At 37.7% G+C, this 72089-nt stretch overlaps 1 non-coding gene across 1 annotated transcript; it reads right to left on the bottom strand.

Annotated features, from left to right (window-relative positions):
• Positions 1-33400: 33400 nt before the first annotated feature.
• On the bottom strand, positions 33401-33507 carry LOC124225909 (U6 spliceosomal RNA). Its single transcript, XR_006885131.1, has one exon. It is a non-coding gene; the product is annotated as a U6 spliceosomal RNA (small nuclear RNA).
• Positions 33508-72089: the final 38582 nt, after the last annotated feature.

Genomic DNA, 72089 nt, shown 5'->3' with positions numbered 1-72089 from the left:
TAAATAAGCTCTTACTTCTCCTACTGGGGCTCCAGCACTTGGTAAATGTGGAGAAGACCTGAGGAGACCAAAGCATAAACTACAGCAAATACTGCTTCAGATCAAGGCTTTAAAACACAGAAGCGGAGTTCATGAAGGCCAGAGGAAAGCAGAAAGAACTGAGATGTGAGATGGTGAGCCCTGATCAAGAGGGCCATGGCCAGCTATGGGATAATGAAACAGCTATGTGAATAAATGAAACAAGGATTAAGCTAGATATAAAAAAAAAAAACTGTTATGTCTTGTGATGAATTACTATGGAGCATCATAATATTTTCCTGCTTCAAACTTCATCTAATGAGTCCATCCTGCCATCAAAGGAATGACTCCAAATGCCAGGACTGATGAGACCTTTTCACAGCTAAAACCCCTCACTGGATATTCCTATAACTCCCAGTCTTATTTTCTAAACTTGCCTGAAAATAATAATCCTCCGGGGCACTGGAGAACAATAGAGGTTTCCGCCCATCTTCTGAATGAGAATCTTGGGAGGTGGGGGCTAAGAATCTGTTTTTTAATAAAACGTTTGATTATTCTTATCCTCGGGCAATTTTGGATTTGTCTTAAAAACAAGTGCTTTTTCCTTAGAAAAGCCCCCTGTCGAGCCCCTGGCTCTGGGCTCATTTGCTGTGTGCCGGATCAGGTTCCACTATTGGTGGCATGCCCTTTCAGATTGCTATTTCTTTCCAAAAGCTATTATCTCTACTTAAATTCTATTCACACTTCAAAACTGACCTCAAATGACACGTTTTCTGGAAAACTTGTCTGCGCCCTCCCAGAAAAGGTAATAGACTTTATCTTACCGCATTCTCTTTATTTGTTCTTTATATGTTTTTCCTCCAATGCAGGAGCTTCTTAAGACTAACAAACAAGTCCAGTTTATTTATAATGCATGTCCAGGACCCAGCACAGTGCCTAGACATGACAGGGAGAGCGAGTTTCCGAGCTTCTGTTGTGTGCCAGATATCTCTTATCCAAACACCTTGTGCCCTTTGTTAAAAGCCATCTCCAATGAAGCCGCCTCCTTGTGAATATTCTGGATGCTTTAGCTTCCCCAGGGATCTCTCTTCTTTACAATCATCTCGATTTGCCACATCCTGTTGCTTCTCATTGTTTTTTCATGTATCTCTATCTGACAGAATGCAAGCAGCCTGCGAGCAGGGAGAGCATTTTAGACTGTATTTGCATACAACACTCCAGAATGGAGCGGCATTTTTAGATTTGGCTATCTCTGTAGTGACAAATTTCCTTTTTTTTCCAAAGATTGGACCTGAGCTAACATCTGTTGCCAACCTTCTTATTTTTTTTCCTTCTCCTCCTCAATGTCCCCCAGTACATAGTTGCGTATTCTAGTTGTGGGTCCCTCTGGTTGTGGCTTGATGAGCGGTGCCATGTCCGCACCCAAGATCCAAATCAGCGAAACCCTGGGCCGCCAAAGCAGAGCACGCGAACTTAACCACTCAGCCACGGAGCTGGCCCCTGTAATGACATATGTCTTAATAAAACATCTGTAGTAAATATGTCACAAATTTAACATCTTTTAAATGTCAGGATGGGTATACAGGAGTCTGTTATACAATTTTCAGGACTTTTCTGACACTTGAAATAGCTTATAGTTTTAAAATATTATAATCTTTTAAGCCCAGAATTCTCAATCTGAGATCCATGTACCCCAAGTTTAAGAATTTCAAAAACTCCCTCAAATTGTGTATAATTTGTTAAAGTATGTGCCTTTTTGAGGAGAGAGAGCTTATAACTTTAATTATATGTACAAAGAGATCTACAACCTCAAATCATTTAAGAGCGACTCTTCTGAACTTGTAAAAATACCGGTACGAATAATTTATTTGTGCAGAATTTTACAATTTACAGAGAACTTCCTCCTGCATCTGGCTCTTGCTTCCTTACAGCAGCCCTGGGAAGCAGCCACGAGGCGTTCTCAGCTCTGTTGAAGGAATTGGGAAGCCAGCAAGTGGTCGGTGAAGAGCCTCCACTGGAGCATAAGCCTCGTGACTCCAAACTGGGCTCCTTCCACTTTATGCACCAAGTGGCTGCTTTCCACTCACACTGGTTTGCTTAATCTTCTTTGGACGTATGGAGCAGGTGAAGCTCCTGCAAGCAGCAGACCAGCAGGGGAAACTTAAATTGCCCTTTATACTTAATGAACGAGGTGAGTTACTTTTCTCTCAGTCATTTGTCTTCGGCGTCCTGCTTGTGTTTAAAAGAAATTCCCTCTTCATCCTAAACAGATTAATTAGGAAAATCTCTGGACTCCCAGCATCAGCATCTTCTTGTGCATCATTGAGAAACATTTGTTGAATGCATTTTATATGCAAGGCACTGTGCTTAGTGCTAACAATTGTAAACACATGAGCTCGTACAAGCAGACCACTGGACAGTTAATACCAAAATAAACCAGCTGGTCCAGCCAGCACCAGGAAACTGCAACCCTTGCAACGCTGCTTCAGTGATACGGGAGAGTGCATACTGAGGGCTTAAAATGAACTACCATCTTTGAACCAGTACTTCTAGAAATTGTCTTATACAATTCTAAGTCCAGAAAATTCTTTATGTTCAAAGTCGTATTATTTAAAATGATAAAAGAATGGAGACAACCTAAATCTCCAGCAATAGATCAATTGGTATGTAAATTTTGATTCATTACTTGTGGATGAACAATTGAGCCTTAATCTTTTTTCTACCCCAACGCACTTGAGGAATGCAACACCTTTCTCGTAGAATTGGCTCACTAACGCAGAGATTCACAGCTGAAGAAGCAAGAAGAGAGAAATCAAAACCTTCGACGAAGGACAGAGGTGACTTTGGAATGCACCCTATGAAGTCCTGCTGCTCTCCTGCTTTTGAGGATAAGGAATATTCTTACTTCGTGGAAAATTAATGGTTCGTGACATTAGAAAATCCTCCTCTTTTGGTTTTGGCTATCCGCTGTTCCTCCAAGCTGTGCTTTTAGGAACAGCAGCTCCCCTTTCTTTGGGAAATTGCTGTTTCCCAACTTCTTATAGTTCTGGGTGGGGGCTGCCCCAACATAGTACCGTTCCAGGGCCAACCATAGTCCTTACCTGGGAACCAGAGTGTCCCTCATTCCTCTGGGGTCCTAAGCTGGGAGGACATCAAAACACTCTCCTTCTTCCTACATTATGTGAACATTTCCTATTTGTAATAATTGAGTAAAGCACCAGATCTACTCCCATTCTTTGAAGTTACTTGAATAAAATTTTTTCTTTTTTTATAATGTTTTTTCATAAGCTAATTCAATTTGGATTTCTGTCACTTGGAACCAAAAGATTCCCAAGTATGCTAAGTTAGTACGGATCCTACCAATGTAAACACACTAAAAACAATTACAAACTATTCGGTCCCCAACTTAACGATGGTTTAACTTAGGATTTTTCAACTTGATGATGGTGCAAAAGTGATAGACATTCCATAGAAACCGTACTTGGAATTTTGAATTTTGATCTTTTCCCAGGCTCGCAATATTTGGTCTGATCCTCCCTTGAGATGCTGGGCAGTGGCAGCAAGCACAGCTGTGTCAGCCCCACAATCACAGGGTGAGAAACCAATACACTGCAACCCTCCTGCACCCATCCCACCATTCCGTTTCTCCCTTTCAGTACAGTATTCAATCAATTACCTGAGATATTTGATACTCTCTAATAAAATAGGCTTTGTGTTAGGTGATTTTGCTCAACTGTAGGCTCATGTCAGTGTTCTGAGCACCTTTATGGGAGGCGAGGCTAAGCTATGATGTTCGATAGGTTAAGTGAATTAAATTCATTTTCGACTTACGATATTTTCAAACTTATGATGAGTTTATCGGAACAAAACCCCATCCTAAGTTGAGGAGCAGCTGTAAAAAGTCCAGCAAAATTCTAAAATCTTATTCATAGGAAAAAAATTATGTATGGAACTGTTTCAAAACAGTGATTGTTAATTTATTAGAGATTGATTTTTTTCTCTTGCTCTTTCTACTTTTCTATATTTTCCCCCAGAGTTTCTATAATAGATATATACCTCATTTTAAATTATAAATGGTAGCATTCACAACACTCATAATTTGGCACCATGACAATGTCCCAGAAGAGGAAGGGAAGAGAGAGGGAGATATACAGGCAGTTAAGTACAGATTGATGACTGAAAAGTATATTGTTTCCTTTCTACTTGCACCAGTTGCTTCTTGAGAAAATACGCTAAGCTATACTGAAATGTTTAAGCTACCTGCTGTCAAACATCTATAGCTGTCATGAAGGTTAGTAGTGGAAAATGTTAAGCCGACATTTGTTCCTAAGGAGTGTGTAGGTGCTTTATTAGAGGAGAATGTCGGGTAAATAGAGGGAAAGGTTAAAAAAGAAGACTTTTATTTTAATAGATGGCAAAGAGTAAATATCTTGGTAAATCTTAATAGACTCATGCAATGTTCCGACACCACGGGAGTTAAGCTGCCAAAAGAGATGCTGACGGGGCCAGGGCTGGGATGGACCACCTCAGCCAGCCATCCACAGTCACATCCCGGTATGTAGCCCATTGTTAGATAACGTTTGGCTACTTCACAGGGAGGGAAATGACTGTGATGATCTTTGTATCCACTTAGCTTTATTAGCAACTGACAGAGGCTTGAATATCGAAGACTTTAGGTTACATTTCTTTATCTGAGAGGAGCCCCAGGTGCTGGAGTACTGTGGTGTGTAAGAGCCATCCACTCTAAACCAAGTGAAGATAACAGAGCCTCCACAACAGACTGTAAGAGGGGTAAAACTGGCATTGGTCTCTGAGTCTTCATGTAGGCAACTTGCTAGCAAAGTGAAGGCATTTAAAACTGAGCTGAGGGTTATAGTGCAATGTGATTCATTCTCGTTGTCAAGGGATGGATGAGGAGGGCTCTCCAAGATGGTGAAATAGTTAAAGAGATTCTTAAGAAATATATAAATATGTATATATTTAATCAGATTTTGTACCATCTTTGGAAATTTGAATAGTCAATTCGAGCAGTCATCACTGAACCCGAGAACTCAGTTCCGAAACCTGACTTCTCAAAGCAGAGAAGACTAAAAGATGACACGGGAAGTTGGACGAAACATATTCTCTGCTCTCACCAGCCCTGTGTTTCTAAGACATGTTCTTGTGACAGATTATAAAGTTAATTTGGTGGCTGCACATAATTGCCAAAATACTTTATTATTTGACCCTGTGATCAGGAGATTAATAAACACAGACTTTCATCAGGCATTTCTCATGCCTCGCTAGAACTCTTCCATGAGTGACCCTCTGACCTCTCAGCCTCCACCTCTTACCCCTTCTGGTCCACCTTCCTCACCACCATCAGCGTGATCTTCTCAAAAAAATCTTATGGGAACTCGCTTCTGTCCAAAAGAAAACAAAACGAAAACCGAGGAACCAAATTCCTCTGTAGTTTTCTCTTGCGTAGAATTACGTCTTCTTCTTCATCTTGATGTGTGATCTCACCTCAACCTACTTCTCTTGATCACTTCCTTCTGCTCTTCATGTGGTTCCCATCTTCTCCAGCTATCTTAAATTTCCAAATATTCCTTAATATGCAAAGATTTTTCATGTCTCTGATCGGAATATTTTTGCCTCTTTCTTCGTCTGAGGAGAGTAGTGAATAATGAGGCAGGAGAGATGCACGCGAGATGGTAGTGGAGAGCTGGTACTGGTAGAGAATTTGCACTTTATCCTAAAGTCAGAAACTAGAGACTCAGATGATGTTGAATCAAAACACATGGGGCAATACCTGTCTGGAGTTCCCTTCTCAGGGACCTGGGTTCTCTGGAAAGAAAAGGATTCCATAACAGACCCTGACACCTCAATTCTGTAATTTCCCTGATATAAAATCTCCACTTTACAAATGAGGAGACTGAGATCCACACAGATGTGAATTGCTAGCCCCAAGTCTTGTGGCGAGTACATCCATTATGCCATACTGTGTCTAGACTACCTCAAATATCCCATCTCAACTGTTTCTTGATGTTTTGCTTGTAGACCTGCATTAACATTTGCCAAGTTGTGTTATAACTTACATACTTGCATTTTTTTTTCTCCTCCGTAAGTTGAAGTCTCCAAGAATATGTCATTCAAGTTTCTTGCCATAGTTCCTGGCACATTATAGGTGAACCAAAAAAAAAAAAAAAATTGTGGCATAACTCATAAGTACAAGAACTTGCTTCAAAAGCACATTTTCAGGCATTGCAGGCACAAGATATACTGTGTTCTACCCCCAAATTTGGTACTTACAATGATCCTATTTACCATTTTCACTTATAATTTGGATGACAGAATGGTGTCCAGCAATATTTTTGTGTCCAATAATATTTTACCTGATTCCAAGATAAAAAGATTTATATTTAAGATGCCTTAGGAATTTAAGAAATGTGAAGATATGATTTAATATTGTTTGTAATTTCTATGTAAAAGAAAAATCTCTAAATATGTTGTACAGGAAAGGCTTTAAGAAGATTCCAGAAAAGGATTTGTGGGTGATTTTGGATCATAAGCAAAATATGAATTCACAATATTCATACTTTATTGTTAATGAAATGTTTAGATATGTGAATCGGTTATAAAGTGTACAGTTATCTTCCCACTACTCCGATCATTTATAGATAGCTGAACCTGTATCTATTCTGTGACTTAACAGATAAAAACTTGGAAAACATCCACTGATAAGGGAAAAAAAGGTGGATAGGCAGCTATAAAAATTGTCATCTAATATGTATTAGATGTGTTGTTACAAATTATTTTTATGCATTATCACATTTGATCCTCACAACAATCCTTTGAGAAAGTTGAGTAAACTGGGTCTCACAATTAAGAAATAAGTTGCCCATATAATTGGTCAATGGTAGAGTCAAGATTCTCATCCAGGACTGAGTCCAATTCCTATAACCTTTACTGAATACCATGCTGCTGTCAGAAGAAATTTATTTCTTTGGCCTAGAGAAAATAGTACTGTAAGAGGCTGTTAGTAGTACAATGGATCTACGTTAGTATGCAAAATGAGAGTCCCTGTTTCCATCAAAGCCTGGGGATGAGGATTTCAGGTTATGCTGCAAGAGAAGTTTCAATTAGATCATTTGAAGAAGACTTTAGAATATGTTGCCGTGGAAGGTGGTGGAGTCTTCTGGGGTGATCAAATAAAGAAGCTTTAAGGGCCTACAGCTTTCTCTCTGGAGGTGAGGTGGCCATCATGAGGAAAGTCTCATTCCAGCCCTAAATTTTGATTTTAGTTAAACAGGGTACTGTGTACTGATCAAGCATCTTCGGAGACTTCAGAGAAGGCAGCAATTAATACTGCTCTTCTGTATAGGATAGCAGGGCTTCTGTTGGAACAGCTGTTCGTTGATCCAGCTGACATTCTCTTTCATCCACCCATCCATTGTTCTCCTTAAACAATAGAGAGATACAAATGTGAGTTTTACTCACTCTGATGAAAAGGGTAGAGTTTCTCTCCCTATAAATATTTTCAAAAGCCTTGATGATTCATGAGATTTGCACAAATACATTTAGAGCTGAAAGTAAGCGTATAAGGCGTTTGGAGAATACTCTGCCCCGGCATTACAGGGAGGGGAGGGCACTGACATTAAAAATAACTCTGCTTGTGCTTTTAAGGCAAACACACTCTTCATTACTCTCCTCCATACCCTGACTCCCCCCTGGAAAAAATAAACATTATCCAAAACAAAACCCAACATGAGAGAAGACTGCTCCTTGGGTGGGCATGAATGCAATCCTGCCTGAAGGAAGGGGTGTACCTGAGCTGACCTTTGAAATTTCCTTTTAAGCCCATTATTCACCTGGTTTATCTAAACATTGTTTATGAAAGAAGATAAAATACGGATGAGTTTTCAAGTGAAGAAAGTGGCAAAGACTTACTGACTCTGTCTTGTTGCGAAAGGGAAATTGGATTTGTACCTTCATCTCCTGCATTTCTCATTTATTTCATTCAGGCATGCGGCGGATGTAGCAAATATCAAATTCACCTAGGAAGCTCAGCTTGTACAATGAAAATCTGATGGCTTCATCTCCTTCCCTCTGCAGAAATCTACATTTCCCTTTCAAGTAAGTGGCAGTTCTTCACGCTTCTCTGTTAGAGAAGATTCCAAACTTTAAAAAAAAAATCTCCCTCCGGGCATTTTTCTTTTAGAGATCCTTCTGAAAAGAGGGGCTCAAAGTACACAGGAGATTAGACTCAAACACCTGTGGTTTCCCCAGACATTTTCTAAGGTATCAGATCACAAAAACCCCTGTTTTGTCTCTATTCCTGTCCTTCACCTGGACACCGAATCCCACTCATTTCAGCGGGCTGTTTCTTATAATTCAGGAGGCAGCTTGAATGCCACCGCTCCAAAGATCTTCACTGACCACTCCAGTCTAAAGTAGCCGCACAGTCACCATCACACCACATTGTTCCAAGCCTCCTCCTAGAATTTGTTACCATCTTGTTTATTTATTTAATCTTCACATCTCTCAACTGGAATGTGTTCCATGAGACAGAGGTCAAGTCTGCATTATTCACCTCTACACACCGAGCAGTTACAACAGAGCTTACAAACTGTATGCACCCAGTTACTCTTCGTTGGATGAATGAATGTATGGTGCCCTCAACAAGAAATACACTGCAAAAGTCTATGAATAATATCATATTGTACAAATAACATATGTATTGACATATATTAATTACTTAGTATCAAATTTATTTTGATTAATAAGGGCAAGAAAGGTTGGGAAAGCACAAAATTGGGGTGGATTTTCCTAAAATAAAACATATTAAGGCAAAATATAAAGGTTTAGTCTGGCATTGTCTGTCTTATAGAAAAACCCGCTAAGAATGAGTTCTCAGCATCTTTGCTGGTCTCAAAAGTTGTGACGATCTTTGTCTCCTTCTGACATCCCCAGTCCGTATTTCCATGTAGTCTACATCTCCTCGGACCCAGATATCTTTATTTAAACACGGCTCTTGGGCCTGACACCATTTCTTTGAACAGATCTTGGTTTCACTTTTTCATCTTAAAATTTTTCGTATCCCTTGAAGTGTGCCTGTTCTTAGCCGGTTTGGGGAACAGCCTGTGCAGACCTGCTTTGGCCCCCTGAACCCTATCTCAGCCTCCCTCTGCCGGGAACCAGAGACTAAGAGCCCTGTGTTCTTCTCAAGTCTTTGTAGTTCTCAACTTTTTAAATTATTCCTCTCTTCTTAGCTGATCACTCCTTCCATTCTCCTCTCTCCCACATTTGTGTCTGCTCTTTCCGCTTGACTGGCCATGTTTTATCAGTTGCCGGGTTTTCATTGTCCCCAATCTTCAGGACAAAGACCAGTTTGGAATTCAAACTATAGCTCTAATTTCTGTCTTAACGGGAGCCTGTACCAAATTATACTGACTCTGTTTACATTCACAGTGTATTTTAAAATTTATTGACATCAACATTAATTATGCTTGGAAGATTTTCCTGAGGATAGAGTAGGAATTTTGTATTTCTTTAACAGGGCTTCAAATTGAACATTTCGGTAATGGTAATGATTTTACATTCCTGAAAAAGCTACCTAACTTTTTCTTAAATTTATGATCGGTGCCACCCTTAGCATCAACATTTAACAGAACAGAGTTTCAACCAAGTATATCTTTAGTTGCACAGCCAAGGCTGGTAAGGGGAGAAAGGAAAACAACTTGATCACCGCATTTGAGTCTTCCGTTGTTTGGCTCAAAACTAGCTTTATTTAATTACATTAAAAAACTTGAATTTCTATAACTATAGAAATAGATTTATTACATAACAGTTTCTTGTCAGTTTTAGAAAATTTAGAAAATGCAGATAAGGAAAACACACACACTTCCCAACCTTATTTTCTAGTGAGGTTTCACTACTCTGCTGAGCTTCATCCTCAGCCACGCAGACAGTTGGCCATCTCACAAACAGATCAGACTCTCCCTGTCTTTGCTCATTCTATTTTTTCAACTTTTAAATTCCTTCTATTTTTGAAATCATAGTTGTTATTCAGAGTCCAACTCAAATGCTGCTCTCTTTATCAAAATTGCTCATGTCATTTCAGACGAACCTAATCTTCCCTTCCTCCCCTCGAAACAGTAAATTTAACTCATGCCTTAGATTTATGGATTTCCTGTGAATTAGTAGTTGGAACTCATGGCTTGATAAGATTCAGATTAGATTTTTTATTTGCGTGTGTGTAGGCTACTTCAGTCAGAAGACACATGTCTTTTTTTTCTCTTTTTATGAATTTAGCAGCCATTGATTCTCAGTGCCTAGATCCAGTAATAATTAGGAAATGCCAAATGGTGATATTCTAATTCTATTTTTTCTGTATATTATTATTTGGAATACTACTATTAAGGAAAACTTTCTGCTCACTTACCATTTGGTTACTGTGTGGTAAAGTTTGATAGGAAAGGCTGGATAGATGCCTGATTTTTATTTCCCTCTTTACTTACTACATCTCAAGTGATGAATTGATTCACTAGCATCCTACAAAGATGATCCTCATTTTAAAAAAATCATTCAATGTTAAAATGATGTCTAGATGGTCCTTTACTATCAGATAAAATGAGAGAATGTATCTAAAAAGAGACTTCTAACAGCAAACCAATTTACTTTCCATAAACAAATGTTCTATCCTTGTTTAATTCTTTTATCTTCAGAGGAAAATGCTTTTAAATCTTTCACATGTCTCTGCTGATTACACCTTAGGGATCTCATGCAGTCTCATTATTTTAAATACAATTTATATGTCAATAACTCCTAAATTCCTGGGATTTGGATTTGGGTCTTAGCTCAAAATCCTGTTTCATGTACCCAATTCTTTCCTTGGCCCTTTACATCTCTACTCAGATGTCTAATCGTTATCTCCTACTCAGCGTACCCAAAACTCAACTCCCAACCTTCCCCAACCCCTAAACCTTCAATACTCAGTTTTCTCTGTTTTACTCAATGGCAAATTCATCCCTTCAGTTAATCAAGCAAACAATTTGGAGTGACCTTCAGGTCCTCCGTATCTTTTATATCCCCTGTTGGCTCTTGATTAAATACATCTGGAATATAAATATTTCTCACCTTCTCCACTGCTCCCATCTTGGTTCAGTCCTCATCATCTCCTGTTTGAATAATTGTCATAGACCGAAAGGTATTCTACCTACTTGTGTTCTTAACTCCCACAGTCTAATCCCAAATACAAAGTGTTAAAAGGTATGCCAGATCATGTCCCTCTTCCACTAAAGTCGCTGTAATTCCTTTTCATCTCACTGAGTAAAATCCAGAGCCCTTAGGATGGTTAATGATCTCATCTTCTCCTGTTACAACCACCCTAAACTACTTATTTTTCCTGCAGCAGACCAATCATCACCCCCTTGGGGCCTCTATATTCCCTCTGCCAGGAAGTCCCTTCTTCAGATTTACACATCTTGTCCTTTTACCACCTTCACTCAATTGTACCCTTTTCAGTGTCCCCTTCTCTTCTAATATTGCCTACAGTTAGCACCTTCCAATATATTGTAAGGTTTATTTACTTACACTGTTTATTTTCTGTTTCCCTCATTAGATCATGAGATCCAGGATGGAAGGAGATTTTGTTCTGTTCACTGTTTTACTCCTTTCTCCCAGAACAATGTCTGGTAGTTGTTGCTCAACACTTATTTGTAGATTTAACAGATGAATTCTGAACTTTGATACTTCTTACAATCCTTAATTTACTATTTTCCATTTTCAGTTTTACAATGTTCATTTGGTTACTTTTTATAAAATATAATTCTCTTTTAAAAGTCTCTCTCTTTTCTTCTTCTTTGCCCAACTTTTCTTTTACTTTCTTGGATGTATTTATCATAGTTATTTGAAAGTCTGTGTTGGAAAACTCTAATATCTGAATCATCTGTGGGTCTATTTCTATTGCCTATTTTTTCTTTTGACTTTCCATTACTGTTTTGTTTTTGTTTTTTTTTTTTTTTTGCATTCCTCATGATTTTTGACTTGATAGATGAAACATTGTAAGGGCTCTTGATGATGGACATTTCTCTAAAGCTGGCTGACTTTTCTTTTATCAGGTACATAAATTACTGGCCAATCTCTGTAGGCCTGTTCAGACTTGCTTTTAAGCTTTATTAACATGGGTCTATTTAAATTTTGCCCTTATGTGTAGGACATGGTCCTCACTTCTAGAGTATGACACAAGTGCCACATTAATCCTAGGGTGGCAGCTTTCTGAGGTGTCAATTTAGAAATACTAAAACGTTTGTAAACTCCTCTCCATTTCAACAAGGATTAAACTTTAATTTCTGTTGCCTTACTACCTTACGCTGCTGGGATTCCTTCTTAAGCCTGTCAATTGCTGTTTTATTCTGCATGATTTAAACCTTCACTCCATATATAAGACAATAGAATTTACATATATACATATATATATGCAATTTAGGAGTCAGTCAGTGATGGGAAGGTGGGATTTGAATGTAGATTTCTGGGTTTCTTTTGTGGACTTCCTCACTCTCCAGACTTTTTGCCTTCAAATGCTAGCTCCTTTGGCAGCCCTGAATTCCAACATTTGCCTGCTAAGCACCATGTTTAAGTCATTTTTCTTTATTAAAACTTGACTACTTTTATAAAAATGAGATAGTCATGTAAAAACTAATATATGTGGATATATCTTACGATGATCTTATATCACAATGATCTGATTCCTATAATGGTCATTTTTTTTATTTGTAGTTTAGCTTCGTCAAAATAGAAATTCTGAGTCAAGGTACATGTTGTAAGTGTTATTGGCTACTGCTGTATTACTCTACACAGTGATTTTCCTCCCACTAGCAATATTTAATGACTGTTTTCCCACATCCTCTCCCGAAGAGAATGTGATCAACATTTTAAAATTTCAATGCACTGAAGTGGGTTTATAACGAAATTGCAATGTTGTTTTGATGATGTTTTCAGTTTACTCTTGAGCTGAGCATCTTTTGCAAGTCTTTTGGCCATTTATCTCTCCTTTTCTGTGTGAATTTTCTGTTTATGTTCTTTTTACATTAAATGATATTGTTTTCTTATTAATATTGATTTATAGAAGCTCCTTGTAAATAGAGAAATATTAAGGCTTTTTCAAGCAATTTCTTGTAGTCTATCATTTTTATTTTAACTTTGTTTTAATGATCTTCTTCTCTATTCAAAATTTTAATTTTTATGCAATTATCCATCAATACTGTCTGTTGTGACATCTGGATTTATTGTTTGATATAGATCTTCTTACATTTAATGTTATATAAATATTTCCCTAAATTTACTATAATTCTTTTGTTTGACTTTTTATATTTTAATCCTTCTAAATTTAATATTTTATGCTGCAAAGTTGACATTTAATTCTTTCATTTTAAGATGTATAGCTATTTATACTAAGATCATTGATTAAGTAAGCTATGACTTTTCCACAAATGCTTGGATTTATGTGTTTATTTTTCAGCTTATATCTTGTTTTGCTGCTTTGTTTTTCACTTATGCTAATACTATGCTATTCATTTATGCTAATAACTTTTGATTTCAATAACCAGCATAGTAAATTCTAAGTGTGATAGGTCATTTACCCTCATCTCTTTTTCAAAAGGTTTCTAAGAAATGATTACATATTTGTTTTTTCCATATATATATTTTAAAGTAATCTCTCTAGTTTCTTTTTAAAATTTTGAAATCTAAATGGAATCACATTAAATTAAGTCTCTAAATTGCTGTTTTATTCTGGGTTACTTGGACTCTGACCCTATATATAATATAATATTAGTATAATATAATATAAATGTAGTTTAAGAATCAGTAAGCAATTGAGAAGAGGAAATTTGGATGTAGATTTTTGGGTTTCTTAACCCTAACTTTAATGTTAATATGTATAAATTAATTTTAATATGTATTAACTTGAGCAAATACTTATATTTTTATGATATAGTATAATTCAAAAATACTATACAGACATCATTTCATCTTTCTGTTTATTCAGGTCATTTATGACCATTCAAAATATTTAGTGACATTTAAAATTTATTACAAGGTGACTTATAGTTTTATCACTATTGTCAAGAGGGTTTTTATATATATATACGTATTTCATATTTGAAATATACGTATTTCTATGGTTGTTAGAATAAAGAAAAAGAATATAAAAATATTTGTTATCCAGATATCTCATCAGATTATTCTAGTATTTACTATATATTTTGTAGAGTTTATTTTGACTATAAAATCATATGCAAATAAAGATGTTTGTCTTTTTGTTTACAATAATTATACAGCTAGTTCATTTTCTTTGCATTAGCTTGTTCACAATGCTGAATAATTGTGGGGATGGTGGTCATTCCAGTCTTTCTCCTTATTTTAGTGAGAATAGTCTTGGCATTTCAATGGTTAGTAAAATGTTCATTGCTTGTTTTAGTATGGTAAAAATTCACCATCATATCTAGGTAATTACTTTTCTGTTCTTAAAATAGTGTTCGTATTAAAAATGGCTGCTGAATTTTATGAAATGTCCCTTAGGTATATTTTAATATAATCACATGCTAATTTTTCTCCTTCAATATGTAAATTCAATAGATTTTTGACTTAAAAAAAACTATCAAAACAATTCATACATCCAAAATTTACAAAAGTAATGTTCCCTTAATGGAAAAATGCATGATTTTTAAATACGCTTTTTTAAATGGACTCATACTGTTTAATATTTTCATAGTATACTTTTTTCATTTAACAATTTAATGTAGATATCTTTCTTCATATAAACATGAACTATACTATAGAGTATAGTATTATGTGGATAGATACCATATTGTGTCATGTGGAACCTTTAGGCTATTTGAGTTTTTAGCTATTAAGTACATGTTTTTTTAGATATTATTCAAGGATGTTTTGAACAGCCTTATAATCTGAAGTTTACAAAGTATGATTTAGCTGATTTAGGGAGAAAGCCTATTCACAGTCATACAATATTTAATTTCTTCCTTTTCTTTCCTCAGTCATAGCACATGCAATTTTATTGTTAGTATTTCAAAACTTTGCAAATTTCCTGCCCATTCATAATGCGTGGTAGTCTATGTAAGAATTACTAGACATGGTGGCTACTTTTTTTCCTCAGAACACTTTATAGTCATACATGTTGGTTGGCCTTGAAATGAAAGGGTTTCCATGTATTCTTTCTTTAATAGAAGAAGACAACTGAGGGGCAGTTAGAGAGGAAGAATAAGAGTGACTTTGGACAGCATCCTTTGTGTGAAGTGAAATGAGGTGAGGTCACCATCAAAGAATTTTTTCTCTTTGAGAAAGTTTGTCCTCTTAAAAGCTGTCTTTACCTCAGATGATCATCTCTGTCCCTCACTCATCCAGATCTTTTTATGGAAGTTCATTTCTAGAACACATTAAGAGTTAACTGGTTAAAAGATAATATAGAACTTCCTAGGGGAAAGAAATGTAAAACTTTTGAAATAAACTGAAATAAATGATTAGTTAATAAACACCAGGATTATAAAAACACAGACTACGTCTTTAAAATTATATGCTTTTGAAAAGTATTTCCAGTCTTTCTCTACGTTACGCCAAGGGTCTAGCCTTTGAGATCAGAGAGGTCTAGGTTCATGTCACAGATTTACAGGTACACCACTTGAATTCTCTGAGGTTCAGTTGCTGGAATTGTAAAATGGATGTAATAACACTCACCTTGCAAGATGAATGTGAAACTAGAGAAAACATATGGAAAGTTCTTTGCACGGTGTGGGGCACCCCGTAGGAGCTCTGTACCTGGTAATCAATTACTGTGATGGCACTTGTGCAGATAATAAAATATTTGAAATATGTATAGTTTACGGACCAGAAAATGTACAGACTTTTTCTTTCAACTTTTTAAGAATTTACATTTCTCATCCAGCTACTATTTGCTTGCATTCATCGTATTCATCTGGGAGAATGTCTTGCCATAGTAGATTATTGATGATAATGTTTCCTGTTCTACTTTTTGTTTAGAAGCAAGGTTAATTTATATGCTGATTAATTTGGGAGACTGGTCACCTTACTCCTCTGCCTTTGTCATAGATCTCATTGGTTTGTAATCAATTTTTCTTAACCTTTATATACCCAAGGAGATGGTGCATGAATACTTTTCTTATTTGCTTTCTACTGTCATTCATAAGATGAACTGCTAATGAATAAAATGTAAACAATAGGTAAATTGTGACTTCTTTTGGAATCAAGGCTGTTTCAAACTTGTAAATATTGGTTTTGTGAAAATTTTTATTAATGATATTGTGTGTGAATAAATAAAAATATAGATAACAACATATATTCATGGATCATTAAATAAGTATGCATGAAACTAGCAGGGTGGCATATCATAAAAAGTGTTTTTCTCCATGCATAAACTGCATATATGTGTTTAAGGGAAAGAAAAGACCTCTGAGACTGAATGTGGGTTTTTTCTAGCTCAGATCTACTACTTAGCTGGTCCCAGTTTTGGGAATGCATTCCTTTCGTGATGTCTTTCAACCCTGAGATTTACAATTGTAACACTGTTGAAATTCTTTTTTAAATAATAATTTTATTACATTGATTACCAAATGGTTGCTGTTGAGTGGTGAGGTGGGGCTGCGGTATTACAAACAATTGATATCTTGAGAGCCTGAGATATTTGACAGTGGGAAGCATGAATGGATATAGCTCAGTGCTGACCCTGATTCTGAGCTTTCAAATTACATTAGGTCAGCGCCAGCCCCATGGCATGGTGGTTAAGTTTGCATGCTCTGCTTCAGTGGCCCTGGTTCATAGGTTTGGATCCCAAGCTCGGACCTACACTGCTCGTCACCCATACTGTGATGGTAACCCACATACAAAGTGGAGGAAGATTGGCACAGATGTTGGCTCACAGACAATCTTCCTCAAACAAAAACAACAAAAAAAGAGGAAGATTGGCAACAGGTGTTAGCTCAGAGTGAGACTTCCTCAGCAAAAAAAAAAAAAAAAAAATGATTAGATCATCAGAATTTTTCCTAAGTCATCTAGTAGTCCTGTGACTAATCACCAACAGTTCTCAGAATTAGTGTATTTCTCCTTATTTTTTGTCACTAAAGCTTTATTTCTAGATGCAATGATAAAAGACCATTTGGAGAAGCGGTAGAATTACTAGCTGGTAATTTGGAAGAAAAAATAAAAGTGAAGAAGGTAAGAAGGAAGAGAGGGAAGGAAGAGCAGAGAGGAAATGAGGCAAAGAGGAGGGAAGGAAGGAAGAAAAGAGGAAAGAAGTGAAAAAAGAATAAAAGTAGGAAAGAAAGTAGCAACCATTCTTTACTATGTCCCAGTGTAGGGGCTGCACATGACACTGGATCCTCACAGCGTTGTGAGGTGGGAGCTTCCCCCGTTTTACAGATGCATGCCTGTGTGATGCCCATGGAAGTACTGTTTGATTCCCAGCGGTCATTGATACATGGAGCATGAAGTTATCCCAAAGCCTCCACAACTTATTTCTTCATTGGTTTCTATTTTTGGTTTTATTTCTGTCTTTGCTCCATAACCATCCTGAGTACACTCTGTGGGCTAATTTTAGCCAAAGGGTTTGGTGTCACTTTTAACTACAGATGGCTAGGCAATTAGGTAATTTTGTTTCTCTGGTGGCAGCCTATCAGGGTAGTGTGATAAAGCCACTGAATAGGAAGTCACTGACTTGCCAAGGGCTCTGATCATTTACCTTGTTGGGCACAAGCTTCCTTAACTGAAAAGACAAAACAAAGAGGCTGAATGCCATTGAGAGGGAGACTCCAGCTTGCTACCCAGACTGACTGGGCTCAAATCGCAGCTCTGCTACTTGCTAGATGGGATAGCTTTGGGCAAATTGCTTAACCCTTCTGTCCCTCAGGTTTTCTCCTTTCTGAAATGAGGACAATAATAATATTAACAATACAGAGTGCTTCTAAGCATGAAAGAAGTTACTATGTAGAGTGCCCTGGCACATAATAAATGGTATATAATTATTGCTGTTATCATTGTCTTTCAAGTTCATTCCATCTTCGTAATTCAGCAGTTCTAGAAGATGATATCCCATCCCTACACTGACTCCCATTTTCCTGAACTTTCCCTGAATTTCAACCACATCCACCCCTTGTTCTTGCAGGAGGTCACTATCTTTGCATGTTGTGCTCCTTATGCTTGAATTAATTCTAAATCACCTTCAGCTTAGCAAAAGTTTTCTTCATGAAGTCGGCTACCTCCTCCACCCCACCCTGAAGGGGGCAGATTAGCAGCTCCTGTACACCGCTATTATGACTCATCAGGGTACCCACTGTAAATGCTGTCAGCCTTCCCCTCCCCACCGCCTCATCTTCTGTATACACCTGAAAGGTAGCTCCTTGGGGACAGGAGCTCTTTTTGCCTTCTGAGCACATATCACAGTGCCTGGTATACAGAGGGCTGTCAGTAAATGTCAAAACATAAAATAAATGAGCCTGCCACCAGGAGGATAGCAATCCCGGAGAGATGAAGCGAATGAGGCCATGGAATGAGGCCAGGTAATCAGAAGGTGGGTATGCAGCCGTGGCAGAGGCTCATAAGCAACAACTGTTGGCCTGTCTAGCTTTCTGTCATCTAGCTATTTAATGAAACTAATACTTTTAAGTGCCTCATCCAAAAAAATCTAGTAGGCATTTTATATTAGACATCTCATTTGATATTTAGAACAAGCTTGTGCAATATGTACTATTATTCCCATTTTATTGTTGAAGGAGGAGGTTCAGAGAGTTGAGTGGGGCAGCTGTGACTTGCTGAAGCTGGGTTACAGCCCTAACCTCGCTGACCTCCAGCTGCATCCTCCATGCTCTAAATCGATCCTATACACGCACCGCCTTTCACGTTGAGAGAGAGATGTTTTTATAAAAAAACTTGTATCTTCTTCAAAGAGTTTAGATGTCTCCTAACAGTCAAATCTCTTTTGGAGCCCAGAATAGTCCATTCATCCTATTATTTCTGGGGCAGGACAGAGGAGTGTAGGCAGGATAAGTTGAGAGAAATATGATTGTCTCTTTTCCCTCAGTTTTTAAAAAATTCCGACTGCAGTTCAACATTTGCATATTGCTTTTTAATCTCCTCTTTTGTTAAAAAACATAAAAAATAACATTTTACCAGCTATCTCTAAACTCAGAGAGAAAAACAAATTTAAATTTCTAAAAATTGGTGCCAATTTCATTTAGTTTAAAAAATGCCTCACAAGGGGCCGGCCAGGTGGCGCAGTGGTTAAGTTCCCACGTTCCGCTTCTTGGCGGCCCAGGGTTCCCTGGTTTGGATCCCGGGTGTGGACATGGCACTGCTTGGCACAGCATGCTGTGGTATGCATCCCACTTATAAAGTAAAGGAAGATGGGCATGATGTTAGCTCAGGGCCAGGCTTCCTCAGCAAAAAAGAGCAGGACTGGCAGTAGTTAGCTCAGGGCTAATCTTCCTTAAAAAAAGAAAAAATGCCTCACAAAAAAATATTACATTGAAGACAAAAATTGACAACTGGTATCAACTCCTTTGAGAGTCATTTTGGAAGGGGCAGATTGTCATCTTTTAAATCCTGAGGACTTGATTTAGGATGGGAGCCCCGCCTCACTTGGCCACCCTCTTTTTACTGCCGGGGAATCAGCCCTACACATTGCACAACCAGAATGGGGTCTTCTAAGAGATCTGACTTGATATCTTATTCTGTGCAAATGAGTAGAAGGTGCTGAAGAATGTGAACCGGGTGTCTTGGTTTGAATATTTTCCAAAAGTAGAGTTTATGAGGCTATTGAAATCCTGTTAGACAAGAATTATTGCTATGCCTTTCCAAGCTGAGCAATTTAAGATAGATGAGAATGAAGCCTCTGTGATCAGAGCTGCTAACAAGGAGGCCTCTCCCCAATAAGCAATATATTATGGCAGTCTTGATGGGGAGGGTCTGTTAGCCAGCTGTTTTTGGCATAATAGAAGTGGACCCAGCATTGCCATTCCAAGTTGCCCCTCCACTCCAAAGCAGGGTACTTTGCACATGCTGTGAACTTTTTACTCCAAGTCTGAAGTGATATTGAGGGAAAGGAATTTTCTTTAATTGCCGGATAAGGCAGAGTGGGAAGTAGAGGTTAAGTTCAGGTCATCGTGATGGGTTAGGAATTTGGGCTGGAATGTGGTCTTCCGGATGCCCAGTATTCATCATTTTACACCTTTCGGCATGCTCTCTGATGTGAAATGCCGATGGCTTCAGCGTATGTAGCTTCTCTGCAGCTTGTGAAATGGGGACTTGCTCTTCTGGGAAGTAGACGGGGGCGTCTGAGCGTGGGTATTTACACATGGGATGGATACATGCCCTCATTCATTTGTCTCTTTCTTGAAGAAAGACCCCGAGAGCGATCATGGCAGCATTTTCCAGTCATGTTTCTCTCACAATTCAGGAGAAAAAAGCTACAGTTAGTCTACAGATAAATAATTTTATAAAATTTTTGTTATGAGAAAGCCCATTTCTCATCTTCAAATGTGAGATATTTCTTAATATTTGAACACTCTCTCTTTTCTCAGTTTTGTGTGAAATTACTCATATGTATCGCTACATCCTCATGCAATTTTGTTTTTGTTGTTGGTGGTGGTTTTTTGATTTTGGGGTTTTTTTTTTTTTTTGGTTTCTCTTCTTTTGTTTTTGACTTCCACGTTAAGCCTTTCTTTCCTTGCTGGTATTAGTGACGGATTCTGTAATTTCAGGTATAGTTTGAGCATTATTGCAAACAGCTCCATATCAAACTGACCTGCCTGGAGAGGTGAGGCACAGCTTGTTGGTTTAATCATTGCATTCCATAAAGGGAGATGTCACTTAGCCAGCCTTCCTCTCAGTGCCAGGAAATCAGCTCAAAGTATTTCCTTCAGATAAGTGGACGTGCTTGTCATAGTTTTCTTATGCCTGTTAAATCTTCCTATGAAATATTTTACTGAGAAATATGTAAATATTTTGATTGCTTGTGCCATTCTTTTCAGTCTGCTTTGCAGATTACACATGGATCTCTGTATGAAACAGGAAGCAAATAGGCAGAAATTTCTTAATGTAGCATTTTTCATTAATGAAGACACAAGGGCTAAAGGGAAATTTTAAAAAATATTTTCTTGATGTAAATGACTGAGACGAGTGATGTACACTCCATGACTTGGCCTCGAAGTGACAGCAGTGTGATGGAAGTACGTTATGAGTTTCCAGGCCAGCATCCTCTTACCTTTCCTTCCTGACGGCAGATAAGTAAACCAGGGCTCAGGAGTGGAGTATTTGCCAAATATACATTAGTGCAGATTTGTATGTAGCAAGACTTACAGATTTGCTACATCTTAGAGGAAGAGAGGTCTCTTTAATCTTAAAACACATGTTCTTTACAACTTCTGGTTGGCAGATGTTATGTATTCTGAACATAGCTAGGGTAGAGAAAAGTGAGGGAATTTTCCCCAGGCGGTTCGTATTAAATGTATAAAATCTCTGTTTCAATTCAGTTATTTAATTTTTGCTTTTCTCATGATTATTATGAAAGAATAAGATAATGTTGAAGGAATTTGAAGACCAATATCATGGAATAATTGTGCTGGTTCTACTATCTGAAGTGACATGGTTGTATGTGTTTTTAATTGTCAAATGACCACATTTTCCAGTGGTACACATTTTATTCAATTTGTGGGTTATAAATGTAAATGCATGACTTGACTGAGGAAGGCATTATGTCCCTAAAACTCGCTCATGACTCTGGGGCTGAATAAAACATCAGTCAGAGTTCCTTGTTTGAAGCAATAGAAACCATCTCTGGCCTTAGCCAAAAGGAGATGCATTGGAAAGACAGGAGGGATGCCCATAATTGACACTTGGCTGGTAGTCTAAGGTTAGGAGATGGAGAGTTGCAGGCCAGGCTGCAGGAAGTACAGTCAAGTCACAGCACAGCAACCATCTGATCCATGGGCTCTTGCAATGTTTGGGATCATCTAACCGCCACTACATTTCCTCTTTGCAGAGCCCATCCAAGATTCAGAGTTCTAGAACAAATGCCTTATCAACAAAGCCTAGCTCACTGGCCTGTTCTGCGGTACAGCTAGAAGTGGTAGGGGAAGATCTCAGCTTCTGCGGTTTGAGGTAGGGGCAGCAATAGGAGGCAAGCACTGGAAACTATCTTCCAACTATGTTGGCACACAGTGAGGAACTGGTAAAAATAATGGGAAGTGAATGGCGGTCAGCCAAAAAGTGACAAATATCTACTCCAAATAAACATTGGCTTAGAAGTCATGATGAGTTTGTAGACTGGACTTTGTCATTGAATACTGTGAGATCATGGACTAGTCCCTTTTGCTGTCTTTCCCTCAGTCTTTAAAATGGCAAATTTGACTTAGAGCAGGAATGGGAAGTAGATGGCACTACATCGTCTTTCCTCTGGTTTCCATAGCAGACATCACTAATCAATCACTGTATTATGCACTTGAGACCAGACGTGACCTCAGAATCCTTCTCAATATAGTGCTCTGGCAGCAACCACTAAATTATTAGAGTTGACAAATGAGATAAAAACCTTGCAAATATCTCCGAAGTAAATGTTAATTATAATTCCTTAAAGTGTTAATGTTCTTTGAAGTTCCAGGACTAAGAAGTATTTTTAGGTGAATTATTTTAGAAAATTAGGAAGAACCTAGACCAGGTGGGAATAGACTCATAAAATAGCTAATCCACTAATATCTGATTTCAGTGAAAGAAAATATTTTCAGACTTGACTGGCTTTTAATATAAATGTTGAGATGTTGAAAAAATAATTTTTTCGATTGTGGAACGTGCTATTCATCCTCTGCTGTTAATCCAAGTGCTGAGCTCATAAAGACTATTCCTTGAACAATAGAAAAATAAGATATTGGTCTGAGATTTAAAACTATGAATTATATTGTTGATGACAAATATAACATATTGTTAATGGTGAAGAAATCACCGTTAAACATGAATTATACTGTTAATGGTAAAGGAATTACTATTTAAGTAGTCTTTAACATTTATAGAATACAAGATATGAAATGGCTCAAAAATCTATCCCAGAATTCACTGGGATATAAGTTACTAAACCTAATAGGTTTAGCTATTGTGACCAAATAAACATATTTGTTTATTACATTTTTGTTTGCCTATCTATTTTAATAGTGAGTCTTTTGTACTTAGAGCTTTTTTTTTAACATCTCAAGCCACTATTCAGACTGGATGGATTTACAATTTCGGGAAAGTGACACCAAAGGGAATGCCTGCCATACCTGGGAACTGCCAGTCTCCGATGGCCTGTAGCATCTCTTCTCCACCCAATAGGTTGCCATTGTCTTCTGAGTAGCTTTGGGCTGTATTTGTATTCATCTACACATCAAAGTCTCCTTTTGGAATGATAATAGCTTGTAATATGTCCTTGAATCATGCCAGGAAAATAACTTGCTAATTCAAGTGAAATTTCTGGTACCAAGAAACCACAAAAAGCCTTCTAAAACAGTTTTTGGACACTAGCTTTCTGTAGAGTACCTAGAACAAGGTCATTTTCACAAGCCATCTTTCCTCTATAACATTTTTGGGGTAGATTATGAAAGGACCGCAAATTCTTCTCATTCCTGTATGCATGCCCTGCAACGCTGCAACTTTGCAGATCCTTTTATCAAAAGAGGTGGAGTCCATTTCTCTACCCCTTGAATCTGGGTTGGCCACATGTCGTTGCTTCGGCCAAAATATTCCTAGCAAATGTGATGCAAGCAGAGGCTCAAAAAGTGCTTGCACTTTGGAGTCTATGTTCTTGTGTTCTTGGGAGCATGGAGCCCACCACCATGTCAATAGCCTGGGCTAGCCTTCTGGATGAAGAGAGACACATGACCAAGTTATCTTCATCACTCTAGTTAACAGAGTCAAACATCAGTCATGTCAGTGACGCCTTCCAACACCTTTCACCCCCATCTAAGCTGGCCCACTATTAACTGCCCAGTTAACTCTCAGAATCATGAGAAATAATGAATCTTCGTTGTTTTAAGGCATTCAGTCTTGGGGTGAATTTTCAAGTATCAATATATAGCCCCAGAAGTTGCTTTCAGTCTACTCATCATTCACCCAGTATTGGTTTGTCTACCCTCACAGGGTAGGAGCAGGGATAATTTCTAGAAACTCCTTAGCTCTCCCTACTGATTGCCAATGAATAGAATGCATCCTTAGAAGCAGTGGGAAAGACTCATGATAGCCTAAAGTTGTTTTTTTTGGTGAGGAAGATTGTCCCTGAGCTAACATTTATGCCAATCTTCCTCTATTCTTTGTATGTGGGACACCGCCACAGCATGGCTTGATGAGTGGTGTGTAGGTCCAGGCCCAGGATCTGAACCTGTGAACCCTGGGCCACCGAAGCAGAGTGTGTGAACTTATCCACTATGCCACCGGGCTGGTCCTCCTCTCCATAATTTTTCAAAGAAAACTGACTTTTGGCTGTTTGGTTTTCATTATTTTAGCTTCAGGCATTATTTTTTTAATGAAAACATTGTATGTTGACATTCTTTTTGAGGTCTAGCAGTGATCACAAGTGTCAAACACCTTAACACATATAGTGAAAACTTCATAACATCAGCATATTCCAAACTATTTCAAAAAAAGTAATTTCTCAACTTGGTTAGGGATAATCTATCACATGAATTTGATGTGGCATTGGAGAGTGAAATAGGGAAGAGAGACCAAGTTTGTCTCAGAGAAAGAAGGAGCCTCATAACATTTAAGCTGCACAATATCTTCCTGATAGAGATCTAGAGGTCAGTTCCCTTTTAGAATTTCTAAGGCTCCTTGAGACATTTTACTCTAGGTCCTAACATTCTGAACTGCAGCTTATTCTGCGTCCCAGGGCCAATTGATTCCTGTCTCCTCTCTTCTACCTTCAGGCTATTTCTAACAACATATCATCTATTATCTCTGGGAATTCTTGTCCTCAGAAACAGAATTCTCTCCAGAATTTTCCTCTCTTTCGACTGTGATACTTGGTCCCCTTCAAAGTTAGATAGTTAGTTTATGTACGCATACACATGTTTGTGTTTATGTCATACTTCTCTGTAGTTTCTGTTTGTGCCTTGGAAATGGTTTTCTGGTGGAAAATTGGCCAAAGACATGTTTTGGAGAAATGGCAAAGCATGGTAATATATGGTCAGAGAGATCATGCCTAAATTATATATCATATCTGTACATAGGAAAAATGCTTTTTTGTTTTTATCATCAAATTTCAGTAATGTGATAGTGCTTTGGGGTACACAAATATACTGTTTATGAAGTTGTGGAGTTCCTTGGTCTGGTATTATGATGTCAATTATTTCAATTGTTGCATCTTAGGAACTGTGAAGAGATTGACAGAATATGCTAGTTTTATGAGGAGGCATATAGTCATATCGGTGTTGCATTCTTTACAACATTCTTTACATTGAATCAAATAGCCAGATTTAACACAGAACCACAGTGTTCCCTACATAAGTGGGAATAGGGTCACAACAGTTCCTACAGCAGCTGGTTTTGAATAATTACTGGTAAGAATTTTTTTGTATTGAAAAATTTAAATGATCAAGAATAAGACACAAAATGCCTTGTCATTTTTAGTTCAACACCCCTTAGATGTCACACATAACATGCAATGTTGTCTTTAGAAGTCAGCAGACTTTGTGGACACTTTCATTCTGAATAATTCAGTTCAAATTCTCTACAACTTTTTCCCTCCAAAATAAGTATGCATATATTGAAACATATGTATAACATATATTGAAAGTGCTTCTGGCTGTTAACTCTGAGAAGGTCTTCTGAAATCTGTTAACTTCCAAAATCCAGGCAGTGGAGTCACAGGTGTCTCACAGAAATATATTCTCTGAACTCCTTCCCAGGTGGGACCACCTGTATCAACAGGGGAAATCACCACCAGAAAGACAGGCTGTGTTAACAGTAGATACAGCAATTGTGACCTGAAAATAGTAACCTAGAATCCCTTCTGCTGCTCAGAGGGACAACAGACAAAAACGAACAAAGGTCTCGGGATCTTGGGATGAGAGACTCCAGCTGACTATAATAACCTGATGAGATATCTGAGAAAAATAGCTCTTTCTCTGCCTTTTCCTCAGACTACACTCCAAACCTGGGTTCCACTGATCAACGCTCTCTTCTCAGTATCCAGTAAAAACTGGTTAAACCATCAAACAAGACTCTTGACTGTACCTGGTGTGGTAGCCCGGGATCAAACTCTCCTCTTGCCTAATCCTTCCTTCCCTAGTCAATGGGAACACGCTTGGATTTCAACATGATTTGTAACCCCCAGTGGGATGTTTGCTTTTAGGTATCCCTAAATGTATACAGTCAAAATCAGTCTTATCTTATCAGTAGGTGTCTCCAGCGTTTGTGCAAGAATTATGAGGACATGAGCTGCCCTCAAGGGATCTTTCAGCCAGGGTCAAAGCTTAGAATTACCTTCTCCCCACCCAACTGTCCTACAGGCAAGTGTTCTATTTCAGTAGCTCCTAGAATTGTAACAATGCCTGAAGTAAATTGGTGATTCCATGTTTTTTCCTGTAGACATTTACTAGCATCTTGTGTACTACATGTGAAGCACTGTGCTGGTACAGTTGGGAGTTCAAAAGGAATAAGACCAAAGTTTTGACCTTAAATTAGAATCAGGTGAAGATATGATGTGGAAGCACCTTCTAGCTCTCAAAGAGGGTCTAGCTGTTGATTAAGTGGGAGTATGGTACTTGTTAGCCTTGAGGATCCAAACTAACTCATCTTAAGTTATAGACTACTTCTCAGTCCTGCCTGTTGGCATGATGCATGGATTCATGACACAGTTGTCTTATTGAGCACCTACTTATTCATTCACTTATTTATTTGTTTAAGAAATGTTTATTGGGTGTCTGTTATGTGCCAGACACTGTACTAGTCTCTGGGGATACAGCGATGAAAAAAATAGAGAAAAATCCCTACCCTATGTTTTCATTACAGTGAGAGAAGACATATGATAAAATGAAGAAGTTAAATACAATACATTAAATGGAAAAAAGCTATGGAGAAAAATAAGGCAAGAAAGTGGGAGAGCAAGTGTGTGTTTGTGTATATGTGTGTTTGTGTGTGTGTGTTAGGGGCAGTAATTTTAAATAAGATGGTGACAGACACTGCATTAGATTTTGGAGAAAAGTAATAAATGAGACAGACATGCTTGTGGAACATACAGACTGGTGGAGAGGAAAGTTAATTATATGAAATTGTGGTATTAGGGTAGGAGGTACATATGAGGCTATGGGTGAGGGCACAGGGCAAGGGGGCCTGAGTAGTCTAGGGGGTCAAGAAAGGTTTTATGAGTGAATTGATATGAAAATTGAGACCAAAATGTAAAATGAGCCACAGGAGAAATGAACTGGGTTGTGGGTCAGCACAGGAAAAAGTGGGTTCAAAGAAGCAGAAGGAAGTGAGAACTTGGTGCATTCAAGGAACTGAAAATTTAAGATGACTGAGGTATGCATTGGAGGGAGGAGAGTGACATGAAATGAGTCTCCAGAAGAAAGCACTGGTCATATCACAAAGGCATTGAATGCCACATGAAGAAACTTGGGCTTTGTTCTAACAACATACAGAAACCATTAAAAGTCTTTAGAGGTTTGGAAAGGACTTAGGCTTTGTTCTCAGGGGCCTGTAGGAAGGCAGGATGAGGATGGAGCTCTGTTCGTTCTGCCTCTAGATCTTGACGGCCACTTACCTCTGTTCTTTGAGTCAACTCCTTAGTTTGTCTTTCAACTGTAAAGTACATTAATCTGTGACCTACACATTTACTTATTCACTCATTTTTTCCACAACTGATGTATAATGTTGGTAACTTGCATCCTGGTCATGTCCAAATAAAACTTTTTATTTCAAATGTCTGATAAGATGTGTTCCTCTTAGGATAAATAACTAAAGGCCAGTGAAAAATTCAGGGTGAACAATGCCAAGCTCAGGACTGCAATTTTAATTTTAACTCCCTTGAGCCTTTATTACATTTGATTACCTTGCTGTACATTTACAAAACACAACAAGAAAATAATTATTTCATAATTAGCTCCCTTGGCATATTACATATTATTTATTTTCCAAAAGTATAATACCTGTGTGTCATTCTTAAGAACGTTCCATAACATAGACGTGAACCTTTCTAGTTGGAGGGGTCCACAGGCATCAAAATTATTATATGGATGAGGGCATTGCCGACTTGAGAGGGAAAAATCACTTATACTGTTTGACAAAGTTTATGTATAGTATTATTTCTTTTATTTTATATGTGTTATATGATTTTTACGTTTTGTATATTTTAATAAATTGTTCTTTTAAAAAAAAGTTAATACAAATATATGGTGCAGAAATGCAAAAGTTGTAAAAGGGTATACAATTAAGTCTCTCTTTCTTCCCTTCTCCCAGCCCACACTATTTCCCTCCCCTGATGCGATTTTTATGTAATCTGTCCGGATATGTTTTATGTATGTATATGCAAACACATATTAAATATGTATATCTATTATAAGACATAAATTTTTAGCATTCTCTACATATTTTTCTCCACCTTGCTTTATCACTGAACAATGTTTTCTTGATATCATTCCATATGGATATACAGAAAGAGCTGCTTCATTCTTTTTAATAGTTATGTAGTACTCCATTACATGGATGTGCTCTCATTAATTGAATTAATCCACTGTCTCAGAGATTTCATTTTTTCCAAGTATTTTCATGACAAAAATATTTCAATAAATACCATTCATATAATATCCTTTTTACCACATGGGATTCTATGAATAGGGTATTCCTAAAGATGGAAGTGCTGGTTCAGAGAGAAAATAAATTTTGAAAATTTTAATGACTGTTGACAAGCTACCTATATGATGCTGTTTATTTCCATTAGCAATTAATGAGAGCACTGGTTTTCCCACACGCTGTTCAACACAATGCCTTATTGAGCTATTTGATCTTTGCCAAGAACCTAAATGGTAATTCACCATTGGTTTATCTTACATTTCTCTTTTTATGGGTAAAGACGAGTATATTTGCATATATTTAAGATTTATTTGGATATCCTTTTCTGTGAACTGTCTGTTAATAGCATTTGACTATTTTTTCCTGTTGGATTGTTATTTTTTATATTGATTTGTAGGCATTATTTATATATTAAGTAACTGAAACCTTTGTGATATGAGCTGCAAATTTTTTTCCCCAGTTTGCAGTTTAACTTATAACTTTGGTTAAGGTATTTGTTTTTATTAAGTACATTTTTAAAAGTGTAGTAAAAACTCATCACTCTTTTTTATTGCCTCTGGGCTTGTGTATTTTATATAGAAGGACTTTTCCTGCTCTGAGATTATTTTAAAAATCTCATGTTTTATTCTAGAGTTTATGAATTAATATTGTACAACAAAACATTTGATATAAAGATATATTTTCTAAAATTGATATACAAATCTGTTATTTGTCTTCAATGTGGCTACATATTTGTCCCAACACCATTTTCTGAATAATGCAATTTTTGCCCTCTTATTTGAAACACCATCTTCATTACAAACTACATTTCTAAATAGGTTTGAGGCTATATCGGACTTTCTATTATGTTCCATTGATCTGTGTCTACTCATGTGCCATTATTGTACTATTTCAATTATTGTAGTTCCAAAATATGTTCATAGCTGATAGGTCTAATTCCTTTTCATTGGTCTTCATTTTCAGAGTTATTTTTGACAAAATTTGTTGGTTTATTTTTTTCATAGGAACTTTAGAATCTATATAGTTCCAAAAACTCCTGGTATCTTTTGATGATTTTATAAAATTTATAGATTTATTTAAAGAGATTTAGCATCATTTTAAAATTGAGTGTTTCTGTGCAAGAAGAGAGGATGTTTTTGCCTTTTTTGAGTCTTATTTTGTGTAAAACAGATCAAGGACTGGTTCTGGTCTGCAGTGAGATAAGAAGAAAAATTAAGAGCAAACATTTAGAAACTTTCAGAGCAATTTGACATGTTTGTGACATCCATTGTGGTTGTGACAGTCTTTCAGAAATTTATTTTTATTGTATTTTAAAAAATTATCTAACCATGATAAATTGAAAATAAAAAAGATTGATGTTTCTCCAAGACAATTTGAGAAGCACTGCTGAAAAGCACAATGGTAGTTTTTGTGGTTATTATTGTTTGAGGATTAATTTGATTATATGTATGCATATACATGCTGATACATGAATGCATAAATATAATCATATCCGTGTTCCTTGTAAGTTTTTTTCCTTAATTTTTTTCCTATTTGCTTTGCTCTTTTTCCTCTTTTTTGTCTCTGTTAATTCACAGCCTCTCTCCACTTCAAATAACGCATATCAACAATTCATTATATATTCTTCTATATTTTATCTAGAAAAATGTTAAATAATAGTGGGCAAAATTTCTTTTCCCTGAAGTTTAAGGAGAATACTGCTAGAGCTTCACCAGTAAATGTGATCCTTGTTTTGGGAATACGATACATATATTTATCATTTAAGACAGTATACTGCTATTCCTTTTTTATTAAATTAAAAAATATATATTTTAAAGATTATCAAATATATTTTTAGCATCTTTGGTGATGTTTTTATTATATTCCTTTTAAATGTATCAATATGGTGAATTACATAATCAGATTTCCTAACTCTTGTCCATCTTTTCTTTCCTGGGATAAATTGCATCTTGTTGATCATGATTTATTAAACACTTTCTCTCCAGCTTTCTTGAGATATAATTGACATATAACTGTGTAAGTTTAAGATGCACAATGTGATGATTTGGTACACATATATATTGTGAAATGAATACAACAATAAGGTTAGTTAGCACATCCTTCACTTCACGAAATTACCATGTTTTTGTTTTGTTGTCATTATGGTGAGAACATTTAAGACCTACTTTCTTAGCAACTTTCAAGTATACCATACAGTATCGTATCGTGTTGAGAATTTTTGCATCTCTGTTCGTCAGTTATATTTGCTTATAGTTTTATTTCCTTATATTGTCCTTATCTGGCTTTGGTATGAAGGTAATGCTGGCCTTGTAAAGTTAGTTTTGCAGTGTTTGCACCTCTTAAACTTTTGGGAAGACTTTGAGAATGATTGGCATTAATTCTTCTTTAAATATTTGGTAGAATTCACCAATGAAGCCATATGGTCCTGGACTTCCATTTGTTGGGAGGTTTTTGATTACTGATTTAACTTTTTTACTCATTTGTTATTAGTATGTTCAGCTTTTCTATTTCTTCATGAGTCAATCTTGGTAGGTTGTATGTTTCTAGGAATTTATACATTTCTTCCAGGTTATCCAATTTATTGATGTTTGGTTGCTCATAGCAGTCTCCGATGAACTTTTGTCTTAGTGTGGTATCAGTTGTAATATCTCCTATTTCATATCTAATTTTATTTATTTGAATCCTCTCTCTTTTTCTCTTGGCAGGTCTAGCTAAAGGCTCATCAATTTCATTTATCTTTTCAAAAATCCAACTCTTAGATTAGTTGATCTTTTCTACTGTTTTTCTATTATCTATTTCATTTATTTCTTCTTTGTTATATCCTTTCTTCTACTGACTTGGGACTTAGATTGTTCTTTTTCTATTTCCTTGAGATGTAAAGTTAGGTTGTTTATGAGATCTTTCTTTTTCTTAATGTCGGCATTTACCAATATAAACTTCCCTCTTAGAATTGCTTTTGCCACATCCCATAAGTTTTGGTATGTTGTGTTTCTATTTTCATTAGTTTTAAAATATTTTTTGATTTCCTTTTTGATTTCTTCTTTGACCTATTGGTTGTTCAGGAGTGTATTGTTTAATTTTCACATATTTTTGAATTTTCCTGTTTTCCTCCTATTATTGACTTCTAGTGTCAAACTACTATGGTCAGAAAAGATATTTGATATGATTTTCAATCTTTTTAAATTTGCTGAAACTTGTTTTGTGACTTAACATGTGATCTATCCTGGAAAATGTTCCATGTGCACTTGAAAAAAATGTGTATTCTGCTGCTGTTGGATGGAAGGTTCTGTATATGTCCGTTAGGTCTGTTTGGTCTGAAGCATAGTTCAGGTCCAATGTTTTCCTATTGATTTTCTATCTGGATGATATATTCATTGTTGAAAGTAGGATATCGAAATCCCTCACTATGATTGTATTGTCATCTATTTCTCTCTTCAGATCTGTTAGTATTTGCTTGACATATTTAGGTTCTCTGATTATACATATTATTTAAAATATATATAATTTTTATAGACTCATGAGGAATTGTCCCCTTTATCATTATATAATGACCTTCTTTGTCTCTTTTGCAGTTTTGACTTAAAGACTTTTCTGTCTGATATAGGTATAGCTATCCTTGCTCTCATTTGGTTTCCATTAGAATGGAACATCTTTTTCCATCCCTTCACTTGGAGCCTTTTTGTGTCCTTAAAGTTGAAGTGAGTCTCTTGTAGGCAGCATATAGTTGGGTCTTGCATTTTTATCCATTTGGTCAATCTATGCCTTTTGATTGTAGAATTTAATTCAATTATACTTAAAATAATTATTGATAGGTAAAGACTTACTAATGCCATTTTATGAACTGTTTTCTGGCTGTTCTGTAGTTCCTTTGCTGCATTCTTCGTCTCCTGCTGTCTTCCTTTGTGAATTGGTGATTTCCATAGTGTTTTGTTTTGATTCTTTTCTCTTTATCTTGTGTGTATTTACTGTAGGTTTTTGCTTATGGTTACCCTGAGGATTACATACAATATCTACAGATATAACAATCTATTTTAAGCTGATGGTAGCTTAACTTTGATTGCATACAAAAACTCTACCTTTTTACTTCCCCTCCATGTTTTATGTTTTTGATGTTAAAATTTACATCTCTTTACACTATGTATCCATTAATAAATCATTGTAGCTCTTTTTAATAGTCTATCCTTTAACCTCTACACTCGAGTTAAGTGGTTAATCCATCATTATATTACAGTATTAGAGGATTCTTAATGACTACATACTAACCTTTACCAGTGTGTTTCATATTTTCATATGTTTTCACACTACTAATTAGAGTCTTTACATTTCAACATGAAGAACTCCTTTCAGAATTTCTCATAAGGCAGGTCTAGCATTGATGATCCGCCTCAGCTTTTGCTTGTCTGGAAAAGTCTTTATCTCTCCTTCATTCTTTCTGGATAAAGTATTGTTGATTGGCAGGTTTTTCTTTCAGCACTTTGAATGTATCATCCCACTCTCTCCTGGCCTGCAAGGTTTCTGCTGAAAGATCCACTGACAGCCTTATGAAGTTCCCTTCTAAGTGAAAACTATGGATAACTTCACAAATTTGCATGTCAGCCTCATGTAGGGGCCATGTTAATCTTCTCTGTATCATTCCAGTTTTATTATATGTGCTGCTGAAATGAGCACTGTGTTAATCTTTTAATGTTCTGTTGGATTCTGTTTGTCAGCACTCTAAGACTTTTATATTGACATTAACAGATGATTTCTCTTGTAGTTGTCTTTTTGTGGTCTTGATATTAATGTAATGCTAGTTTCATAAAGAGAAAATTGATGATGTGTCACTTCTTTCTCTATGTTCTGGAAATGGCTTTGGAATTAATGTTCTTTAAATAATTGGTGCAATTCTTCTGTATAACCTCCTAGCCCTGATTTGTAGGAGTGTGTAGGAGGTGGTGTTGCTCTTTGACACTTCTGTTTTCCCATGGCATTAAGTATGGAATCAGTTTTGGTAATTATTTTTCCCTGGAAAATTATCTATGTTTTAAAATTTACTTAAATTTAGTTTATAAGTTAGTCTCTTATGACTTTAATTTTCTCTTTATTTATGGTTTTCTCACATTATTTATATTACACATTTGTGTTTGCTCTATTTTTCTATTAGGTTAGAGAAAGGTTTCTTTTTTGGGTTTTTTTGGAATATTTTGAGGGTTTTTGGAAACCAATACATAAGCAATTTGTGAGTGTGTGTGTGTGGGATTATTCCATGAGCACTTAAGATGAGGCCTTTGTTTTAAGGTCACATAAATTTTTCACATCTACATATGTGCTCTGTTATTGATCATCTACTATTTTACTTATATTTTATCTCATTGATCTATCTCAAACAGAGGTAAATTAAATTTTCCTACTCTAATCTTCTTAGTATTTCTTGAGTTTTTATTTTGTTTATCTTGATTCTATGTTGTTTAATAAATATTTAAAACCCTTGGAAACTGTACTGTTTACCATTTCACAGAAACCTTCTTTGACTTACTTGTTACTCTTCACCGTGAACTCAAATTTGACTTATACTAAGGGTAACCCGTGCTTGGTTTGGTTTGTATTTTCTACATACGCTATTTATTTTCCATCATTCTGGGTTGCTTTGTCTTAGGTGACTGTCTCAGAGGCAGCTTGGGGCCGGCTTCTGTGTGGTTTCAAAGCCAGGCCTGGGTTCTATGCTAGGAAGTATTTAAACCTGACTTCCCCATGGCAGAGCGTTGGCTGTGAGGGAGTTCTTGAAGCCTTTCTTTCACCCAAGTCCAGAGACACTAGCAGCTGTGGTCACAGAGTATCTACCCTCCACTCTGTTGAGACAGTTTTGGGCAAATGGTGGGAGCAGATAGGAGTTTTCCTTCAGCCATCTCTCTGTTCCTTAGTGTGGTGCCAAATGGCGTGTTGTGAGGACTTCACTGCTGCCTGATGTTTCATTTCCGCTGTGTAAAACAAGGAGTCATTAGCTATGTTCCCTCACAGTGTGTCATCTACTTTGGAGAATTATGTTCTGATGCCTTTTTTTTTCCCTGAAATCTGCAGCTGCAGATAATTTTCTTATCTGTCTGACATTCACTGCATTTACAACCCTTTTTCATATATTGAGGGTTAGAAATTTGTTTTAGTTTCATTAAAGACACAATTTGCAATTCTATTTCTTCCTCTTAGTTTTCCCTAAGATGATTCTTAGGGACAATACAGCATGATATTTATATCACATTTTATAAACTCAGAGTTAATCATCACCTTTTGATGTTAATCTTACTTAATTTAAATTGTTGTCTTGCTGGCATGAATTTTATTTTCAAAAGATTTTCCTCTCAGACTAATGTTTTCCTCTTTTCTCATTGAATACTGAAGGATAGGGAAATGTAAATTTTGCATTCTTTTTTTCAGTGAGGTGAAGAGTATAGGTTCTCTTGTAATGTTTTCTTTTATTCAAGTTTAGGTCTTCATCTTTAGATTTATTTCAGTCATCATTTTAACTGATATCAGCAGATCTCAGAACTATCTGAAAATTACTACCTCAGACTTCAAAGAGGAAAATAGTGTTTCTAAAAAATGGATTAATTCTGTATAGTGTATTTGGAGAGAGAAGGAAAATAATGAAGAATGCCCATGTCATGAAGCTCTATTTTAGTAAAGCAATAGCGTCTATATTAATGTATTTTTCTATCAGAATATGTAGTATATCATTGTGTGAGTAACATAGTATTGAACTTCAGTTGAAAACTAAAGTGGAAATTAGAACAAACCTTCGCATAAATGCTCTTTCTTTTTCAGAGAGGCTAGGAAATAATTTGAGAAACAAGAGCATCAAGAGATGATTACTTCCTTTTGTGGGAGAACCTTGACTTATGCACTTTTGCAGATATGTTTTGTAATGCTATCTGACCAACCCCAGAGAACCCCAAAATCCAAAAGCCCTTGCAATTTTTCACATATAAAGTGAAGTTTTGGTAAAATATACAGGGGAAAAACTGGCAGAGGTTCACAGACATCTTCTAAGCATCTAATTCACCTTGGAGAATCAAAACATTTGATTTGAATTCAAAATTTAGAGACATTCTGATTGCTCTGGAAAATCTTTTTGGATTACAAAAGGGGTTGTCTATGCATAGATGCGACAATTATTGTCTCTTTTGGTATTCTAATTTTACTCATTCTTTACCATACTAAGGAGGTAGAAGGGACCTTATTTCATGAATTGTGATTCTTAAGCTACACCTAAGTAAAGAACCCAGTTGATACCTGGGACCAAATGGTTTACTGTACAACTGACTCAAAGTTGGATCTTTCAAACCATGGAAAGCATCATTGAACCCAAATTGGGGAGCTCGCCTACATGCTGATTAAATGCTGTAAGTAGCTCTGAAAATCAAGCCTGCGAACATGGAGAGCAATCAGTCCACTCATAATTACAGTGTCACTGAATTCTAGTAATGTATGGGAAAGGAAAACAAATCTAGTTACTCATCCTCTTCGTGAATGAAATGTGCTCTGCACTACAAATGCAAATTATTATCTCTCATCTAAATCATTGGCTTAATGATATTCTATTTCCCAATCTCATCCTCATGTCACTGACAATGAACAGGCTTAATCTAATGATTAAAAAGTGTTTTCAGTTGAATTTGAGCTGGAGTTTATTTCAGAGTTATGTGCTTTAAAATATATAAAACAAGGAGTTTTGGTTTTTGTATTTCTCTAAGAGAATATTAAAAAAATAAATGTTTCTATACTTTCTTTTCAAGAGGATTTATACATATATACATATTAGTTCCTGCCTAGAGAGCTCAAAATCTATTTCAGAAAGCCAATATATAATGAGAGCCTATTGGACAACTACACAAGAGATCAATAAAAATTCAAAAGTTCGTTATAAGTTCCAAGAGAATACATTAAAACTTTTTTTCTGGAACATTTGGGGAATGTTCTCCTAAAAATTGTAAGTGATGTTTATTATTTTAACTACTGAAGTAGTCTAAATTTTATAATATTTTGATGGTATTCTAGCTGAAGTGTTATATACATACCTCTCCCTTAACTTGTAACCATATCAATAACCATAAGTTACATTTTCCTTGGTGATTCAAAAGTATGGTTGCAAATGTCAATTGCTATAAAACAGGGAGAGATACAGTCTTTTCATTTAGTGGCTCCTAATGAAAATTTTTTAGGGGGGGTCTTTTTTTTTACTGTTTTTATGTCTTCTCTTGTGCTACTTAGGGATTTTCTACTCGTTCTTCTTTGGACTAGGAAATAAGGTATGGTGTGGGAGTGGATTTGTAGATATGAATGTGTGAGTGTGTGTTTGTGTGTGTGTGTATTGTGTATGTCTGGTTGTGTGTGTTGGATTACTTTAGTTCAAGGAAACAAAACACTTGTCATACCTAAAAGGCTAGAGGATTTTTCATTATGATGCATGTGGAAGTAACAGAGGCAGAAATGTCTCCCAGATGATCATGCCTAAGGGAATGATTGTTACAGCAACAATCGTGGAATAAAAGGAGACTAGAAAGTGGCTTGGGAACCAGAAAGTCATTTAGGATACAAAGCAATTCTGAGGACTAGGCTGTCTTATCACCTTCTCTTCCACAGAACTGCTGACAAGAACTTGGCCCATTTGATCCATCACCTGCTCTCTTCTTTTTTCATTTGTCTCAACAACTCATGAAAGTTTCAATTAGTTCACTTAGTTGCTATGACTTAAGTGGAACTTTATTCCCAGCCATTTTAGAAGTCCCTGGCAAACCTATGAATTGGCTACTTACAAGGCCAGTTATATTTGTTGCCAACTTATCTATTCATTGCAATAGAACCCCTTAGAAAGGGAGATTTGAGTACTATTAGATACCATGAGTTTTGGCCAGTCTAAATTTCATACAAACCAGTTACTTATCACTGTGTTTAACATAAGGCTAAGTGCGCTTGGAGTAAAGCTCTAAGGAAATGGAATCTTGTATCTACAGTAAACGTGTTTTGTAAGTGTACATTTTGACTCTTCAGTGTCTTTCTTTTTCCCTATAAAGTTGATACTCCTTTTCTATACTTTACAGCATATTTCATAATCTATCTTATGTTAATTTTTTATGAATATATAACTTTACTTCTTAAATGGTCAATCCACGTTCCCCACAATGCCTAATGAACTCCCTTTCTTAAAATCGACAATGAATATATATTAATCAGTTAGAAGTAAACTGAAGAAAGGTGCTACTAACTATGGTTGTCAAAGACAAGTTATAAACAATCTGTGCTATAAAGTCAGATGAGAGAAATATCCCTTGGAACTGAAATGATTGGGCAAGCTTTATGGAAAATGTGAACAGATAAGGTGGTTATATAATCAGAAGTGATAAGGCTTTTGTTTTAGAAATGACCATCATTGTCACTGCCATCATCACCTGCAAGTGTTAATTCTTATTCAATATTTATTCTTGTTTCGATTCAAGATGTTTGATACTTGAAGGCAGATAAGTAAATTCATATGCAGAAAACTATGCAAAGAAGATAGCATATCAATCTGGTCATTTTCCCTCTAGAATATGAGCCACTACATTAATAGGCTGAGGATATGTATACAGACGTCGTGGTATATCCAAGTTCCTCTCTCCTGACACCTTTCTGAGTGAACTTGTCTGTAAGATCTAATAACCCAATGGAGACAGCAAATATATTTGATACAGAGATTAAGAAAATGAAAAGAGTAATAGTGGGAAGTTTTGAGTCTTTATGTTCTCAGAAAGGAACACACAACCCCAAGAAGTCATAGGTTAGAGATATGATAGATAGGTACATAGACAGATAGATAGATCAATCTTCATCAATAACAAGTGCTTTTTTCCTCTTACCAAAATCTGTTCCGAATCCACCTCTTTATCTTTATTGGTATGTGATCTTGATGTTCCCATAAAACACGTAAACAGAAATAGAAAATTTAAACTTATCTGGGCTGAATCAGTGTCATGTGGGGAAATATGAAGTTCCCTTAGCAGTACTAGGTTATGCATGGCCATCCACTAAGCCTGCAACTTAACAAACACATCATCTCTCAGTCAGTAACACCCCTTCACCACTTTATCAATGTGTTACGTAAACTAAAGCGAGTTGCCTACTGTGGTGAGGAGACCATGATTTACTCATCTCTGTATCCTCACCACCTAGCATAGTATTTGACTAATGGCATGTGTTCATTGTTTGTTGAAGAAATTTATGACCTAATAAATCAAAGGCATACAAATAATCTATAGCATTCATTGAAAGAACTTTTCAGGAAGACAAGCTTGGGTCTGGCTGTAATCTGTAGTCACAACATACAATTTTTTATACGTAAAAATTCACTTGGGGTGTTTTGGTTCTGGACTGATGACATTGGTCTCATCTGCAACACACAATCCACAGCTTGGCTAGCCATTGCAAAAAAAGGAAGGTCATTGAGTTTTGAGTTCTTCATGTGAAAACCTTTGCATTTGGTGTCAGTGCCCTAACATTGATCCGATTTTGCTGTTCAAGCCTTTGTTTTAGCCTTGGGGATTGAAAAGCTTTGAACTACATGAATTTGGCTTAAAAGAGGAGTGATCCTCACTTAAGACAATCTCTGATCTTGATTGTTTTAAATGACTGAATGGAAACAACTTCTCTAACATCCCCCATGTTACAGATCTGAACCATAGACTATAGATTTGTTTTCAGATTTCTTTTCCTGATGGTGGTAATGAGTTTGTTCTGGGTCATCCATACTGTCTTTTGTTTTGTTATTGGTATTATTGTTAAGGTAGCTCTGAGGGTGAATGGGGCAGTCTGAAACTTTCTGGAAAATACTGTGTTTTAATTCATGTCCATGGGTCCATCAACATTTGCATGGATCTAGAGATAAGCAAAATCCTAGATGATTGACTAGAAAGGGGGAATGTTTACTTGAGGCTATGTATAAGAAAAGCAACCTAACAGAGATTCTAAATTACAGATGAGACAGGAAGCAGAAAGTCAGAGCTATTGAAAAATGATCAGGCTAGATAAGACTGGAATGCAATTGGATATAGACAGCTCATCATGTTTGCACCTGCAAAGGTTTAGAATTGAACAGGAATTAGAACTGGAGGCAGGTCAGGGAAATCAATTTAGGATTGAAGTTTTAAGTCGTTCAAATGTGTCAGGATCCTGCTTTCATGTGATAGCCTCCTCATGCTGAGGAGAAGGACTGCTGATTTAAAGGTCCAAACAGCCAGATTTTTGAAATTCAAAAAGCAACGGAAACTCAGTTATAGCTAGGGATTATGAAATATGGATCTGAAATCCTGTGCTGTTCATGATGATAAAAAACAAACATTAGCAAAGTGAAACATCCTTAAATGGACTGGCTAGAAAATGGTATTTAATAGAATGACTTCCAAAGGCTCAAAGAACTCTTGGTACATGTTAATCGTTATAATTACCATAATTGTATTGTTATTTGTGCAATTCTGTGTGTACAGCTCTTTATTAAGAGCTGGGTGTATAAAGAAGAAAAGGACTCAATCTGGGTCTTAAATGTAGATTTGATGAGAGAAAAAAGAGAGGCAGGAAGCAATGATATAGTTGTGAGGTGTTGGGGCACTGGATTGAGTGTTGACAATGGCAATGAAAGAGAACAATAGCTTTGTGGGACATTTTGTATGCAGAAATAGGCATAAGGCTCAGAGACCTACAATGTAGAGGAAAAGGGAGAGGAATGCGAAGCTTTGAATGGCTGTGACGATGATGATAGCATGGCCAGGAATAGGGATATCTGGAATGGAAAGTTGGCTTTGGTATTAAAGAGAATTAGATTTGAAGAATTTCCTTGAGGTGAGGGTGAAACAGTCAGCCAATCATGAGGATGTTAGGTTTGTTGGCTTATATAGCCTGAAAATAACCCAAAACTCTAGCAAGAATGTGAGGATAAGCCTTTCAGGCTATATAGTCACTCTCTGACACAAGAGATCCAGGTACTATGGGTCTTTCTGCTCCACCCTTCCTAGAATGGAGCCTTTGTCCTCATGGTCAAAAATGAGTGCTGTGTCTTCAGGTATCATTTCCATATTTAGGATAGAAAAAGGAAGGAAGCTGAAAGGAAAAGCTGAAAGGATGTATTGGCAAAGATTCTCGCTTTAGAAAATACTTCTAGGAAGTCCCACATAGTGATTTCTGCTTACAAAACCAGAATTGGGACTAAACAGGATGGATATTATAATGTTTTGGCCTCTATAATTGGGAGAGGCAAAGGAGAAGTAGTCAGTTGATGGCTTCTACCACAGTACGTCATTGAAGCTAGGCAGGAAAGGTCAGGAGATAGACAACAATAAGCGAGATTGCCAAGAGAGGGATGTCAGAGTAAGAAGAACGGAAGACTGAAGAGGCTTAATGACGACGGGAGAAGAATTGCTGTTTTATGAAAGTTGAGAAGGAGGGGCCTGAGAGAGCAAGGATGAAGAGACAAGAGGAAATAGTTCCAAGAGAAATGTGTGTGTAACAGAGTAAAATGCTATGAAGCGATTATTCAGGGATAAAAATGAGCACATGGTAATGAGGAGGTCATTGATAAGCTTAGGTGGAAAAATTTTAGTAGAAAATTGAGAGGAGGAAACAGTTTGCAGGAGTTAAGAAATGAACACATTTTGAAGAGAAGAAAACAGAATCGAGACTACTATTTTCAGGAATAGTGAAAGGAAAAAGAAAAGGAACTGAGTAAACCAAGAAGTTGTCAGTGTTGAGGAAAGTTTATGAATATATTTTAGACTAGAGAGATCAGAACATTTATTTAGGTAAGAAAAATATAAACTGACATCTAACAGATAGCAAGTACCTAAGGAAGGAACTTTTCTTTGATTGCTGGCTTCTTTCTTCCTTTCCCTCAGACAATGCTTGTTGAGAGACTTTTATGGTGTTACAATCTTCTATACTTGGTGCTTGGGATACAAAGATGAATATGGTATATATTTACCCTCAATAACTTACAACCTAGAAGGTGAGAGAGACAAGCTGAACTGAGGTTTTGAGTTCTGATTTGTGAAACCTAGACCTTGGGGAATATCAGCTTTAAAGGTCTTCGTGAAGATGCTGAACACATACAAATCTTTAAGAAAGACCTCTCTCCTTCACATTATAGTTCTCCTTCCAGCATTCTATTTGGGGAGTGGTGTTTTATACATCACAGATCACTGGTGTTTAAAAAACAGAAGATGCCTGGAAAATCCTTCTGAGCTTGGGAAAAGTTGTTGAAATTTCAGAGTTCTTGGGGATGAATTTGAGTGTATGCGTGTTTCATTAAGAACGAAAGCATGCGCACCCTTCCGCACTGAAGCCAACAGCAAAAGCACAGCAGCATTCTCAGGGTACGGTGACTAATTCTTTGAGTAAGGCCTCAGTGTTCCCTTAATAGATCAGGTGTTAATATACACTGACATGCTTGCTCACAGCACTGGAAATTAATACGAACACAGTGGGCTAAATAAAGTGCCATTCTGGAAATGCAAATGCTTTGGGTAGAATGGGAAACATTTTATGGCTTTCTTTAGAAATATTCTCTTAGTTCCTTTGAAGATAAAAATAAAATGCTAAAAATCCCATTAAGACCTTTTAGGAGTGGTTGTATTTTTCCTTCTACATCTTGTACTGAGGCAAACTTGTGATATAATAAACATATTTCCAGAAAGGACAAGCTGGAATTAATTCATGACCAAGTAAATTTCCAGTGACAATCATTTTTATCCTTTGAAACAATGCTATTTTTAATGAAGGTCTTTTTTAAAAACTGTTTCTCCTTGGTGGTTTAATTATAGATTCAATACTCTGGAAAGGATAGAATTGGTCGGTTAATCAAAATATCTGGACACACAGGAGTTTCATTTTATCTTTTTAGAGCAAGAACTTTGACCTTCCAATACCTTTGGGGGCCAACAGCGACCATTTCATAGACTCATTGAGCCTGAAAGGACCTTAGAGACTAACCTAGTGGGGATTGTTCAAAGACCTCTCTAATTCTGGAAATATTTTCCTTAAAGTGGATTGAGGTAAAAAAGATAACGAAGTCTCAGGTTCAGACATAAGAAGCTTTAAAAATGTAACTAGTTATGCTCTCTCTATGGGCACTGGCCTACATTTAATGCAGTGGTTCATAGCATAGAATGTGGCACCAGACTCTCTGGTTTAGAATCCTCTCTCTGCTACTTACTAGCTGTGTAACTAAACACCTCAGTTTCCTCTTCTGTAAAATAGGAGTAATAATAATATTTACTTGATAGAATTTTTGTGAATAGTAAGTAAGCTCATAGATAGAAAGTGCTTAGGCACATGAAAATGACGGTGTATGTTTAAGCCATCTTTACTATAATTTAATTCTCACAGCATTACTGTGAAGTAGTTAGTTTTAATTTTACAGATGGGAAATTGAGGCTTACAGAAGGCAAACAACTTGCACAATGTCATTCAGCTAGTAATTAGCACAATCAGGCATGGAGCACAATGATTTTACTCCAAAGTATATATTCTACATGATACTGCTTTGAGTTTCTCTCTGTGTTATCATGTACCACATATGTTATTATTCATTCAATGACACTTTAGTTAATATTCAAATTTTAATTGAAAGATCAGATGATGGTATCATTCTAAGTCATTTATCTATAATTTTTTATACTAAGCTTCAAGCAGTACAAGTTTTATTTCAACACACTTTTTAAAGCAAAACAAGATGCATTAATTTATATTGCTGTTGTACAAATTACCACAAATTTAGTGGCTTAACGCAATACAAATTTATTTCTCTTGTAGTTTTGAGGACAGAAGTCCGAAATCACTTTCACTGGGATAAAGACAAGGTGTCTGCAGGCTGGATCCTAGTGCAGGCTCCAGGGGAGAATCTGTTTTCCTGCCTTTTCCAGCTTTCAGAGGCCTCCTGCATTCCTTGGCTCAGGGCCCCTTCCTCCATCTTCAAAGCATATGGCTAAAATCTTTGCTCAAATTGTCAACATTGCCTTCCCTTCTGCCTTCTTCTCATAAAGATCCTTGTAATTACGTTAGATCTACCTGGATAATCCAAAGTGATAGCAAGATCCTTAACTTCGTCACATCTGCAAACTTCCTTTTGCCATGTAAGGTAACATAGTCACAGTTTCTGGGGACTGGGACATGGACTTCTTCGAGGGGGCATTGTTCAGCGTATAGCGCAAGGTTTGCATTAAGAGATACTTATTTCATGTTATTCTGAAAACATAACAGAAATTTAAAGGACAGAGAGAAAATCTGAGTAAAACTCTTGATACCCTTTCATCTTTCACTCTCTCCACCCACATACTTGCTCCCCAAGGCTGCTGTAAGGTCTGATGTTTGTTAATTATCAATTTGATTGCCAGAAAGATGCCGACTTAAGATACAGTGCTCATCTAAATATAGCAAGGGATTCAAGGCGACAAATGCTTGACTATAAATATTACAAGCTTAAAGGACAACCATGATAATAACTTCAATTTCAGGAGAAGAACAAACTTTCCTTAAAGTTTTGGGCTGAATCAAATCTAGCTACATTTTTCAAAGTGTTTTTCTGATAAATATGCTCAGATGACCACTTATCCCCATCTCCATATTTTACGTTTTTACTTTACAAAACGATGAGAACAAAAGGCAATGTTGCTGCAGCTTAGATACATTTTGTATAATTAATTCTTTTGGATAAATTAAAAAGGTGCTTCAGATTAACTTTATAGTTCAAGGTTGCAGGTGTCACAATCACTCTGAGGCCAGAGATGAGAAGCTAACATGACCATAGAGAGAGATCAGCATGCACAGGTGAACTTAAACTACTTAGGACTCTTCAGTCAATGAGAGCTGAGGATGGCTATAAAATGTATCTCCACCAGGTCACTTTGGGTATGTATAGGGAGCCCATAAACATAATCAGTGGCTTTTAGTCCAGGAGTAAAGCACCTCCTATCTCCTAAAATTAAAGGAAATAATGTTAGGAAAATCTTTTTGGAAAGGGAACTCTTAATAAACTAATATTTTCAGAAAGAGGTCTAGTTGTCTTAATTAAATAGCATGTTCAATTAAGTTTCACTAATTTTCAAAGACCGTTGAACTCAATATTTAAGGTTAAAGTACCCGTTGATCAATCATACAAAAAATATTTATCTGTATTGAATACTTCCCATGTGCCAAGCACTGTGGTAAATGTTCGAAATGCAAATGTAAATCAGAGACCGTTCTCGTCTTCTAAGACTGTCAGTGTCCAGGTGGGAAGGCATATAAGTAAAAGGTAACCCCCAGAGTATACAGTGACAATGCAGTGCACTGCGGTGGAGGAGCAGGTGTGGTAGGAGGACACCCATCCTCACGATGGGCCCGGCTCAGACTTCCTGCAGGTGCTGCTGCGCTGAGGCTTAAGGGAAATTGGCCTCTGCGGAGAAGGGGAGAGTCCACGTCACAGTCAAGAGCACAGAATGGCATAGTTTTGCTGGAGAACTCTTTTATATGGAGAGATAGAAGAGTGATAGGCTTTGAGGTTCACTAGCACTGAGTTATGAATGACTTTTTGTGTTGTTAGAGAATTTGACTTTTATTCAGAATTCAGTGAATTAAAGTATGAGGAGTAAAACAATCCTAACTGTGACTTGAAAAAAATCAATCTGGAGGCACATCAAGGCCAGGGTATAAAGTGAGATGTTTCACTGCCCTAATTATGGATGCATATTGTCAATGTTGAACTATCTTTATTTTATCTAGACCCTGTGAATTCAATGTTCTTAAGTTAAATAAGACTCATTTTCTCAAAATTACTTAATCTTCAGTATTTACCTTGAGGGTAGACTGTGAGCATTTTAGTGTTTTTAAGTCTTGCTTGTTGGTCATGTAATTTATTTGGAACAAAAGCAATTTCACTGTGTATCAATTAGTGGTTTCTTTTGTTTAGGCGTATACTACAATCTAAGTAACCTTAGAATAGGCAAAAAAATAGGTTGGTTGTGTGTCTTCACAGGTGGTACAGATAATTTTCTCACTTATAAACTGAGCATCAAACATTGCTCTTCTGTTTGTCGAAGGCCATTCAATTAGTAGGACTACTTTTCTCTGGCTTTATGTCAAGTTGTACTGCTTGGCTTTGGGTATGGAAGCAGATGACAAGTACATAAAAAAGACTGTTTTCTTTTTTAGGGGATGAAATAGAACGGTTTTCAATACATTCACGATAAACCTTTTGTGCGCCTTAATTCCTAAGATGGCTGTTCTGTGACCCACATCTTTATATCCCCCAAGGAAGATGCTGAGAAAGCATCCATGCCATGGGCATTGTGGCTTGTTCTGTGCTGACTTACACTGGAAGGCTTTGAGGGGAAAAAAACAAAACATAACAATGCCCTATCATATCTGCTCCAAGGAGTTTGATGCCAAAAGTGTTTCTGAGTTGGTTATAAGGAAAACTCCATTTAGGATTCTTTATTTGAAAGGGATGGCCAGTAGCAGGGAAAGAAAGTTTACTTGGGAAAAAGTAAAAGTAAATAAGTAAATAGAAGATTTCTTATTACCATGTTGCTATTGCAAGTGTGAGTCATGGAATTCATCAAATAAAGAGGTTTTAAAATGCATATGTGGGATACTTTTTGAAGTTTCATAAATATTTACATATTTCAAAAGATGATGTTTGAGTATTTCTAAGATAACTTTTGGTATAAAATGTATCAGTGGCTTTGAGAGCAGAAAATGGCCTTTGAGATTTTTCGAGTTCATTCCTTCCTGTCTGCTTTTCAGAGGAGAAGTTTGGAAAAATCCAAAGGCTAGTTGTGGAAGAGTTGGACGTCAAATCTAGGCCCCTTACTGAAAGCCCAGTGTATTTTCAACTACAGGTTTTTATGTTTTAACCACTCTTTATAATATAAACATCATTCCAATAGCCAGGGAACCAAGGGTAGAAATCTTTGGATGTTTAAATTGGCTTGGCACACCATGAAAAACAATAGTAATTAATTTTCATTGATTTTATTCATGAAAAAATTATTAATTATTAACATAGTATATCTAGATGGAATTAAGACTTTTAAATTATCATTAAAACACACACAGAAATATAGACGCACATCCTTCATCTGGTGGTGTTCACCCTCAGGGTGTACGCTGAATGGCAGTAGCTATTTAGGGACTACTTGGTGTTTATTTCTATTTTCAGTAACACTGAAGGAATGTTTAACTTGGTGCTTGCCTTGGTAAAAGGTTCTAGGGGACAAATATCTTTTTAGAAGTCCTGAATCTAAAATTCTCTCTCCTAGAAAACACCTCTCGTTAACAAAAGTGGGCTTTGTTTGTCATCAGACTCTCCCCAGAAGTATTTGAAAATTCTGGACTTGTATATAAAAACTGGCAGTTGCAACTTGATTATCACACAGCAGTTTGCATTTGGGCACAAAAGCTTTGTTTGAAAGGTGTGACTGAATCTAGCATGTAGCCATATTTTTGCAAGGGATCTTGAGCTTCCTGTGTCTGAGTGGTCCAGCCCTAAAATGCCAGGCACTTCTGAACTACAGCTATTTGGATCTCTTAAAGAGGAGCCTAACAATTATGTTCTTGGATATGATCCTGGCCTGTGCTCTCTATAAAATCTCACTCATTTAAGAGAAAAATTATCTGCTCATAGCTCCACTCCTGGAACTAGAAAGTTATTCTTTAATTAAATTAATAAATAACTTTGAATTGTAAATGGAAATGTAAAATAAAATATAAATACAAAATATGAATATAAAGTAATTATAAATTAATATAGAATTTTATGGAGAAAACAGTGATTAAATAATAATTTCCTCATCACACTAAGGAATGAGAACAGCATACTATTTGTATTTAAATTAAACATGATTATCTGTACAACTATGAGCACTATATAATGAACTTGTTTGCTTTGGATATCTCTGGTTTGGCCTGGTTTAGAGTCATTACGTTGGATTATTCAGACTTCTGAACTGTCTCCTCTGTCCCAATCTGTTCCTTTCCCAGGAAGGCAGTGACAGACACTCTCTAGGGTGGCCCTCATGAGTTCACTTCCTGGTCTTCACACCCCTGTATAATCCCCTCCTCGTGAGTGTGTGCAGAAGATGACTCGCTTCTAAGCAATAGATTATGGCAAAGGCAAAGGAATGCATACGATTATGTGTCCAAGATTACAGTATTTAAGTTGCAATGTCCATCTTGCTGAGACTTTTTTTGTTCTCTGCTGGCTTTGAAGAGCAGGCTGCCATGTTCTGAGCTGCTAAATGGGGAGGGTCATGTAGCAAGGGACTGAGGCCGGCCTTTAACTGACAGCCAGCAAGAATCTTGAGGCTGTCCATCCAACAACAACCTGCAAGGAGCTGAATTCTGCTAACAACCACGTGAGCTGGGAAGTAGATCTGTGCCATTTGAGCCTCAAATGAGATCACAGCCCCAGCTGGTACCTTGATTGCAGCCCTGTGAGAGCCTGGAACAGAAGACCCAAATAAGCTGTGCCTAGACTCCTGACCCATAGAAACTGTGAGACAATAAATGTGTATTGTTTTAAAGTGATGTTTGTGGTAATATTGCTCCTCAGCAATAGATCACAAAAACAGAGGCCTACGTTAGAATGTTTGTTCCTTCTATCGAGGTTCATTCATTTAGTCATTCATTCCACAAATGTTTATAAAGCCCCTGTGATGCATAAGGCTGCAAGGTGTCCTAGTCTAAAAGATGAGAGAAACACCATCATGTCATATAGGTACTATGAATGGAGCTTGGACATGTCCAGTAGAAACACAAAGAAGGAAATGGTCTGTTCACTATGACTAATTCGGTAAGACAGAATAATAATTATAAGCTGTGATAAATATTATAAAGCATATAAATAGAATATAGTGGTAAAAAATAATAAACAACAATAATAGTTAATAATCATTGAGTACTTATAATATTTTGAGTCCCTTTTTTAAAAAAATATTGAGCTGTACTCTGTTTTAGGCAATATAAGTGAATTTCTAAGCATTTTCTGTAAATTAATACATTTTTCTTATAATATTCCTATTAGCATATTCATCTTATAGATGAAGAAATGAAAGGGCTGACAGATTAAGTAACTTGTCCGAGGTTTCTTAGTGAGTTACTGGCAGACCTGAGACCTAAACTTTGGCTGTCTTGCCCCAGAGTTTATGTCGTTAAACAGGGCGACCTACTTTGGATGGGATGGTCAGGAATTCCTTTCTGAGATGACCTTTAGTTATTACATGATAGATAAGAAGAATCCAAAGATGCAAATAACCAGGGGAAGAGCAGTTCTGGTAGAGTGATCAAAAGGGAAAAAAAATCAGTGAGAGAAAAAGCTGACATATTCTAGGAGCCAATAGAATGCCAGTGCCACCAGACTTCAACGAGCAGTGGTGATATTGGAGCAGAACATAAGGGTTGGATCATGCAAAGAGTTGTACTTTATTCTAAGTGAAATAAGGAGAGTTTTACACAGGGAAGAGAGTTGGCTGCTGTGCAAAGAATGGTTTGGAAGGGATAGGAGTGGGCATGAGGACACCAATGAGGAGACAATTGCAGTATTTCAAGTGAGATGGTCTGGACCAGGGTGGAGACGGAATGGCAGATAGACTAAAGGTCTATTCTAGAGGAAGAATGATTGGATTTGCTGAAGGGCTGGGGATAAGGAAAAGGGAGGAGTTAAAGATGAATAGCAAGTTCCTGACTTTAGTCCTGGATGGATGATGGTGCCCCAAGAATTTACTGAGTATCCATTATGTGCTAACCACTGTGCTGGCCCTCTGTATACCGTGGTGGTGGATACAACATCTTCCTGTTTCATGGGCTTCCTCAATGGAGAGAGATTGAAAGAGAGAGAGAGTGCGAGAGAGAGAAAGAGAGAAGTGAACAACGGACTATAACATAATTAAAACATAGAAGCATCTTAGTGCCATGGAAACATAGAAAAATGAGTGATTCACTCTGCCTCGGGCAGTGAGGGCTGAATCTCAGGAAAAGCTTTCACAGAGAAGAGGATATTTGAGCTAGACCTTAGAGGTTAGTAAAGAGAGGGCGGGGAGGGAAAGCAGAGGAAGTGGCCTAACAAAGGTACCAAAGGATTTATCTAAATAAGTTTACTTATTTATTTATACTCCTGCTCATTGCAAAAAGAATTTGAAGTAGTTCACAGAAGTATAAAAGAGTAGGAACTGTTTGGGAATAATGAATAGTCTAGTATGGCTGGAAAATTGGGAGCATGATAGGAAGTCAAAGTCGGAAGAGGGTAGTTCAGGATGTGTTCATGAAGATTTTCACGCTGTTCATTGTTCTCCTCCTAAGAATTCATTCAGGTGTGACAGAACATCTTGTTAAGGGCAAAAGTATTAATTGGATTTAAAAGACTAGTAAAATCCCAAAACAAAAATAGAAGCAACGTATATCTTTTCTCACTACTTTGCAGAGGATCAAATTGTATTTCTATTTATTCATTCAATAAATATTTAACAATACATTGGAACCTTATTTGTGATAATAAGATAAACACGATTATTGCATTTAGGGTGCAAACAATGTAATAGGAAAAATAATTATTAAACTGATAATCCAAAAAGTAATTAATTAGATTTGAGTAAAGTGCTAGAAGGGAAAAATGAAGGTTGCTATGACAATATTTAAAATGGGGAAATTAACCTGGTCAGAGAGATCAAGGAAGAGATAATTAATGTAATTAGATCAAATGATGGTAAATGCTCTGTGGTGGGTGAAATGTCTGTTTTATAAGGAAGAGGTAAATGGCATTTGTATATGCCTGCTCATTTATTTATCCTGCATATTGAAGTACTACCAGGTATGAAGCACTATGAGAGAAATAGGAACAAATAACGTGACACTTCTCCTATAAATTCATTTTGCACTTAATAGTTTATAAGCCATTTTTAAAGATCAGACACTGGTTCAATTGCTCCACAAAACAAGACTCTGCAAATCAATATTCGTCAATGTATCTTTCATGAATGATAATCCCAGGACCATCTTTTTGGGACCATGCCTTTTGGGAACTACAGGGCAGGTAATAAAGGCAGAGACCTCTCTGGTTCACGGAGGCTAAATCCATTTTATGAACCATCAACTGAATCATAGAAACTAAGTTAAGGATGCCCCTTGCCCGGCTTAAAAGTCTCAATTTTGAACAAACTGTTATGTGATTAAAATAACTGCAAGCACAGTAGCAACAGCACCTTCTCCCATTGTGCTATTCCCGGATCTTCTCCGAGGTTCAGCTCTGTCCTGTCACTATTACAGCCAGAAGAAACAGGGCTAAGGGCTTGTCACAAGGCTCATCTGCTGCTAATTCATCGACATCTGTCCTCAGACATCTCTTCTGAGACTGTCTCCTTGGAGACTTGGCATCTGTGACCACCAGCATCAACCCCAAAGCACTGACGAATCCAGATTTTAATTGACATTTAATTGTACTGTATAAAAGGTATAACTGGGTCTTCCCCCATGTCTGGTGGCAATAAAAGAATATAGATTATATATACCAACTGGAAAAAAGCAGTTAAGTTAAGGTATTCTAATAAAAGGTGAATGCAAATCATCACTGAGTGGTAAGCGACACCAGTGCACCTCCCCTAATTTTTATTCACTAAAGTGACTTATAACAGAAATAGGAAAAAGGGAGGCTCAGACAGCATAATGATTTCCCAATGGTTAGGTATCTGGTGAATTGTTTGGCTTAACTCTTGAAAGTGAGTCTCTTAAGCATATGATCAAAACTTATTTTCCCTCAATACCCTCCCTGTAGGTCCCTTTGCCAAAAAAGAAAGGTGTGGGTTAGCATGGGAGCTAAGGCATGCTTGTCTAAGGAACCAGAGGACAGAGTTCAAGGTGGGAGATACAGGTAGAGCGATACTGTACTGACTTCTTTTCGTGGAAACTCATAGAGGCCTTTATGAGGGAAATGGAATCTGTTGCTCTGAACTTCCGTTCATGGCAAGGGAGCAATTTCTTTTGGCATAAAGCATCTTTCAGTATTTGAACCTCAGAAGAGGTGGCATAAAGCTAAACATGGGCCAACGATGGCTTTTGTTGTTTTTGCTTTATTTTATTTTTAAAGATTTTATTGGCAGCTTAAGCTCAGTTCTGAGACTTCTACTTGACAAAAGCACTACTAGCTTAGCTGCATTTGGGACAATTTACTATGTGATAAAAATTGTCATTTGTAGATGCTTTTCCTGTCAATAGAGACTGAGGATTTTATTACCAGCAAAATACCTGTCTCAGCGTAAAGGTCAGAGGCATGTTGGAGAAAATGCTCATATATTTAGCTTTCATGAAACTGTGGTTTTCCCACAAACTCCAGAATGGGTACTGTCTGAGGGTTCGCCATTCATTGTGCATAGAATGAATGTGGTCACTGCATCATAGGAAATACTAACATTTTAAATTTGATGCATTTTTCATTGGCAGAAAGAGATGGACAGAGAGTTATAACTTGCATATTCTAGATGTTTATGGAAAGAAAGAGTGGGCATGTGTGGGAAGTGAGAGGTAGGAATGGGGCAAAATGTTTCCGCTCAGGTCACTTCCTGTCAACCTTTTTATTCAACCCAACTCAGGAGTTGGTACTTTGTAGAAACTACATGATTAACAAGGCTTCCCAACAGGACCACAAACCAACCCGACCATGTCAGAATGTTACAGCTTACTGTCTGGAGTAAGACAAACATCCTCAGAGGGCTATAATGACAACAAGAAATAGCACAGAGGGCTTAAAGTGACGCCAGTGAGATACCGAACAGAAGGAAAAGAAACGAGTCCACACGCTTTTGTCAGGACATCCTCTTGTGCCGGGACAGTTTGGATTTTAGGTAATCAGACCAAAGAGAAACACTTATTAAGTGCCTAGATGTAGTTGCAGAAGGAATGCCACCCCTTCACCTCTCCTAGGGTCCCCTTTTCATGTGGTATAGAGAGCCTGGATGCAATTGTACATTGAACCAAGATGTGCTGTGTTTTGCTGTTTTTCCTTAAGTTTCTTTGGACATGTGTCCTTAGGATGGAAGGGGAGGAGGCCAATAAATTTAGCTTCATGCACATGGTGATAAAGCATGACCTAACTTGGGGACATCTTTTGACATTCACCTATATACAGATGGATTCCAGATATTCCCGGAATTGTTTCTTAGAGCAAAACAAGGACGAAGCTGAGCCAGCTGGAAACTGGCTTTGATGTTCAGCTAAAAATAAGGACTTTGATTTGGAGATAATGAAAGTATTATCCAAAACCCGCAAGGGAGTTAGTGACTGCATATACAGCAAGGAAAAGGATGTCATTATCTGGAATCAACAGAGCCAGGCCTTCAAGTTCAGGTTCAGTGCTATAGACAAGGAAGAGAGGAGGATCCTGGATAGGCAATGCCCAGACACTGATGAAGGAGACACATACACACACACACACACACACACACACAGAGCCAGGTGAGGCGCAAACACTGGTTAAATTCTGAGATTCTTCTACATGATGGACTTTGCCAATCGGTTAGTAATATGAGAGATGACTATTTTCTTGTCTTTGGATTTCTAGCAAATATTACTATTCAATTACATTAACATAGACTTCAACATCTGTATTCATTTCTTATTGTTATTGTAATAAATTACCACAAAGTTAGCGGCTTAAAACTTAAAACTCATATGCAACAAGTCCACTGTGTGTCAGATACTCTGGAGGTCCAAAGTCTGAAATAGGACTCACTGAGCTAAAACCTAGGTGTCATTAGGGCTGTGTTCCTTCTGGAGGCTGTAGGGGAGAATTCTTTTTTATTTTTTCAGCTTCTAGGGGCTGATTGCATTCCTTGACTCATAGACTCCCCTCAATCTTCAAAGCCAGCAATATAATATCTTCAAATCTCTGACTTTGACTTCCTTTTCTATCACTTTCTTCCACTTTAAAGGACCCTTGTGATGATACTGGGTACATCTGGATGAGTCAGGATGCTCTCCTTATTCTAAGGGCTGTTGATTAACAACCTTAACTCCATCTGCAAATTTAATCTCCCCTTGCTACGCAGCATAGCGTATTCACAGGTCTCGAGGAAGAGGACATGAACATCTTTGGGGAAGGATATTATTCTGCCTACCACAATATCTAATTGATATTAAATTAACATATTTACAAGAAGAACATTTTCAATTTAAATTTACCTTGCCGTTGGAGACCAGATCATCCAAGCTTCTGAATGTCCCAGATACTATGTTACTCTACGATTCTAAAACCTTAATCTACCAACCAATCAACTGACTAAACCTCATCTACTTCTTTCTCAAAAATATGCCTGCTTTTCCAGTAACACATTCTGAATTCATTAGTTTTGAATTCTTTCTTAAAGGAGAGTTTACTTCTCACAGATGAATTTGATCGCCTCAGTAATTTTAAATTCACGCCTTCACCCTCCCCCACCACCCCATCCCTAACCTTATTCCTTCTCATATTCAACGAGTCCACTATGTGTCAGATACTCTGCTAGGTACAGCATATTCAAAGATGGATGGAACACATAGTCAGTACTGCTTAAACAGGATCTGGAATGAGGACAGAGAAGGGGACATAGAATTAAATAAAAACAACGTGGTTTAAAGTGAAGCACTATGAACTATCAAATCAGAGACAGAAGTCCGAACTCTGGTTGGTGAGGTCAGAAAATCTTCATTGTAAATGTCAACTTTGGATGTGATCCATGAGGACAGGGTTGGGGTGCGGAAGGGGGTGGCATTTCAGTCAAAAGGAAGAGCAGGTGGAGAGGGAGATCTGCCTGTCTCTCTGGCTCTTCCTGTTTGTTCTTCCTGAAATGTCCCCCCACCTTCTGCCACATCTGATCCTTCTCTGTTCCTGTCCCCGCTCCCAGGCCACCTGTCAAATCCCCATTCCTGTTTTGTTGAAAGAATAAGATGAGGACAGAATACAGTCTTATTACTTTAACATGATGCATAAGTTCCTTAGGATTCTTTTTGCTTACTTCTCCAAATAAACCTCTTAATCACTTGCTCATACACCTGGAATTCTAGATATTCCAGGTGTTATTTCATATCCACTTTTATGGATTCCCTTGTGTAATGGGAAGAGAAGAGACTTGGGAATCAGACAGTGTAAACCCAACAGTGATCATTGACAAAGGCATGTGAGCTTTACTACTCTCAACACTACGCAGCAAGGATATTGTAAAGTTAATATAAGATAACATGGAACTAACTGTTTTATTGGGTAGGCTAAAAACATGGTGTGATTCAATCAGGAAAATATTTTATTTTTCTACTTCCTTCAAGCATACTCTGTTGTACTTCCCTTACTCCAACAATATTGAGGGAAGATTTTAAAACTTTAGACTATTTTAATAAGAATAAATTCCATTTTGGTCAAAAAGATTAAATTTCACGTATGTAACAGGTTGCATACAGACATCAACCTAGATTCTAGGCTCAATTCCATTCCACCTCTGTCGGGGAGGTAGCATAGTTTCTTCTTTTAGTATTCCTCAGTATTTCTTTTCTCCTCCTTCTCTGCCCTTTTTCATCCTTCAAGTCCTCTGGGGTTAAAAAAAGAGAGGAGGGAAGTGGTCAAAGTTGTTTTTATTTATCTTGTCTTGTTTGAAGTTCAACCTTGGCTTATAATATCTGCCATATCTGTTTTGGTAAATGTGCAGATGCTTATGTTTTTGTAAGGCACAAATGTGTGGGTTGGTTGAATGCCCATCACAGGCATTCACACTGGGCAGTTGTCGATACAAATGATGCATTCTATACTTGGCCTGTCAAATATACTAAGCAGTCTACCGCTACTCCCAGTAGGTCACCTCAAGATACTCACTGTGCCTCTTTGCCTTGAGTAGTCTCAAAAATATGGCTCAAGCAGGTTATCGTCTATTGAATCCATCTAGTCTAAAGAGATTCCTTCCTCTTTTCCATGACAGATGTGGATATGCTCGATCATTCTATTGCTACCCTCTCTCCTTGTCTTGCACTCTAAGACATTTCTAGTAATCCTCCCACCTTCAGCAAGTTCTGATGGAAAGCAGATATTAATCTTAATTTAGGATGAAAATCTAGAGGATGCATGGCAAGAACCTAAGACATTTCTCCCCACACGGTACTCTCATGACAGCTGGGCTTGTGTGTTTTTCTAGGTCATCAAGCATCCAGCCTTGGAGGGAGATGTCCATTTTTTCCTTTGTTTTCAGGTGTTCTAGATGTCTGTGAATTTTGTTTTGGTGGTCTGCATCTCTTGGCTAGGGGGCGTTAGAGGACTACCTACCTCCTCTCTCCCACTAGGAGGAAGAAGTAGACACACTCCCCACTAGGCTGGCCACTCTTCTCCAGCTGACTTTATATGAGTTGGATGGAGCGCTCACTTGAAGTTTGAAGGGCTGGTGTGGCCACTTCTAGGGCACTCAAGGTGACTGTCTAAGATATCTCCTTTGCTGCTGCCGTCAGAACACAGAGGGATTCATCTCCCATTGTCTGTAGATGTGTAATTTTAGCCAAAATGCTCAGATGACACTAAATGTTCCATTTTACATCCAGGCTCACATGTAAATTTCATAGCACAGTGCCTGGCACATTATGGAGCTCAGAAATGTTAGTTTTGTTTTTTTGACTTTTGCTTGCAAAGGTTCAATCGGGCATCCTGTAATGCAACTACTTATATAACTTTTTAAGGAGGTTTTTAAATCTAACACTCATATTCTGACATTTTTTAAATGAGCAAGAATGCTAAAAGAAGAAAAGAAAGTAAATCTAAATTTTAAGAACTGCTCGGGGGAATGGATAAAAGTAACCTTTCTGCACTGAAATACTTTTTCTTCGGTTCAGAGGACTGTGGGCCTAATTTACACTTGCCTTTTCCAGAAGCTCACTTGTAGCTCAGCTCACCTGCTTTTAGGAACAGGTTGATTCATTCTACCTGGGCATCCAGCTAGTACATTTGAAATGGCTGATGTAAGGTACTGCCGAATCCCTGGTCTATTTTAATAATGATTTGTACTTGTAAGGCAACTGCCCATTAGTGTGGAAGAGGAGAACTGGGACAGCACCTCACAAAACGATCTCTGAGAGCAAGCCGGAGTCCCAGAGTCTGCTGGGGAGGATTTATATTCCTGTAGCATTTTGACTCAGCACACGGATGTGGGATGTGTGGGGGTGTCTGCACTCAGTGCCCGATTGTTAGCCTCCACCAGAGGCTGTCCTAAGAGATGTGCTGTATCTGCCTTTTCTTACAGATTGGAGCATAGGGAGCCTTTATTCAAATGCTAGGTCATAGCACAGGGGGTCCTTACATCCATGCCTGCCCAAATAGAAGGACCCACCAATGATTATGATATATCAAAATGTGTCCAGTTGATGGCCAATGAGGCGGAATATAATCCGTCACTAACCTTGTTAACATCTTTGCATCATAACGTGCAATGAAATCCCTCTCTATCCGTGCTGTGAATTCTGCCACTGTACCTCAAGATTTTACCTCAGAAAATGCAGTCGTATTGAGAAATATAACAACCATAATCCGGAGTAAATTAAGCATGAGTTTAAATTTTAATTTGCATGGTCTGAGGAAAAAAAATCTTACTTTTTCTGAGCTACCTTTTTTAGAGACCTACATCTCAGTTGCTGTGAGGAAAAAATGAGATAATGTAAGCATAGGGCCTACAACATTATGGGGCATGTAGTACGTGGTCAAGAACTATTAATTTCCTTCTCTCTTCAATGCTAAGGTAAGACTTGTTACTCTTGTAGCTCGAACTGCCACTGGAGCATCAAAAAAGACTCACTGCCATTGTTCCAGCCCTGGGTTTGGGGAGGCAGCATTGGCTTCCGCTGGCAGTGCCTCAGGGAGAGAGTAGGAGGTGGCTCTGCTGTTTTCAGCCCTTGTGTAGTCTTCCTCTGAGATGTGTGGAAGGAAGTCCCTTTCTCCTTTATGGCTGTCTTCATGTTGGGAACTTGTGTTCATGAGGAAACAACGGAAATGGCTCTTTGTCTCCATTTGGTCAATTTTAAAGGTAAAGATTTTTGTTAGGATTACTGTTAACTCTTCAGATTTTTGGAAGGCAGACTTGTATGAGCACTCAGAAATTTAGGATTGTAGTCCTTTCACCCCCTTCTCCTGGGACCCAGTTCACTCAGGGCACAGCGAAGGGAAGGGCGTGGATGTTACAGCAGGCAGCCTGATGTGACTCCCACTCCGGGGCTCACTCGGAGGCCTAGGCACGTTAGTCAGCCCATAGCAGACTTCCTCCAGTTCTTCCAACAGTCGGATTCCCTCCTGTCCTGGGTCCTTTGTCCCCTCTGTCCCCTTTCTTGTAACCCCCACCGCCCTCTTCTCCTGACTGACTACTTATCATCCTTCCAGGCTCAGCTCGAGTACTGCTATTTCAAATTGACCAGTTTCAACTTGACCCCCCTCCCTCCCCTAGTCTAATCACCGCTCTGTGGCTGCTGGCTTCACCTGTCACAATTTAAATTAACATGTTCATTTATCTGTTTGTTCACCCCTCCAGACTAAGGCAAACTCCTTCAGCGCAGAAACTCGGTCTATTGTCTCACTACCCTAAACCCAGTGCCTCACATAGTGACATATAGAAGCTGCTCAACAATATTAGTTAAAGCAAGGGAAAAAGGAATCTCCCAGCCCCAGTTTCTTCATCTGTAAAGGGGACAATAACAGAACTTGGTGCGAGATTTCAGTGAGGTTGAAACGGGAAGGATCTGGCTGAGCGCCGGACCCAGCATTGACATCATTAGCATAAATCCATGCACTGTTATTCTGCTGTCCTCCAGTTTCGCAGCTCTCCAGCCTCGCTCACCTCATTTTAAAATGAGAACATTAGGGTATTTCATTTGAAGAGTCCCCTTTACCTATATAATTCCCTGTTAGCACAGAAAAAACTGTATCTGGATTTTTAAGCACATAAGACACCTTCTTGATTAGACAATTAAAAATGTTACGCTACAACATGCCCAAATATTTGAGTTATTATGTAGTGAGAACATGAAACTATTCCTTTTCTACCAGGAGATTCATTACCACTCAAGAGAAAAGGGGAATATTTCACTGGTTGTAATTCCATGAGGCTTACCAGCAATAAAAAGAGGAGCTGGAAATAACAGAATTTCTCTGCTGTGATAAAACATGTATAAAACTCATTGCAAAATTCACAGCTTTTACCATTTATAAAACTGCAACTGCTTCTCCTGTATTTCTAGGTTTTCTGTTCTGAGGGAGGGGTCGGGAGGGAGCAATATTCTGATTTGTTATATTTAATTGAAATTGAATTACGAGGAAAGCTCTCCTTGGTTGATGGTGACAGGGCTCATCCAATGATCAGGCAGTGGGATCGTTTTGCCTCTTTGCCCCATGTGACTTCCTGTTGCAACAGAGCACAACGCACTCCTCAAATTGCAGGTCTTCTTTCCAACTGCCACCTGATCCAGACAACATGTCTTCCCAAGACGCCTTGGGGAGATGTGCTGTGAGAATAGATAAACTCACTGGAGTCATTTTTCTCCCTTATTTACTGTCACTCTGTGACTTGCTGCATTTTGCCTCTATTTTCTGCAGTTATAACAACAATGATGACAACAAGAAAAGCTAACATTTACAGAGGGTTTACTTTGGGCCCTGTTAAAATACTTTACATGTATTAACGTATTTACTCCTGATGTTGTAAAAATTACTCTCTTCTACTCTTTACAGATGAATAAAGAGGTTAAATAACTTGTTCTGAATGATGCTATTAAGTAATAGAGCCAGTGTTTGAATGCAGGCAGCATGGCTCCAGAGTCCCTGCCCCTAAGCATACATTTATAAACGTCCGCCATCAGCGTGAGCCCCTGTGCTCAGCAGCTTCTAAAACAGTCTCCAGTGATCCCTGACTTCTGGTATTCAACCCTCACATAATTTCCTCCCATGTGTGAGGGCTGGATCTAATGACTTGCCTCAAGTAGACAGAATACAGCAAAAGTGATGAAATACCACTTCTGCGATCAGTTTATAAAAGCCTGTGACTCCATCTTGTTCCGTCTCTCTCATTCTCTCTTTCTCTGACGCCTCCTTCTGATGAAGCCAGTTGTTATGCTGTGAGCTGTCCTATGGAGAAGCCCACTTGATAAAGAACTCAGGGTGGCTTACAGCCAACCAGTATCAAGGAACTGAGGTTTTCAGTCCAATATCTAGCGAAGAACTAAATCTTGGTAACAACCCCATGAGTGAGCTTAGAAGTGGATCCTCCCTCAGTTGGGCCTTGTGTGGACTGCAGACTCAGCCAACACCTCAATTGTTCTCTTTTGTGAGAGAGTCTGAGTTAGAGAACCCAGCTGCGCTTTACATGGATTCCTGACCCACCTAAACTGTGAGATAATAGAAGTTTTAAGCCACTAAGTTTTGGAGTGATTTGTTATAATAATAAATAACTGATACAATACTCCAGCAGTGTTATTATTTGCTCTTTCTCTTCCTTCCGCCCTTCCTTTCTTCTTTTCGTCAGTGCTTGTCCTATGTCCAGCAATATTTTCACATAAATTGTTTTATTTAATTCTCATTACAGCCCTATGAGGTATATATTATAATTTCCATTTTATAGGTTAGAAAACAGAGTATCAGAGGTTTTATGGAAGCTCAGAGCTAGCAGGTATAAAAACCAATGTTTGTACCTGGGTCTTTGTGACCTCTTCATCTTTTATAAATTTATATCCCTTCTTTCATAAATTACTCCCTGTTTGATTCAATTTCCAAACCCTAATCTTACAAATATAACTAATCATTTTCTTGTCTATGATACCCCTCTCTGCATCATTGAGAATAATTACTAGTAATAGATAACATTGTTGAGTTACTCTAATATGCTAGACACTACATTAAGAATTTTATATATAATATCTTATTTTATTCTTATAATAATCTGAAATAAATTCTATCACTTCCCTTATTTTGCAAATGAGGAAATTGAGGATCATGGTTGTTAAACAACTTGTTTATAGTCATAGAGACAGACCATTTTGTGTTGACTTATTACCTTTAATTGTAATTGACAAGCCTGGTTTCCCTAATGGACTCTGAAGTCCAAGAGAGATTGCATCTTTGTGCACCACAGCACCCACCACGGAACCTTCCCGTGTTCTGCTGAATGAATGTGTACTGAGCTTAACAGAGGTTTGAGCTCAAGTCCTCCATTCTGTGCATATAAACACTCAAATTTATTCAGAGCAATATAAATATCAAGAAAACTCATTCTGTACTTTATGAGATGATACTATACAGATGTATTTTTTTCCTGTTGTTTTGGCAATGCGTTGAGGGGGAGAGATGCATTAAGTGTTAAGAGAAAATTGAGAGTTACAAAAATCTGATATCATTGACTCTCATAACATCTTTGATTCACATAACATATCACGCAAATCGCCTCCTTCACAATTTGTCTCTCTCTCTCACATCCTTTGCAACTAAAAGTGAAGTACAGAATAGTGAATTTTGAGAGTCCAAATATTTACAGTTATAAAATAAGTAAATACCTTCAATGTCTCACTCTTGCTCAGAGAGTTGAAGGTAGGAAAACAGAACTGTACACAGAAAGAATTTCCAAACAAGGATTCAAACCAAATGTATTTGGAGATTAAAATGATGAGGTAATCAGAAAAATTTTTAATCAAACTCCTACTTTTCATTAAGTTGAATAATTAACATAGTTTATCCTGAGGTTCTTACCGAATTGTTTATAATTGTTTCGTAAAAATGCAACTGTCAAATTATCAACTTGATGAATTCATCCACTTAGTTAAGAAACATTTACTGAATGCCTACTACAGCAAGACACTGTTTTTGTAAACAATGGATATAAATAGTTACAATACCATCTGAATGCAAAGACAGGTGTATATTTTAGGAACACAGAGAAGGGAATTTCCACTGTCAATGATAGGGGTATATCAAAATAATATGTGGTATATAAAACTTTTATCCTTTCATATGATTTCCATGTGACTCCGTACTGTCTAGAATTTTCTCTAAACGAAGAAATATAATCATAGAATCTACCAAATAAATATAGACATGTTGGAAAGCTTTGGCTCTCCTATAACAAGTTCCTAGCAGCTAATGAGTCACCCAGAAATATGGCACATTTATGTTATATCTCTGTGTACTAACATTAGCACAGAATCACACCAGGAGAAGTAAGAATGTGAGAACTATAGGTACTTTAAACTCCCCTCAACTTCAGAAACACCTGTGCTACATAACTTTGTGTGTATCTGCTGTGATGACTCAAAGATTTTATAACTATGTGGGACTTGGCATTGCCAGATTTGCTTCATTATGATTCAAAGGGAAAACTTGCCCTGCGCTATGGAATACAGAATTTATGAAGTCCAAATAGAATTACCCTTACCCCTCAAGGAGCTTCCAATCTAATAGGATTATAAAACAGACTGCCTTTTAGACTTACAGTTGTTGAGGGTCACATGGAGACTGTTTTTAAACAAGAATTTTAATGTATTTTCTGTTAAGTTCGTTTTATAGAAATGCTGTAATATTCTTTGAAGTAACAGAATCATTTTGTTAAATTAAGCAATGACCATCATACTTGTCTTACAGACCACCGTTCCTTCTTCCTTCTTCCTTTGATACTTACAATATTTGAGCATACAGTGCTCCATTTCTCATTATCACCATCGTATAGCCACCATCTTGTCTATTGCCCTCATTCTTTGAAGGCTTCTTACTTGCTGCATGATGTTTGTATTGTAAGTACGGCTGTCATCGTAGATGACACACACATCTACATGGACTCTAGAGCTAATACCCTGAACTTACTGAGAACACTACCACTTTGAGACACGCAATGTCTAGACTAGAGCTCTGGGTCTGCTTTTCTTCCCTGTTCCTCACACTGGTTTTCTCCCGCTGTACTGCAGTCCCTCAGGATGAAATGCTTGTGGTCATCTTAGATTCTTCCACCATTCACTCTCTCTATTCTATTCTCAGAAAATCCTCTCCATTATTTCTCTAGGATGTTTCTCCTTTTCCCTCTTTCCCTCCTCTTTTTCTTATTTCTTGCTACAGCTGTATTCTTGCTGCTCTTTCATACTCTAGTCTCTTCCCCCTCGGATCCACCCCACACACTCTTAGATGATCCTCCTCTACCACTGTATCTGTTTAGCACTCATTTTGGCAAAGCACACAATGGACCACAACTATATCTCATTCAGTCTTTTTTCCTCTAGTTCTCATTACCTTTCTTTTATTATAAAAATTTTGTCTACTTTTGCAAAAAGTGGAAAGTACTGGTAAGCTAGAAAGTAGGTAAAAATTCCATTTTGCTCTTTTCAGTATTTGGTCTACCTGCTACAAATATGGAGTGACTACATTCTATATTTAGATTTAAAATTCTCTCATGTATCTCTGGGAAGTTTTGAAGCCTCCTACTTGAACGTCTTACATACTTCTGTGTGGTATTTCTAGATTTTTTTTACAACTATAGTGTAGCTCAAAAGGTTTTCTTTTGTATTTCCTAAATGGTTATCATTGTTTTATATAAAATTGTAGATATTTGTAAATTTTAAAATATTCTTACTTAACTCTCACTGATTCTAGAAATTTTAAGTTTATTTTTTTCTTGGAATTTCTGGGTACATAATCATATATTCTTCAAAAAATAAATGATGTTTCTACTCCGTTCTTCTTAACATCTTTTAGATTTGGACAGAACTTCCAGGAAAATGCTAAATAATAATGGAAATAGTCTACACCATTATCTTGCTCCTGATGTCAGTGGGCATGACTCCAGCATTTCATTAAGTATCATGTTGGGTATTGTTTTATGAAACTATGTTCATAAGTATCTTTTTCTTTGCTTTTGAAGAGTTTTAACCAGGAGCGGCTGTTTAATTTTTACCAAATGTATTTTTGCCATCACCTGAAAGGGAAAAGTGTGTTTTTTCCTTTTAATTACTTTTGCAATGTAATCTTTAATAAATTTCCTAATGTAAAATTAATGTCCTTCACCTCCACCAGCTTGTGGGTATGATTTAAGATATAGTAATATTAATAACCTAAAGGTTGATGGCTCATTGATCAGGAGCCCTGCTCCACTAATAGTTCTAAACGAGATACTACCCCACCTCAAATCTTAGAGATTCCTTCTTGTTTCCAGAAGATATTTAATGGGTATTAAGAAAGAATTAATCTCATGACCTTCCCCTTTGGCCTCCTTGTTGATGTCGAAACCTCTTGAGAAAGATATATGGCCACGCTCTTGCCTTGACTGGTAGTTCCCTTTGTAAGAAAGATACCCTTTAAAGAAAGCATTCTTTATTATCAATTGATACCACAGGTTCCAAAAGATTAAAGCTCTCAGGACACCACATATCTCTGTGATTGTTTCAAACTTTTCTGCACCACCAGTTCTATGCTGTTTCATGAAGAAATAGGATTTCTTCTTAACTCTGTCCCTGGGATGCTGCAGCAACACTGCTTGTATCCTAAAGTATCATAATGCATCTCAGGTCAAACCGACGTCTGGGAGCCACCAGTCTATGGGATGGACAGGTTCAGCTATATTCTGAACCAAGCTTAGATTCAGCTAGGTCACTCATATATCAGTCGTATTAATTACTTACTATTAAGGCATGTAGTCAAATTTATCCAGTTGTTCAATTGTGTTTTCTATTGCATGAAATCCCCTCTTCCTTCTTTGGACTTTTAACCTTTAGTTCTTTCTAACCTACAGTTTCCCAGATTCCATCTCTTCCTACCTACTGGTTTTATCCTTCATTTTCCTGGAGTACATCCTCAAATACATACAAATAGAATTTGTGGAATTTCAAATTTCTGAACCTTACGTGTTGAAAATATCTGGATTAACTCTTTTCTCGAATGAGCATTTGAGTAAAGGTTCTAGAATTCAAATACATTTCCCTCAATCCTTGTAGCTACTGTTACATTGTCTTCCGGCATTCAGTTTAGCTGATTTTTAAACCTTTATAGGTGACCTGCTCCCCCCGACCCTTCCCTCTAAACTTTTATAATCTTATTTTTGGTCTTGAAAATAGAGGAGGTATCTAATACTTCACTCCCTGGACATATTCATTCTGAAGAATGATACTTTTCTTGAACACTTAGGGATCTGCTGTATCACTGCTGTTGATAGTGTTTTTCTCCCCTTTTTCACTATTCTTTCTTGTTGGAATGACTATCAGCAGGATATTGAACTTCCTGAATAGTCCTTTATGTCTCTTACCTGTTTTTCATAGTTTCTTTTTGTTTTGTTTTCTTGGCTTTAAGGTCAGAGTTTTTTTTTTTTTTTTTTTTTGATTAGCCCTGAGCTAACATCTGCTGCCAATCCTCCTCTTTGTGCTGTGGAAGACTAGCCCTGAGCTAACATCCATGCCCATCTTCCTCTACTTTATAAGTGAGACGCCTGCCACAGCATGGCTTGCCAAGCGGTGCCACGTCCGCACCCGGGATCCAAACTGATGAACTTTGGGCTGCTGAAGTGGAATGTGTGCACTTAACCACTGTGCCACCGGGCCAGCCCCAAGGTCAGAGATTTTTTTAAAAAGTGTATCTTCCACATCTTTGACTTTTTTGGCAATTAATTTTTTAACTTCCAAAACGTCTTTTTCTTCTCTGGTTGATCATTTTTGTTAGCATTGTGTTTATATTTTATCAATGCCTTAACTTTGAAATCTCTTTTATGACACTGATTAAAAGTAGTTTCCTTAAATTATCTATATTTCCTCTGGGATTTATTGTTCTGTTTATTTTTAATTTTTATTATTCCTCTGTGCTACTAGTTTTCCTCATATGTTCTTGTGGCCCATGGATGATTTTCATATTTAAGAATAAAGGACTTGTTTAAATATTCTCAGTAACTACCCTGAGTTTCTTCTATTGCTATGTATGGAGATCAATTTTAACAATAGGCTTTTTTCTAAAATGAGAAAGTTAACTGAAAGCTCTGAGCACATGGGCAGAATTTATTGACAGCAAGACCTAGATATAAGGTCTGTGGATGGGAAGTTGGCTACTAATGCTGGATGAGAGTCCTATGCTGGTGCCCCAACCTCAGTCTTAGCTCTCCTTGGGGAGTTTCATTCTTTCTCTCTCCCTCCCTCCCTCCCTTTTCCGCCTTCCCTCTCTCTCCCTCCTTCTCTTTCTCTCTCTCTCCTTCTCGCCCTCATCCCTCCCTCCTTTTCTTCCTTTTTAGCAAAGCCCTTTGATTTTCATTCAAGCAGAAAATACTGGGTTGATAATCCCTCCTTTGGCAGTGTGGGGCATGGGGAACAGGTGGAAATCTCCCTAGCATGGCAGTTTCGTTCTCACAACCATAACAAATGCTCTTGTCTAACGTCCCCCTTCTCAAGTCTACTCCTCTTATCTACTGACTCCATGACTGGGGTTCCATTCTCAGCACTGAAGCTCCCCCATGTATTTATTCTGGACTGCAAATTCTTCAACAGTTTTGTCAACCCACTTCAACTACAATCTATTTTCCAGAAATTTGTTGAACTCTCTTATACTGTAGATCTTGACCTCTTGATATCCCTGGCATATTTCTTCTCTGTGATGAATTCCTTACTTTCAGAGTTCCAGACTTTCATTATAATGGGGTCTTGAGAGGGAGAGAAGACAAGTGCCTGTGTGCCAAATATCAATATTGTCAAATAAAACTTTATCATTGTTATAAAAATGATACATCATGATTATAAAAATTTCACACAATGAATTAAACAGTCTGTAGAAATATGCTAAAAATCACACAGATTTTTACATAATACAGAAAATCCCAGTTTAACATTGCTCAAATGTGGTTTCAGGTGTTTTATATATATAAATTCAAAAATGGATGAATCAGAGATTACCAATGGAAAAATAAAATTATATAGAGAGAATCATATTGAAATATCCTTTATATTAGGAAAAATTGTTTTATTTTCAGAATCTCATCTTGAATGAAACATGCCCTCATGCTCAAATTAATATCAGTGTTATCAACCAACTCCACCAATAGTTATGAACGAAGTCACCAAATCACCAATTCTTAACTCATCACGGCTCTAAGTTGCAACTTATTCACAACTGTGAACCTTCCTGGTCCTTCTGAAATATTTCTTGGAATTTCCAAAGAATCTCTCACACATCTGGGCTTCTATTGGGCCCTGACCTTGGCTGCTCGCGACTCCTCCACGAAGTCCTAGAGGTTCTGAAAATCAGACAACAGTGTAGTTTATAGTAATTCTTTGTAAATTAGAAACAATCCCAAATCTGTTGTTCTATCTTTACTGTAAACTTTATTTCGTATTTTATTAGATATGTTTAATTTACATATATTCATAATTTTTAAGATAAGCCTTTTAAATTATTGTTTTTATAGCTTTTCTGTTTTTTAAAAAATTTCTGTCCTCATTTTCTTAACTAGATTTTATTGTTCTTCTCATAATTTCCTGTAATACAAGAAGTTTAATGGTAGGAATTTGCTCAATAGTGAGGTTTTGCCCACATTTAAAAAAATATATATTTTCCTTTTCATTGTTAAATATGCCTTTTTAGTTAAAGCTTTTAGTTACAGTTTCTTTCTTTTTTTATGGCAATATCTATCCAGGATAGCATATTTTTAAATTTTACCTTTCTAGACTTTTATTTTTAAGCTTTGGTTTTATAATGTCATGGCCAGATAAATTATTCTGTAAAATTTCTAATTTGAGTGAGCAATTAAAATTTATCTGAGGTCTATTTTATTTTGTAAATTTTTCCAAAAATGAATGTGATATATATATATATATATATACATATCATATATGTATATTTTATTATAGTAAAAAACACATGACATGAAATCAATGCTCAACAAATTTTTAAGTGTACAGCACAGTATTTTTTTTTTTTTTTTGAGGAAGATTAGTCCTGAGCTAACATCTGCTGCCAATCCTCCGCTTTGTGCTGAGGAAGACTGGCCCTGAGCTAACATCTGTGCCCATCTTCCTCTACTTTATGTGGGAGGCCTGCCACAGCATGGCTTGACAAGCGGTCCACACCCAGGATCCCAACTGGTGAACCCTGGGCTGCCAAAGCAGGACGTACGAATTTAACCATTGCGCCACTGGGCAGGCCCCCAGTACAGTATTTTTAACTGTATGCAAACTTTTGTACAGTAGATCTCTAGAACTTTTTCATCTTACGTGACTGAAACTCTGCATCTATTGAACAGCAACTCCATTTCTTCTTCCTCCCAGCCCCTAGAAACCGTCATCCTACTTTTTGTTCTATGATTGTGACTACTTTAGATATCTCCTACAGGTGAAATCATGCAGTATTTGTCCTTCTGAGACTGGCCTATGTTGCTTAGCATAATGTCTTCAAGGTTCATCCATGTGGCAGCACATGACAGGAGTTCCTCCTTCTTTAGTGCTGAATAATATTTCACAGTATATATACACCACATGTTCTTTATCTATTCATCTGTTGATGGGCATTTAGGTTGTTTCCACCCCTTGGTTATTATGAATAATGGTACAATGAACACAGGAGTGCAAATATCATCTTCAGATTCTGTTTCTATTATGTTTGAATAGATACCCCAAAGTGGGACTGCTGGATCATATTGCAGTTCTATTTTTAATTTTTTTTTTTTTTTGCAGGGAAAGATTCGCTCTGAGCTAACATCTGTTGTCAATCTTCCTCTTTTCTTTTCCTCCCCAAAGCCCCAGTGCAAGGTTGTATATCCTGCTTGTAAGTCTCTCTAGTTCTTCTATATGAGCTGCAGCCACAGCATGGCTACTGACAGACAGGTGGTGTGGTGCTGCAACCAAGAAACGAACCCAGGCGGCCGAAGCACTGAGAGTGCTGAACTTGAATCACTAGGCTACGTAGGGCTGGCGGTATTTTTAACTTTTTGAGGAAACGCCATACTGTTTTCCGCAGTGCCTGCATCAATTTTATTTCCTACTAAGAATGCACAGGAGTTCCAAGTTTTCCACATCCTTGCTAACATTGTCTTTTCACTCTAACAGGTGTGAGGTGTTACCTCATTGTGGTTTTGACTTGTGTTTCCCTGATGATCACTATTTTGAGTATCTTCTCACATACCTGTTGGCAATTTGCATGTCTTCTTTGGATAAATGTTTAATCAAGCCCTTTGTTCATTTTTTAATCATGTTATTTATTTAATTTTGCCAACGAGTTCTAAGAGTTCCTTATATATTTTGGAAATTAACCCCTTATTAAATACACAATTTGCAAATATTTTCACTCATTCTGTAGGCTTTTTATTATCTCCTTTGCTGTGTACAAGCTTTTTAGTTTGATGTCATTCTAGTTGTCTATTTTTGCTTTTGTTGCCTTTGCTTTTTGTGTGTCACGTTCAAGAAATCCTTACCAAGACCAATGTCAGGAAGGTTTCCCCTGTGCTTTCTCCTAGGAGTTTTTGGCTTTCATCATTTAAGTCTCTGATCCATTTTGAGCAGATTTTTGTGTATCGTGTAAGATAAGAATCGAACCCATCTTTTGCATGTGGATATCCACTTTTCTCAACACTGTTTTCGAGGAGACTATCCTTTCCCCGTTGGAAAGTCCTGGCACTCTTGTCCTAAATTTCTGTTTGTTTGTTTTAAAATATGGGGGCAGCAGGGGAGTCCTAGGATGAGAAACATCTGGGTTCCCTGGCGCTCAGGGCCCCTCCTCCCCTGGTCGTTGAGGAGTGTGGCTCACATCACCTGTTATGAAACCCCACAGGCCGCGGCCTCTTCCACCCCTCGTTAGAGAGGCCGGGTGGGTGTAGCCTGCTCTTCAGGCCTCGCGCTGCCCGCCCGGGGAAGGGACCCGGAGCCCAGCGGTGCAAGTGAACTGTGCATGCGCGGCACTTGCCAGCGCGCGCAGAACTCGGGGTGCCGAGCTTCTGGCGGGAGTCCCGGCCCCTTCGGTGTCCTGGTCCGAGGCCGCGTCACCTCCCGCGCACCTTTCCATCGTCCCCGGGGCCAGGGGTTGCTCCTGGAGCTTCGAGGTATCTAAATCGTCCCAGGAGACGTGCGTCTGTGGCTGTGCCTGGAGCCTTCGCCTTGAAGGGCGGCCTCGGGGCCCTTTGGGACAGCCCGGCTCATGGGCAGCTGCGCCCCGTCCCCGTCCCTCCGCCCTGGGCGCTGTCGGACGCCGGCGACGGGCTGGGCCTGCGCACAATGTGGCCGCTCCCACGAGGCAGAGGGCGCGGGGTGGCTGGGTGGCTTCGTGTTTCTGGGTTCCCGGCTGTCCTGTTGGTGGGTGTGACTGTCTTTAGGCTGGTCCCTTGCTTGTTGGTGACTGTCGCTTTGTAATGCCTTCGAAGCTCCTGCTCTGAGGCCTGGGCGCCTGCGGGGCATCGGGGAGCCCGCAGGGACAGCGAGCGGCCCTGGTCCGGCCTGGGCAGGCGCCACCTCCCCTGCTCCAGACGGTCGCCTCCGCCCCCGCTGCTCCCACCGGGCGCCTTTCCTGTCGGTGCCGAGGGCCAGCGAGGCCTGTGCAGCCCCCAGTGTCCAGGGCCGCAGGCCTCGCCAGGCCTCTCCACCCTCCCCAGGGGGAAAGGGCCTCGGCGCTCTCCTGCCGGTCACCCCGCCAACCACCCAGGGGGCCCCTCTCCTGTCCGGCCACCCCTGCGAGGGGGGCTCCTGGGAGCGCGCGCCGTGCTTCTCCCGCCCCATTGCAGACCCTCCTGGGGTGCGGGACCCCCTCCTGGCCCGTGGGCCTCCCACAGAGGGGACTGCCCCTCGTCGTGCTGGAGTGAGTGTCTCCTGGGGGAAGCTGGGTCTGGCCTGGTATTGTGTCATCTTCTTGACAGCCGGCACTTTACATTTTTAAGGCGCAGAATTCAATCCATATGCTTTCACTTTGTTAATTTATCGTTTAAATTCTTTGTGCCCTTATTTATTTTTTCAAGTATTTTCTCTGGTAATCTATGAGAGAATTATGTTAAATTCTATTTCAGAGATTGAGTGATTGTTTTCTCCTTTGCATTTCAAGCGACTTTTGATGTGCATATTTCAATGTTATGGGCTTTTTTAAGCCTTATAAAAAAGTCCGTGAATTTATAGGTTTATATTAAAAAATAGAATTGATTCATGTAAAAATTTTCATTTTGCTTTTTACCAAATCCTAAGGACTTTGCCTTAGATTCTGTTTATCTAATGTGTATATTTGAACCTCTACTTTATGTGTTTGCCTGAAAGATATTTGGTGATTCTTTTATTTTTAACCTTTCCGTATGGTATTGTTTAGCTGTGCCTCTTCAGGTTATTTATTTTTTGACCTAATTAAAATCTTGTTCTTTTAATAGGGGAGTTTAAACCATTTGTACTAAGATCACAATTATTATATATATATTTAATATTATATATTTTTAAATACTTTTAAATATTCTCAGTGACTTGGAAAGTATATCTTATGGTTGTAATTATATAAGTGGTTTCCTTAGCTTTCAAAACATTTCCTAATCATTAAAGTACAAGTTTAATGTTCTATTTCTTCTCTACAGAAGGCAAGAAATTTGATAAAACTTTGCTTTGGCCACGTCTAATCTTTATAAATATAATATTAGTTTGTATTATTGACCTTAAACAAATAGACAGCCAGTTATTTCTCCAGCAAAAAATGGGTTTATTTGCGACCAGCAAAGAGTTGCAATTTGGGGTCTGCAACCATGGCATGCCACCTGCAAGTTCCCCAGCAAGCAGAGGAGAAACTCTGTTATAGAGGGGAAGAGGGGGTTGGGAGTCCTGCTGTAAACAGAGCCCCTTGGAGGAATTCAGAGTTCATGTGTAGATTCTTCACTGGCTGAGTTGTGACAGTCTCTCTTGGCCGAGCTTCTCACAGGTGAAGAAGAGGAAGTCTTTTTCTCTTCCTCTTGGGCTGTGCTATTGACACAGAGTGTGAGAGCCCCCCATTTTGACCTCCCAACTCCAGACTAACGGGCTTTCTGTTTATTAATTTGACAGTATCCTCCTACTATTGTAATAAATTTTTAAAATTATGTATGTTCCCTTCTAGTCTTAATTTGATCACATATGACATTTGAATTTGAAGATTTATTTAAACTAAAAACAATCACTCAGGGTCAATTCTATTTAACTACTTTACTGCTCACTTCCATTCAAAAATCTCGATCTTCAGATATTTAATTTTGATGAATCTCTGGGCCATCTTATCTTCAGGAAGAGTGAGTCGGGGGCTGACCACGTGGCCGAGT

This window comes from Equus quagga, chromosome 14 (assembly GCF_021613505.1).
Source record: "Equus quagga isolate Etosha38 chromosome 14, UCLA_HA_Equagga_1.0, whole genome shotgun sequence".
Classification (NCBI taxonomy): domain Eukaryota; kingdom Metazoa; phylum Chordata; class Mammalia; order Perissodactyla; family Equidae; genus Equus; species Equus quagga.
This window is presented reverse-complemented; position numbering and strand designations above follow the sequence as displayed.